General features: G+C 42.0%; 1 long non-coding RNA gene across 1 annotated transcript; it reads right to left on the bottom strand.

Annotated features, from left to right (window-relative positions):
* Nucleotides 1–25,107: 25,107 nt before the first annotated feature.
* Nucleotides 25,108–58,741, bottom strand: LOC137622073 (uncharacterized). Its single transcript, XR_011040345.1, has 2 exons — nt 58,640–58,741; nt 25,108–25,503 (listed from the first exon to the last, which is right to left on the bottom strand). It is a non-coding gene; the product is annotated as an uncharacterized lncRNA (long non-coding RNA).
* Between the last annotated feature and the right edge of the window lie 13,348 nt (nt 58,742–72,089).

The raw sequence follows: 72,089 nt of genomic DNA, 5'->3' as shown, positions 1-72,089 counted from the left end.
TGACCCTACCTGCACTTACACTTTCCTTCTGACCCTACCTGCACTTACACGTTCCTTCTGACCCTACCTGCACTTACACTTTCCTTCTGACCCTACCTGCACTTACACTTTCCTTCTGATCCTGCCTGCACTTACACTTTCCTTCTGATCCTGCCTGCACTTACACGTTCCTTCTGACCCTACCTGCACTTACACTTTCCTTCTGACCCTACCTGCACTTACACTTTCCTTCTGACCCTACCTGCACTTACACGTTCCTTCTGACCCTACCTGCACTTACACTTTCCTTCTGACCCTACCTGCACTTACACTTTCCTTCTGATCCTGCCTGCACTTACACTTTCCTTCTGATCCTGCCTGCACTTACACGTTCCTTCTGACCCTACCTGCACTTACACTTTCCTTCTGATCCTGCCTGCACTTACACTTTGCTTCTGACCCTACCTGCACTTACACTTTCCTTCTGATCCTGCCTGCACTTACACTTTGCTTCTGACCCTACCTGCACTTACACTTTCCTTCTGACCCTACCTGCACTTACACTTTCCTTCTGATCAGCCTGCCTGCACTTACACGTTACTTCTGACCCTACCTGCACTTACACGTTCCTTCTGACCCTACCTGCACTTACACTTTCCTTCTGACCCTACCTGCACTTACACTTTCCTTCTGATCAGCCTGCCTGCACTTACACGTTACTTCTGACCCTACCTGCACTTACACGTTCCTTCTGACCCTACCTGCACTTACACTTTCCTTCTGACCCTACTGCACTTACACGTTCCTTCTGATCCTGCCTGCATTTACATGTTCCTTCTAACCCTACCTGCACTTACACTTTCCTTCTGACCCTACCTGCACTTACACTTTCCTTCTGACCCTACCTGCACTTACACGTTCCTTCTGACCCTACCTGCACTTACACTTTCCTTCTGACCCTACCTGCACTTACACTTTCCTTCTGACCCTACCTGCACTTACACGTTCCTTCTGACCCTACCTGCACTTACACTTTCCTTCTGATCCTGCCTGCACTTACACGTTCCTTCTGACCCTGCCTGCACCTACACGTTCCTTCTGACCCTGCCTAAACCAACACATTCTTTCTGAGCCTACCTGAACTTGCACGTTTCTTTTGACCCTGCCAGCCCTTACACGTTCCTTCTGACCCTGCCAGCCCTTATACGTTCCTTCTGACCCTGCCTGAACCTGCACGTTCCTTCTGACCCTACCTGAACTTGCACATTCCTTCTGACCCTGCCTACACTAACACCTTCTTTCGGAGCTTACCTACTGTACATGTACACGTTCCTTTTGATCCTTCCTGATTTACCACATTTATTCTGGCTCTACCTACTGTACAATTGCACGTTCCTTCTGACCCCGCCTAAACTTGCACATTCATTTTGATCTTACCTACACTTGTACATTCCTTCTGACCCCACCTCCACTTGTACATTCCCTCTGACTCTATCTGCACTTATACATTCCTTCTGACCCTACCTCCACTTGTACAATCCTTCAGACCCTACCTACACTTGTGTATTCCTTCTTACCTTCCTTCCACTTGTACATTCCTTCTTACCTTCCCTCCACTTGTACATTCCTTCTGACCCTACCTCCACTTGTACATTCCTTCTGACCTTACCTACACTTGTACATTCCTTCTGACCCTACGTGCACTTACATGTTCCTTATGAATCCACCTACACTTACACATTCCATCTGACCATATGTGCACTTGTACATTCCTTCTGACCCTATCTGCACTTGTTCATTCCTTCTGACCTTGCATGCACTTCTACATTCCTTCCGACCCTACCTGCACGTACAAGTTCCTTCTGACCCTAGCTGCACTTGCACATTCCTTCTGACTTTGCATGCACTTGTACATTCTTTCTGACCCTACCTGCACTTTTACATTCCCTCTGACCTTACATGTGCATGCACATTTCTTGACCCTACCTACACATGTGACCCTACCTACATATGTGACCCTACCTACATATGTGACCCTACCTACACATGCACGTTTTATTCGACCCTACCTGCACTTGCTCGTCTCTTCTAAGCTTACTCGCACTTCACATTCCTTCTGACCTTACCTGGCTTTATATCCATCTACATGTACTTTAACTCCGTTCCCACTTTCTTTCTCCCTTCCTTTCTCCCATTTTTATGTATAATCTTTCATCTCTGCAACTGCAGGGGTATACCTCAGTTGTTTATTTATTAACTATAGACCTACTTCATAGAAAAAATTCTAAATGTTGTGAGCATTGGCTGATGTTAGGAAGGATCTTTCATTAATTATGAGCTTTAGAAGGTCATTTCATCAAGCAGCTGATTACTGGAAAACTTGTACATTGAATCGTAAAGTTAGATGAAACTGTTAATTCCTTAGGTCAATGAAACCTTAGTGTAAAGTGTTTATGTTTAACTAAAGTGAGGGAGTAAAGTTTGGGATCACATGGCTGTGTAGATAACAGTGGATTTGTCATTATGCAGAGAATAGATGGAATATAGATTAGATACATTTTAATCGTCACTCCAATCTGAGGAAGCTCCTTTAATTTCCAGGTACTTCAAGTACTCTACAGTAGTAATCTCTCTCTCTCTCTCTCTCTCTCTCTCTCTCTCTCTCTCTCTCTCTCTCTGGCTACATGAATATACTTTGAAGAAAAAACTTGCTACTAATTGTTAAAACATAAAGGGAGATTTTTTACACATGTTCCCATTTAGTGCTGATTATGAAGAAGTTCTCTTTTGCTTCAACCTGATGCTCTCTTCCAATTTCAGATCTCCCACTCCCCATCCTTGATCCTTCCTTATCCCAAATTTGGAAATGTTATGAAAAAAATAAACAGACACTCGCCTCATATGGCTGATGAGTCTCCCACTGGCCCCTCCTCTTTGAGTATCAGCATTTGCCATTATATTCCTCACCAGAAAAAATGGCTAAAGGGTTCATGAGGTAGATCCTGATCTTAACTAGAGTAATCACTTGTTCTTTTGGACTGTTATTTTATTCCCCATGTACAGAACGTGTTCATTCTTTTACTGGTGTTTTGAGAGCTGTAACTCAATGTGTTAGCCTGAATATTTTTTACTTGTCAAATGCCGACAGCCTGTTCTTGTAATCATGTGGGATTTTAGTCTGCTTATTGATCCATCTCTCTTGTCATTATAGGTTTTATCCTGACAGCTAAAGTCATGAACAATTATGGATATGTTATGACATTAATAATTTGCTCAAAAGCCTCAAATTCTTTAAGTTTGTACTGTAATGGTTTATCAGATTTTATAATTTGGTATAAATTATCTTATTTAAATCAAATATTTCAGTGTTAAAATTTGCATTGTAGAAGGTTATAATGTCAAATGTACAGGTTTTGGTTCTATAATTTTCATTTTAGTTAAGTTTTATACACCTGTGTCAATGACAAAAACGTCAATTTTCTAATGAACTGTGTAATGTAAGTAGTGGAATGTCTATCTAATGTAAAAGGATTGTGATTCAATGTGCCTCAGACATGTTTATGATCTTTTTGAAGTTGATGTGTAATTAGTGAGTAATTAATGATAACTTATTTTCAAATTTTACATAAATCTTCAAGTTCAAGTATAATTAAAATGTTAAAGATTAATAATAAGTGAACATAACGTAAGTGTTTCAAGGAATTTGGTAGGAGGGTCATTTTGAAGTCTTGCATTTCATAGCTTTCTATTATGGCGAGATTCCTGGGCTCTTTGAAAAGGTGCACAGCTCGGTTCATAAACTCCATTTTGTTTCTTGTCTCGTGTCATTTGTGCCCCTGACATAAAGAAGGGATAAATAACACTTGAATCACTTTTAGAATTATTGTGTAATAAGTTCTTGAATATCTAGTTGAGGTGAAAGGTGATTTGGTGTTAAGAATAGGTTTAGAAAATCGTTGACAAAAAGAATCTCTTCGGGTTTGTGTGTTTTAAGTGGGAAGTTTCCTGGATTTATGGCAAACGATTTTTTTTTTTCTTTATTATTTCCTGACTTCAGTTAAGGTATGAAAGTTCCATTTCCTTAGAATTGATTTGTTTACACACAAACTGTGTTTTAAATTGAAGATGTATTGATTTCTAGGGATTTTTTTTTAATGCAATTCTGATGTGCAGAAATATTCCTATCTTTAAACAGTATCCGTCCTGGTTTTTATGTTGAGCAGGCTAATTTAAGTCTCTTTTCGTTGTTTATATATGACATAGCTATTTTAACGTTGCTACTGATCTTAAGGTATTTTATGTTCTTTATTTATTATTTCTCATAAAGTTTATTTATTTCCTTATTTCCTTTTGTCACTGGGCTACTTTTCCCTGTTTTTGTCCTTGGTCTTAAAGCATCCGGCTTTTCCAACTAGGGTTATAGCTTGCCTAGTAATAATTATAATTATTATCCATAACATTGTAAAAGACGTATTAGGTATTTTACACCTGCAAAATTCACAATATTTGGAATATCAATACTCAAAAGTTTGTTAATCCCCTGAATATAGATAATTTATAATCCGCTTCACTTTTTTAATCCCTTAACTTTTTTAATCCCTTAACTATTGACAATGTACAGAAATTGTAGGATTATTAGATTATACACTTTGTCCTGGGAAGGTTCATACCAGGCGTTTTCTTTGTGGCCATTTTTGCCTTTGCTCGTTTGTTAGATTGCCTGACATTTTGGACAGCTTTTCATTCATTAGACAACTAGTATCAATTTATCCTATTTGAAACTAATGTTAACAATGACTAGAATTGTAAAAAGATATTTCACACTCGAAACATGAATAGTTATCATACTATTAACAAACTTTACTCATTATTTGTAATGGGAAATTTTCAAATTGTCACAATGAAAGAGGGTATAATTTAAATTGTTACAGTGCAATATCAAGGTTAAGTCTTTTGATGACTTTTAAGGATTCAATTTTGTCAAGAAAAAAGTACCTACTAGTGACCATTAAGTAATTATTTCTGCGGCCACCCTTCGAGGATATCATTAGTTTAGTTGTCTGTAGTTAAGGGATCATCAGAGTTCAATTAACCTGGAGTAGTTTGAGAATTATTAAATTAAAATGATTGATGGAGCTGCAATAGTAATGAAGATAAATATAGTATGTGGAATTGAATATTGCATAACCTAGCTAATTTATTGATTCTCTCTCTCTCTCTCTCTCTCTCTCTCTCTCTCTCTCTCTCTCTCTCTCTCTCTCTCTCTCTCTCTCTCTCTCTCAAACCTGCATGATTTTCCTCTTGTTGCTCTTGGATGCTATTTGACCTCACAAACTTCAATACTGGGCTGTAATCCTAAATTCAATTCAGTCTCCCTCTCTGAAAAATGTTGGATACTTTTTTTTCTTTCTTTTTTTTATTGGTCACAAGATCATCAATTGATTTTTAAGCCACTTTTACTTTCTAAAATTAATCGCACATCGGTATAGCAAACGGATTAAAACCCTCTTAATTTTGATCTTTAATATCAGTGCCTGGTTTAATCATGAATAGAATTTAAAAATATTAGATTTAATCCCAGTAAATTTTGAATTTTTTCATATCAGCACCTTATTTAATTGTGACGAGAATGTGAAAATATTGGATTTAAACCCAGTAAATTTTGATCTTTTTATCAGTGCCTGATTTAATTTTGAGTGTGAAAATATTGGATTTAAATCCAGGAAATTTTCATCTTTGATATCAGTACCTTATTTAATAATAATTAGTATTTGGAAATATTGAGTGTTAGGAATTCCACTGCAAGGAATGAGGGATTATCATGCTAGTATTGAGAGATTGGTGTGAGATTCTTTTAGTGAGAAATTAGGTCGTTCTTTTGCCTATATCTTGCCAATAGATCGTGTCCCATGGTGGACAAGAAAATTCAGTTTTTGTGTCAGGGTTAACTTAAAATAGTCAGGCTGGAAAGTTTTTACATACTGTTTTTTTTATGTAGCAGAGTACAAATTAGGATGTCAGGTTTTCCGTGCAGAATTAGGACTGGTTTTGCATTGTATTTACATAGTGTAGCTAATGAAGAAATTTCATTTAATTGTATGAAAAGGTGAAATATGTCTTCTATCCATTTAGCAAGTACAACACCCAGTTCGTCAGCCCATTGGCAAGTTTCAAACTCGAATTTCTTTTTAAAAAAATCCTAAAGTATAGAATCATCAGCTTCAGTAAGCAGAGCCTGTAAAATTATTTGCTATTTTAAGATTTTTAAAATAGCTCGTGCCTTAATCTCAAAATTGTTCTAGAGTATAAAAATTACTTGAAGTTTTAATATATGCCTAAATATTAAAGAATTAATTATGTGCATGTATTGTACCACTATATAAGGGTAAGGGAGATGTGCATGAGTGTTGTAATTCAAGAGGTATTAGTTTGTTGAGTGTAGTTGGAAAAGTGTATGGTAGAGTATTGATTAATAGGATTAAGGATAAAACAGAGAATGCAATCTTGGAAGTACAGGGTGGTTTTAGAAGAGGTAGGGGTTGTATGAATCAGATTTTTACAGTTAGGCAGATATGCAAGAAATATTTAGCTAAAGGTAAGGAGGTGTATGTTGCGTTTATGGATCTGGAGAAAGCATATGATAGAGTTGATAGGGAAGCAATGTGGAATGTGATGAGGTTATATGGAGTTGGTGGAAGGTTGTTGCAAGCAGTGAAAAGTTTCTACAAAGGTAGTAAAACATGTGTTAGAATAGGAAATGAAGTGAGTGATTGGTTTCCGGTGAGAGTGGGGCTGAGACAGGGATGTGTGATGTCGCCGTGGTTGTTTAACTTGTATGTTGATGGAGTGGTGAGAGAGGTGAATGCTCGAGTGTTTGGACGAGGATTAAAACTGGTAGGCGAGAATGACCATGAATGGGAGGTAAATCAGTTGTTGTTTGTGGATGATATTCTACTGGTTGCAGACACAGAAGAGAAGCTTGACCGACTGGTGACAGAATTTGGAAAGGTGTGTGAGAGAAGGAAGTTGAGAGTTAATGTGGGTAAGAGTAAAGTTATGAGATGTACGAGAAGGGAAGGTGGTGCAAGGTTGAATGTCATGTTGAATGGAGAGTTACTTGAGGAGGTGGATCAGTTTAAGTACTTGGGGTCTATTGTTGCAGCAAATGGTGGAGTGGAAGCAGATGTACGTCAGAGAGTGAATAAAGGTTGCAAAGTGTTGGGGGCAGTTAAGGGAGTAGTAAAAAATAGAGGGTTGGGCATGAATGTAAAGAGAGTTCTATATGAGAAAGTGATTGTACCAACTGTGATGTATGGATCGGAGTTGTGGGGAATGAAAGTGATGGAGAGACAGTAATTGAATGTGTTCGAGATGAAGTGTCTAAGGAGTATGGCTGGTGTATCTCGAGTAGATAGGGTTAGGAACGAAGTGGTGAGGGAGAGAACGGGTGTAAGAAATGAGTTAGCGGCTAGAGTGGATATGAATGTGTTGAGGTGGTATGGCCATGTTGAGAGAATGGAAAATGGTTGTCTGCTAAAGAAGGTGATGAATGCAAGAGTTGATGGGAGAAGTACAAGAGGAAGGCCAAGGTTTGGGTGGATGGATGGTGTGAAGAAAGCTCTGGGTGATAGGAGGATAGATGTGAGAGAGGCAAGAGAGCGTGCTAGAAATAGGAATGAATGGCGAGCGATTGTGACGCAGTTCCAGTAGGCCCTGCTGCTTCCTCCGGTGCCTTAGATGACCACGGAGGTAGCAGCAGTAGGGGAGTCAGCATTATGAAGCTTCATCTGTGGTGGAAATGTGGGAGGTTGGGCTGTGGCACCCTAGCAGTACCAGCTGAACTCGGTTGAGTCCCTGATTAGGCTGAAGGAACATAGAGAGTAGAGGTCCCCTTTTTGTTTTGTTTCATTGTTGGTGTCGGCTACCCCCAAAAATTGGGGGAAGTGCCTTGGTATATGGATGGATTAAAGAATTTCTGAGATCTTTGTATTAAACCTAAAATTTTAGTTTTGATATGAATTTACTTTAAAAAAAGGAATTCTTTAAGGACCAAATCATTTTCGCAATTTTAGAGTGTTGAGTTGTTAATTATGTGATTTACTGAACTAACCTAGGAGAAAATTTCAGTCTTCTTATAGTCACCGAGAAATATACGATGGATTATGTCCTTTTGTTCAGAGATATTTGAGTTTGACACTTCAATCTTTAATAACATATTTTCCTAACAATAATTAACTTGCATAATAGTTATAATCCCTGGTCCTGTGTTTCTTACGACAGCAATTCTAGTTTATATTATTCTGAAGTAAAAAACGTAATGAATTCATTAAAATTAAATACCATTAAGTTGTGTTCTCAGTATTATGTAGAATTAAATGTTTAATCATTCAAAGAGATACAGTGTTTGCCTTCGTTAATTTTTTTTTTAAACTATTATTTTGAAATGTATTTAGCAGCTCAGAGACATCCATATTCAGAACAATAATTTCATATATTTTATTTATTAACTAATCATCTTGTACTGATTTTCAGTAGAGAATATTGTACTACTTCACAAACGTAATCTTTCTCTGTATGTCTCTTGTGTCTGAGTTCATTCTGGTAACTCTAAAAAGGCATTTTAAATTTCATTTCAGGTTAAGTTAACCTAAAGTCTGTTAAGGATATAAATCGAGAAAGTATCATTTTAATTACTAAAAATAGCTTTATTATAACTATTTTGACCGTAACTTGTAGTGACATATCAAATTACACAGGACCTGCGTAAAGTACGTGGTAAAAGATAAAAGACCATTTCCTTTGATTATTGGCTGAGAATACCTTAGTCAGGGAATGTGTGCTCGTGATAGTATAGTAAGCCATTATTAGCATAGGATAGAATAGAATTTAAAGATATATGAAAAATGTATTATATGAAAAATGTATTATGAATTATTATAATATAGTATATTAACGGTTTATATGCTGATGATAGTATACTGTAGTAAGAGATTATAAGTTGTAGAGAGTATCTAGTGAGGTTGACGTTATTTAATTATATATGTGTATAAGGCCTATTCATGTTTCTAGGAGTATTGTATACTTTAGGGGCATTGGGTGTAGGGCTAAGTTTGATATTAGAAGTTACAAGGTTATACAGTTTGAGGTAAATTAAATTTTAACTCAAAAGTTTATATTATAAACTGAGTTAAAACTTATCTACCTCAAACTGAAGGTAAATATTCAATTAGAATCATCTTTTCCATAATCCTATATCTGAATGTAAAAAGAAAGTAATTTTCATAAGGTTATTTTTTTAACAATTATATATCTAGCCTATATTGTTTACTTTAAAATAGTTGCTTTTTGAGAAGTTTTGAGAACTTATTACACAGCTAAAGTGGTTTAGGTGTCCACGTGTAAGATGAATGCGTACTTCGGTCCGATCTGACTGTCTGCTGGGAGGAGTAGCAAGGATGGTCAGGGCAGTAGTCTTGCACGGCTCTTCTCTTTTACCCGACTCAATCATGTGCATTAAATGGGGTGAGACAGGGAGGCAATTTGGCATTTGTGAATTTTGTCTGCTTTTCACCGAGCTTCGGGTTTCTGTAGTAATGGATCATTCTGGAATTGCACAAAAGGCTTGAAAATAACACTTTTACTAATAAGATTTTATATTTGTTTGGCATTCTAGAAATATCAATGATTTAATTCTTGTCTAAGTATAATTTCATGTTTCATTTGATAATTAACGTAATCGCTGAAATCTGCCTTATAGTAATGTAAATAATGACTGAAATGTATTACTATTTAACTTCTGAAGAGTTCCAAACTATTCCTTGAGTCTTTGAATTACAATCCCGATATTATTGTATGTAAAATTATCAATAAAAAAAAAAAACTAAAAAGAGAAGGAAAAGGAAAGCATTCAAGGGCCTAGTAACATTGCTTCATCAGAAGAAATATTTGCATAAGTTTGTGGTTACTAGGTGGGTCAGGGGATGGCCTTGGTGGGCTTTCCTTTTCCTCCTTTTTTATTAATAATTTTATCTAATAGATAAAGCCACTACTTACTTACACAGTCATGAAATATGTAATCTCAAATGCTGAGCTTCAAATGCCCAAAGTTGTTCAATTAAAAAAAAAAATGGACATTATCCAGGTAACAAAGAAAACGGAACGTTTGTTATGATGGGTGACTCGCCTAAGCAACCTTCCTTGGTCGAATCGTCAGCCTAATGCATGACAAGGCGTCAAGTTTTCTTTGAATCCAGGACGTTTAAAGCTTTCAGAAAATGGGATTCCATAAATCTAAAGGTCATTGATTTGTAGTGTTTGTATTTCCATTGTATATCTAAACATTACACTGAAACCTGTCTCATATTTGACATAAAATCTTCTACAATAAAAGTCTAACAAATTTCTAGGTCTTTTTTCAACCATTTGTATTAATTGGAGACAAAGTGCAATTTTAGGTATACTTTTGTACCTATAATTTTAATTCACTCGCTTTAAGAATGAATAAGAGGCTTTTGAGGAATATTAACTAATTGATTAAGGCCGTTATTGTTATGAATGCATTGTCATAAAAAATATATTTGACAGATAGCTGGATTAAAAAAGTGGGCTTTGGTCCAAAATGAAATAGTGACAGTTCGGCCATTTTGACTTTTATGAATACATCATAAAACACTGATACTGCTCCTCTCATAATCCCGGTAGTGGGGGTGAACGAACTCTGTATGTGGAGTTTCATAAAGTCTAAATGAACAAGTGACTAGTTAGGAGAAAGGACTATCTTGTGAGCCTTCTGGTCCATATTTCATGGGGAATAAGGTACTTGCTGGTCAAAGAAGAGGTTTGGGGGCCGTTTATGGAGAACACTCGGCCATATGAGGCTTAATATAGGGAGAATACTCACCACCCATTTTCTTTTTATTTTTGCTGTTCGTTCAGTTTTCTTTTCAACATTTTTATTCCGTTTTCTTTTCATGTATCAGGGAAACTAAATAAAAACCTTTAATATCTTTTATATGCATTTTATTTCGTTATTCCTTAGATGTTACAATGTTTTAGTATGGTCAAAATATCTTGACATAAATACACTGGCAACAAAATATTTCAATTTTAAGTTATTTCAAATCTTTAGTAAATAATAGATGTTACTCAATGTCAATTGCATAAGAAAAATGGTTATGGAGGAAAATATTTCTAGTTACAAGAGCTGTGGTACTGAATGATAACTTTCGCCCGAAAGTAACATACCATTGCTAATAGTATAATTAGATATATTTAATTAAGTAAAGGTAGATGGCCTAGCTTTTGGACTTTAGTTGTTAGTAATATGGACACTACAGACTACTTTAGTCATATCCTAGGTTCATGATAGAGCTGGCAAGGGTTTACTCATGATGATGAGTACACAATATTTCAATTATCTTGTACTCATTAACATGAATAAACCTTATCCAACTCTCCGACTACAAATGAACCTAGGATATGAATAAAATAGTCTATAGTGTCCATATTACTAACAACTAACGTCCAAAAGCTAGGCCATCTACCTTCAATTATTAAATATATTCAAATATACTGTTAGCAGTGGCATGTTACTTTTTGGTCATAAACTACCATTCAGAACCCGAGAGCTCTTGTATCTTCGAGTATTTTCGTCCATGCCATTTTCTTATGCAATTAACATTGAGTAAAGTCTATTATTTAGAAACTATGTGTATTTACAAACTATTTTAAACACAGTAATCATTCTAAAAATATAGTTATGAGTTATACAGGCATCTCACATTTCTATCAAGTTTTAAGTCAATATTTGTATCTAAATAAAGCGTAAATGACCAAACAGCATTATATTGTACATAAAAAAAATTAGTTCTAAGCGTTTGGACAAGTAAAATAATTATTTATACAAGTTTGAGCAGCTATTGGAACAGTGACCTAGAAGCTAATCATAGGAGCAAACATTAATGGCAGAATATGGAAGAGAGGAGATGGATATGAGGAAGTACATGGAGGCCATGGGTTTGGAATGAGAAATGAAGATGGGGAGTATATATTTGAGATGTCTCAGAGTTTTGAATTGGTCCCTGAAGTTGGATAAGCACCTGATAACCTATGAAAGTGGAAGAGAGAAAAGCCAGATAGAATACATCGTGGTTGGAGAAGCTGACAAAAACAATGAGATGTGATGAACTGTAGAGTGATTTTGGGGGAAGCATTGGTTAAAAAACAAAGACTTGTACTGATGGATTTTGAAATATGTAGACAACCAAAGATTAGAATGAGATGATCTAGAATTACAGTTTGGGATCTTAGAGATGAAAAAGGGTAAGAAAGAGAGAGAGAGAGAGAGAGAGAGAGAGAGAGAGAGAGAGAGAGAGAGACTAATGGAATGATTGAACATAAAGACTAATCAATATTGGGAAGAACCAGCGGATATGGTGTGTCCAAAGGAGGTAGTACTGGTGGTACAGAGAGGTGCAAGAGTTAGTTAAAAGAAAATCAAAAGCATTTAAAAACTGGAAAGTAAGACATGCACAGGGTGCAGAGGAAAGGTACCAGAAAGGGAGAAAGGGATTCTAGGAGGAAAGTAGTTATAGCCATTGGAAGAGCGGTTGAGCAATTGTATGTAAGGCTATGAACAAGGAGAAAAGGATATCTTTACGATTTCAAACTTTAAGAAAAGGATACCTTTACGATTTCAAACTTAGGGAAAAGGCAAAGGCAATGGCCTAACTAGGGGTTATCAAGGATAGAGATGGAAATATATTACATATGGATATGAGAGAGAGAGAGAGAGAGAGAGAGAGAGAGAGAGAGAGAGAGAGAGAGAGAGAGAGAGAGAGAGAGAGCACAAAGGGTAGAGGCCAGTGATAGAGATACACAAGTGAAATGGTCATTGAGTAAAATGAAAAATGGTAAAGCACCAGGTCCACCAGAATTTCAAATTGAAATGGTCAAGATATTAGTTGCAGAGGGAGAAGAGTGGATGCTAGATTTAATAAGAGCAATGTGGGAAGAGGGAACAATCCGTAATGACTAGGAGGAGAGCTCAATTGTATCAACAGTATATTCAAGAAGAAATGTGATGTCATGGAATGGGTAAGTACAGGGGAATTACACCAACAGAGCAAGGTTTGAATGTTTTTGAGGGGGTGCTAGATGAGAGAGATTGTCAAGATTGGGAAACAGCAATATGGATTCATGAAGGGGAGAGGGACTAGATGCCATCTTTATAGTAAGACAGCTACATGACAATAGGCTAGAGAGAAACCAGATCGTTTGTGCTTTTGTAGATCTAGAGAAGGCTTATGATAGAATACCAAGATAAGTGATGTTTTTGGTGCTTGAAGAAAAGGAAAGCCCTGGAGTAGTTGCTTAGTATGGTAGAGATGATGTACAATAGTAAACATTAACCTTTGAAGTTCGTGTTGGATTAAACGAAGGATTAGCATTAAGACCATTTTTATTTGTAGTGACTAAAGATGTGTTAAGTTAAGAGATCAAGAATGAAGAGTTGTGGGAATTATTATATGCAGATGATTTGGTGATACTGCTGAAAATGACGAAGACTTACAGAGGAGGAATATAGAGTGATCAAAGACTTTGGAGAGTGATGGTTTGAGAGTACATACATACATATACCAAATGCACTTCCCCTAATTTTGGGGGGTAGCCGACATCAACAAATGAAACAAAACAAAATGGGGACCACTACTCTCTACGTTCCTCCTAGCCTGACAAGGGACTCTACCGAGTTCAGCTGGTACTGCTAGGGTGCCACAGCCCACCCTCTCCCATTATCAACCACAGATGAAGCTTCATAATGCTGAATCCCCTACTGCTGCTACCTCCGCGGTCATCTAAGGCACCGGAGGAAGCAGCAGGGCCTACCGGAACTGCGCCACAATCGCTCGCTATTCATTCCTATTTCTAGCATGCTCTCTTGCCTCTCTCACATCTATCCTCCTATCACCCAGAGCTTCCTTCACTCCATCCATCCACCCAAACTTTGGCCTTCCTCTTGTACTTCTCCCATCAACTCTTGCATTCATCACCTTCCTTAGCAGAGAGCCATTTTCCATTCTCTCAACATGGCCAAACCACCTCAACACATTCATATCCACTCTAGCTGCTAACTCCTTTCTTACACCCGTTCTCACCCTCACCACTTCATTCCTAACCCTATCTACTCGAGATACACCAGCCATACTTCTTAGACACTTCACCTCACACACATTCAATTTCTGTCTCTCCCCACAACTCCGATCCATACATCACAGTTGGTACAATCATTTTCTCATATAGAACTCTCTTTACATTCATACCCAACCCTCTATTTTTTACTACTCCCTTAACTGGCCCCAACACTTTGCAACCTTCATTCACTCTCTGACATACATCTGCTTCCACTCCACCATTTGCTGCAACAAAAGACCCCAAGTACTTAAACTGATCCACCTCCTCAAGTAACTCTCCATTCAACATGACATTCAACCTTGCACCACCTTCCCTTCTCGTACATCTCATAACCTTACTCTTACCCACATTAACACTCAACTTTCTTCTCTCACATACCCTTCCAAATTCTGTCACTAATCGGCCAAGCTTCTCTTCTGTGTCTGCAACCAGTAGAATATCATCCGCAAACAACAACTGATTTACCTCCCATTCATGGTCATTCTCGTCTACCAGTTTTAATCCTCGTCCAAGCACTCGAGCATTCACCTCTCTCACCACTCCATCAAAATAAAAGTTAAACAACCATGGCGACATCACACATCCCTGTCTCAGCCCCACTCTCACTGGAAACCAATTGCTCACTTCATTTCCTATCCTAACACATGCTTTACTACCTTTGTAGAAACTTTTCACTGCTTGCAACAACCTTCCACCAACTCCATATAACCTCATCACATTCCACATAGCATCCCTATCAACTCTCTCATATGCTTTCTCCAGATCCATAAATGCAACATACACCTCCTTACCTTTTGCTAAATATTTCTCGCATATCTGCCTAACTGTAAAATTCTGATTCATACAACCCCTACCTCTTCTAAAACCACCCTGTACTTCTAAGATTGCATTCTCTGTTTTATCCTTAATCCTATTAATCATTACTCTACCGTACACTTTTCTAACTACACTCAACAAACTAATACCTCTTGAATTACAACACTCATGCACATCTCCCTTACCCTTATATAGTGGTACAATACATGCACAAACCCAATCTACTGGTACCATTGACAACACAAAACACACATTAAACAATCTCACTAACCATTCAAGTACAGTCACACCCCCTTCTTTCAACATCTCAGCTCTCACACCATCCATACCAGATGCTTTTCCTACTCTCGTTTCATCTAGTGCTCTCCTCACTTCCTCTATTGTAATCTCCCTCTCATTCTCATCTCCCATCACTGGCACCTCAACACCTGCAACACAATTTTATCTGCCTCCCTATTATCCTCAACGTTCAGTAAACTTTCAGAATATTCTGCCAACCTTTTCCTTACCTCCTCTCCTTTTAACAACCTTCCATTTCCATCTTTCACTGTCTCTTCAATTCTTGAGCCAGCCTTCCTTACTCTCTTCACTTCTTTCCAAAACTTCTTATTCTCTTCATATGAATAACCCAATCCCTGACCCCACCTCAGGTCAGCTGCCCTCTTTGCCTCACGTACCTTGCGCTTTGAGAATAAATGTGCATAAGACTGAAGGTATAGTAAGCAGTAAGGAAGGTACGGACAAGATAGCCGTGCATGAATGTATAGGCTCAGTTATAAAGCATGTGGAACAATTTATATACTTGGGATCTACTAAAAGTTAGGAGGGAGGATGTGAAGCTGAAATTGAGAATAGGAGAAAATCACCCTGCAGGGAGTGGAGGGAGGTAGCAGTTGTTGTATATGATAAGAAAATGCCAATCAAGCTAAAGTCAAGGTCTGTATCACAGTAATAAGATCAGTGTTACTGTATGGATTGGAAACGTGGGCTCAGACGATAGGAAGAAAAGAAGCTTGATACAGCAGATATGAGAATGTGGAGGATGATTATCACTACTTAAAAGATTAGAAAATGATGAAACAAGAAGAATGGCAGGCGTAGTCAAGATCACAGAAGTGATAAGTGTCATGACTCAGATGGTATGGGCACGTGTTAAAGATTGAAGGTGGAGAAGGAGTGAGGAAGGCTTGGGAGGAATCTGTTAAGGGAAGGTGGTCAAGAGGGAGGCAGAATTAGATGGCGAGATAAGGTGAAGGATGATATGGAGAGGAGAGGAGAGGAGAGGTGGTTGAGGAAGTCTTGGATAAAAGGCATTGGTTAAAAAGCCCAGAGGAACTTGACATTTGATTTAACCTCTAGTTAATGAAAATTGAAAACATGAACAGCAAATTTCTAAGGAAGAAGTCCCTCCTCATTTACAATTATTGGTCTTAATTGGTTGTTACTGTTCAACTTCAATTTTCAAAAGCAATAATACATATAAAACCGATCCCTTTAACATCAACTATAATAGGTTCCGCTATTTTATAGAGGTATTCGCCAACTAGTTTTCAGGCAACTAAACCAATGATTCTCCTTGTTTACTATCAAATGATAATTAGGAGATTGCAATGCAAATTTTAATTAGTCAAACAAGCTCATTAGTGTTGATCTGAACCTAATTTTCAAGTTAAATGTTGGATATTTAAAATTTATTAGAAAAAATAACATTACGGAATTTTTGACGTAAAATGTAAAGAATTAAAAACTAACTGAAATTAGTTGTATATGCATTGACTTTGCAAATATGACAAATTCGAAGATAATTTGTATTTTTCCTAACCATACAAACCTTAGCTATTTACAAAGGGTTATTACTTTTAGCGTAGCTGAAATGGCGAGCCATTAGAATTTAACGAGGGTGTATTACCCCCGCGCTAGTTAGCGGGGGGGTAGGGGAGTGGTAGCTAGCTACCCCTCCTCCCCCTCACACACAGGTGAATACTCACTTTCACTTAGAGGTAGGACTTGTCTTGGGGGACAGGGCTGGCGGGCAAATATGTGTAAATAGCTAAGGTTTGTATGGTTAGGAAAAATACAAATTATCTTCGAATTTGTCATTTGTTCCGTAACCGAAATACAAACCAAGCTATTTACAAAGGGTGACTTATCCCTTAGGAAGGGTGGAAAGTCCCCAGCCATACTGGCTTTGGCTTTATCCGGGGACTCAGAATCCGAGTGAGTCGCACTCGAGAAAAGGAGTCCCTGCACCTCACAAGTTCCTTGCACCGCAAGGAACCATGTGGCCTACGTAAGCTTGTGTGTGAAGGAAGAAGTGTGACCCGTCTTAGGCAGTTGACCTGGAGTTCCAGAAGGAACTCTGGGTTAAGACGTTCCCAATACCACCTCGTCAGGGTATGGGGGACGCGACAGTATTGACTCAATACTCGGAACACAAGGAAGCATGGTTTACCTGCAGAGGTTCGAGGTCAGCTATGCAGAGACCAGGATGCTGCTTCCCCGTAGAGGGGATGATGAAGAAAGAAGTAAGGGCCAGACATACTTCTTTCGTTCATGCAGACTAAAACCTGATAACAATGCCCTCAACCTTCTGCTACCTGTCCAAAAAGGAGCCTGAGGTTAGACCAGCTGTTGTGTAGCCACCACAGAGCGATAGAAAACGTATCGAGACTCCTGTGGGTCACGCCCTGCAGGAAGCGGGCTGCGAAGGTCATCAGACGCTTCCAGACTCCAGCTTGTAGCACCTGCGTCACAGAGTAGTATTACTCGAAGGCGAGGGACGTTGCGATGTATCCAACATCGTGCTGTAGGGCGACGTGACGGGGGAGGGTCTGAAGACAGGTCGAGATGAATGTCCTTGAGTCCGGGCTGAAGAGGTATACTGGTGACTCTCCCCCCATGTCCTCCTTGTGTTCCCAAATCGGCTGCAACTGAGGCCAAACTGCAGCTGTTCCCAGCGCTAACCTCTCGATTCCTGTACTGGCAAGAAAGAGAAGGTCTTGGGACATCAGACACAGAATGGAGACTCAAAATCTTGAATGAATCGGACCGAAGGGTCGGGACCCTCAGATTCTGAGTCTAGCCAACAACTCAGGAGCGAGCCTGAATGTTGCCTTCCCCTCTTCCTTAGAAAGGGGGGGAGTAGTAAGAGACCAAGAAGATTGCTTACACACTGGCCGTGGCCAGAGTGAGCAGAAGACCCAGGGCGGAATACAATCCGAGGCCTGTCGTAAAAGGGTCTTGAGAAGATCTCTTAAAGGACTAAAAGTCCGAGCCATGCTCCAAGTTGGAGGTCTTCCTCCGACTAGGGCAGGGACGATCGTAGCTTCGCATGAGCGAGGATAGATCCAGCGGGCAGGAAAAAGTTATTCCTTTAAGCCTGAAGGTCAGGGAAAGGCTGAGCGACAGGCTTCATTGCCAAGAGCGGAAAGGAGTTTCCTCCCGCCGAAAGGCAATAAGACCGTTATTGCTGGAGAAGAGGCCTCACGGGAAGAGGTATATCTCCCACGGCACCAACCACCTTAGACTCTTCACTTTGCCTGGGAGACCCCTGTGGATGACTATCGCAGATGACGCGACCTCCGTACCGCGACTGTAGCGGGTTGTCTCTTCTAGAGGAGGAAGCGTAGTGTCTCCAGGCATGAAGCCGAAGCGACGCCCCGGTTCGGGAGAGATGTCGCAGTGTGGTTGCTTGAGTAGTCTGCGCCGTGGGAGAAGCTCTCCCGGGAGTTCCGTCAGGGGAAGCAGAGGGTCCAGAAACCGTTCTGCACATAGTCCCAGTGGAGCTCTCCCATTGAAAGGTTGACAGACAACCTGGTTTTGTTGAGACCCATTGTCCGCAGACAAAAAGGAGGGAAGACGCAGGCGTCGAAGTTGTCCCACCATCACCGGAATGCATCTTGCCAGAGTCTCGGGGTCTGAGACTGGGGGGAAAACTAGCGGAAGCTTGAGGTTCCAAGCTGTCGCGATCAGGTCCCCCAGACCAGCACTTGCTGGTTACCCAAGGTCAAAGACCCCTAGGTACACTCTCTCTATGAGGCTCTGCTCGGATAGTCTGAGAGAAACATTCCCCTGCCTGGAATGAGAGAGCCGATGGTGGAATTGAGAGAATCTCAATCATCCCGATATCTCTACTGCAAGATGTGAAGGTGTGAAAATGCGTCCCCTGCTGGTTAGCATGAAGTCGACACGCAACGGGGCGACTTGGCAGGAGCGGTAGGATCTGAAGAGGGGCCAGACTAAGGCCCTTAAGCCTGCCTGAATGATGGAGAGGTATCCTTCAGGTCTTGACCATAGGCCTGGACCGGAACATGCCCCCCCCCCCTTTCCTTTGACGAGTCCGAGAACCGCATCAAGAATGTGGGGAAAGGACGAGAATATCCACTACCATCAAGAGGCTCCATAGGTCAACACCCATTGCAGGTTTAATAGTTCCGCTGGTCCCATAGGGCCAGGGAGTCCGGTTAAACATTGCCTGAAGCCACCGGAACTTGGATCGCCCCACATGGAACTTATCCTGAGGCGACCGTTCGGACTATAAACGGGTCAATGAGGAAAGAAGAACTAGGAAACGTTCCAAGGTAGGGCTGAAAACTCTGCTTGACTGAGAACAGGTACTGCGACTCTCCTCAGTCTTGCCACGGTGAACCGAAAGGAAGGCTCGGAGGATGTGGTAACAGAATCTGGCGTCCCCAGGTGGTCACCCATCCAAGTACCGACGTTGCTTAACCTCGCTGGACGGACGAGAAGCGGGGTTTCCAACGTGGTAAGGCGGTTGACTCAATATCATGGCCAGATACTCCAGATGTTGAGGCAGAGGAAGAGAAGGCTCCAAGCAAAATACCATGAGCCCACACTCATGGTCAGCATTCGGAAGCTTTTCCCGGCGCTGAAGAAGGTCGAAACCCGAGCCTACCGGAGTTGACCAGCCCTCCAAACAGCAGAGGAGGCGGAAGTCTGCACCTGAGCGGCCAAGAGGAAGGCAGGGAGAGTTCTCTGGGGAAACAAACCTGCTATGCCACGGCGGGATAGCCACACTGCATCATAAGCAGGAATACTTGCAGTTTAGGCTGAATTCGACGAGCACCCTGGAAGATGGATGGAATGGAAACTGAAAGTACCCGTCCTTCCGATCCAGGGTTAAAGGAGTCCTGTCGCCTCGTTACCAGTCTGATCGATTCTGCTGGTCTACGCTGGCCGAAGTTTGTTCGACAAACTTGATCAGGGCTGAGAGGTCGACTATGGACATCCCCTCTCAGATCCTTCCTTACAAGAAAGGATCGACTGAGGGGGCCGGGGGTGAAGCCGTCGATGATCCTAAGGAAGACCTTCGCCTAAGGTATGGACCATTCTGCCCAACCGGGCAACTCTGCTGATGCTATGGCATAGAGGTTCAGAGACACTGAATTCGCTGACAGAGACGGCAGGCGCGATATCCTTGGCTACTCACAGAGATTGTGCGGGAATGGGCATCGGGAAGCTGTCATTCGGATGAGTAACCTTAAGCATCCTCCCAGCGAAAAAACCTGCAATCCTAGAGTTCGTGAACTCCTTTTAGGACTATGCCCCCCCGGGGGAGTCTCCCGTGCCATCTGTTCCTGACAGGAGGAAACTGCAATTGGACACCTTGTCCCAGTTGTCGTAGCCGATAACTTAGGCCGACGTGGTTGAAAGAAAAGGGAGCTGGAGCCCTGCAGAGTCTGGAAGAAAGCGCCTTGGAGGAGTGAAACCGGAAGTCGATTTACTCCGCACAGCAGATGTTTAAGTCTCTGTCCTTGGGCAAAGACAAAACTCTTCTCAAGGATGGAAGGGTGTCTGAGGTCGTTGACCTCCACAGATGAGACACCCGAAGGAAGCCTTCAGTCAGTGCGTCCAGATGGTACAACATCGAGCTTGTCCGCAAGTAGATACTTAGCGACGAAAGGCCAAGGTGCCTGAGCTGGAGAGGAGGAAAGTACCCTTGATCTTCCTGTAGCTTCCTTGAACCAAACCTCGGGCCGTAACCGAGGAGGGAAAGAACCTGGTAAGCTCCCAGAGGAAGAGGTAAGCAGTCACCCCTTGTCCGATGGAGAAATCTTCAACGGAAAGCCCCCCCGCCAAAAATCCTTCCAGGGCGGGAGAAGGAGAGAGTACTCGTGCAGGAGAGGGGACCCTCGAGACCGACCTCTTGGGAACCAACTTCGCCCTGGGGGAAGTCACCACGAAGTCCACTCCTCTCTTTCTCTTCAGCGTAGGAGAGACAGCCGCTGGTTTGTTACCCTGGCCGGTGAGTGCTGGTTTCATAAACCTCATTAACGCCCGTGCCAGCGGATCAAACCATGTCTGCTGCTCCAAGGACACAGAGTCCGAAATCCTCGCTAAGGTGAAAGGGATCGGGCGATCCTTTGGAGAGGACACGACGGTTCCTGCCTGAAAAGAAGGTGGGAAGAATGCTGTACTGACCTGTCTTCGTCCTGCACTACCAACCTGTGCTTGGATGGAGGTGATCCCGAGTGCCGCCTAGGAGCACGCGTCCCTGCTGCTACCACCGGCTGTGGAATTCGCCGCGAACTATGGTCGCGCGAGGGCGAACGGTCGCGCAAAGGCGAATGGTCGCGCGGGCGCACAGGCGAGTGGTCGCGCGGGCGCGCAGGCGAGCGGTCGCGAGGGCGCGCAGGCGAGCGATCGCGCGGGCGCGCAGGCGAGCGATCGCGCGGGCGCGCAGGCGAATGGGCGTGACGGCGAGGGATCGTGCTGCCGCGTAGGTGAAGAAGATCGCTGGCGGTAAGCGATGGCGAGCAGCATGTGTAGGTGAATGATCGCGTGATAGGGTGCGATGGTGATCAGCATCCGCAAGAGGGCGAGCGTTCAGGGTTGTGCGATGAGGAGCAGCATGCGTAAGCGGGCAATCGTGCAGGGTTGTGCGATGGCGAGCAGCATGCGCAGGTGAATGATCGCGTGAAAGGGTGCGATGGTGATCAGCATCCGCAAGAGGGCGATCGTTCAGGGTGGTGCGATGAGGAGCAGCATGCGTAAGCGGGCAATCGTTCAGGGTTGTGCGATGGCGAGCAGCATGCGCAGGTGAATGATCGCGTGAAAGGGTGCGATGGTGATCAGCATCCGCAAGAGGGCGATCGTTCAGGGTTGTGCGATGAGGAGCAGCATGCGTAAGCGGGCAATCGTTCAGGGTTGTGCGATGGCGAGCAGCATGCGCAGGTGAATGATCGCGTGAAAGGGTGCGATGGTGATCAGCATCCGCAAGAGGGCGATCGTTCAGGGTTGTGCGATGAGGAGCAGCATGCGTAAGCGGGCGATCCTGCAGGGTCGTGCGATCAGCATCCGCAGTTGAGGGTTGCGCGATGGCGATCAGCATCCGCAGTTGAGGGTCGCGCGATGGCGATCAGCATCCGCAGTTGAGGGTCGCGCGATGGCGATCAGCATCCGCAGTTGAGGGTCGCGCGATGGCGATCAGCATCCGCAGTTGAGGGTCGCGCGATGGCGATCAGCATCCGCAGTTGAGGGTCGCGCGATGGCGATCAGCATCCGCAGTTGAGGGTCGCGCGATGGCGATCAGCATCCGCAGTTGAGGGTCGCGCGATGGCGATCAGCATCCGCAGTTGAGGGTCGCGCGATGGCGATCAGCATCCGCAGTTGAGGGTCGCGCGATGGCGATCAGCATCCGCAGTTGAGGGTCGCGCGATGGCGATCAGCATCCGCAGTTGAGGGTCGCGCGATGGCGATCAGCATCTGCAGTTGAGGGTCGCGCGATGGCGATCAGCATCCGCAGTTGAGCTAGTAGCTGGCGAACCATGTTCCTTCAGAAGTGTTGGAGAACGTTGGCGTGCCAGCTGTAACACACGTGGGCGATCCGGAGATCGCTGGCGAGCTGATGATCGCTGACGAGCTGACGATCGCTGACGAGCTGACGATCGCTGACGAGCTGATGATCGCTGACGAGCTGATGATCGCTGACGAGCTGATGATCGCTGACGAGCAGAAGGCTACGCGTGGAAGCCTGCGCAAAGAAGAAGAGTCCTTGACCCCGACCTGAACCGAAGTTCTAGATCGCGAGGGCGAACGTGGGCGCACAGGGCACGTAACAGGAACCGCAGGGAAGATCATATTGAAAGCGCTGACGAACAGGAGAGCGCTGACGAACAGAAGGGCGCGCAGGGAAACCCTGACACGCAAGGGAAGAACCCCCGTGGGGGCAACCCTTTGCCCCGAAGGGATCGTTGTCCGCCGGGAGACTGATGTCCGTCGGAAGACCGCTGTCCGTCGGGAAGACCGTTGTCCGTCGGGAAGACCGTTGCCCGTCGGAAGACGAGATTAGACTGCTGTCCATCTGCACCAAGACGGAAGATCGAGAAAAAGAAGTTGTAGGCTGCAAACGGAGATTCAAAAAGGCGCCTCAAGCACCCTTATAGGGAGATGAGAGGCCCTTACGACGAGGCGGACGGAGGGCCTTACGGCGAGGGAGGCCAACAGCAACAGAAGAAACCTCCGAAGAGGAGTCTCTATGAGTGTACTCTCTCGCGAACGAAAGAGAAACACTTCGTGGAAGAGACTGGTCAGCCAGTGACCTAAAAGGGGCAATCCTCCGAAGAGGAGCTCCTGCAGTTGCCCAGCCCCTTGAGCGAAACTGCAGGTGCGACCGCTCAGCACCAAGAGCATAGTCGCACGAAAAAAAGGCAAGAGAAGAACCCCCCAAAAGAGGAAAAGCTCAAGCCTGGACAGGAAAAAACTTCCCTCGGAAGGAAAGTTATCCGCCCAAGGAGGCAAGCCTCCTGACTGTTCTAAAATGAACTGGAGAGCTGTCCGTCGACACGGGAGTACTACCAGTAGAAGGAGACACGCCCCTGACGACAATACAAGGGGGGAGGCAGCAACAGCCGAATCCCCAGGACTCAACCAGACAGCTCACACCGTTGCTATATTACAGAAACGAACTAGATCGGTAACTGTAAAAAAATAAAACAAATAATATTAGTACACATTCATTCCCCCGGGAAGGCTCCGAAGAGGAATCCCGAGGAAAAGGAACAAGAATTACACAACAGGCACGTGCCCTCACAACCACTTACACTCGCGGAAGGAGAGCTGTAACCAAAACAGAATTATAACAATTATAATTATGTAACTATGTAATTATGTAATTTAAAAATGAATGAACACTAAAGAAAAAACGAAAACCCCGAAAGGAATCGTTCTACAAGCTGAAAAATTAACAACTACAATTAGATTCATAAACTAATTGAGACAAAATGTACGGCGTAGCAACCCCACCCACACGGGAAGGAAGCTACAAGGGCGAAGTAAAACATAGTAAAAGGGTGAACGACCTCAAGAGAGAGAGAGAGAGAAAGACCGAAGTCAAACTCGATCGCACCCCATAAAATTAGGCCGTGGTGGCCTAACTGCCGAGGCCTCCACGTAGATATCGTACACTACACACACACATCTGAAAAGGAAACTTACTTATTTCTATACTCAAATATATATACAAACATGAAAACATGTTTACATATATATTGAGTAAAAGAAAAGTAAGCGATTAAGTAAAGACAAAACAGACAATGGCTGCCAAGCGAGGACCAAGACAGAGACGTCTGTCACAGTCCGAGCCAAAAGTGAAAGTGAGTATTCACCTGTGTGTGAGGGGGAGGAGGGGTAGCTAGCTACCACTCCCCTACCCCCCCGCTAACTAGCGCGGGGGTAATACACCCTCGTTAAATTCTAATGGCTCGCCATTTCAGCTACGCTAAAAGTAATAACCCTTTGTAAATAGCGTGGTTTGTATTTCGGTTACGGAACAAATCAAGAACGAATAAGCTACTTGCTAATACACGTAAAGGTGCATAAAATTAAGAATAATTAGCATTAGCTTTATATGCACTGACTGAATAAATGTTAATATTTTCAACTAATAATTAAATCTACATCTGCCAGAAATAAAAGACATTGATAAACTTGAAATAATCTGGTAATATCGTTGTTAAAATTTATACCATAATTAATAAATTTACAGCTTCCAGAAATAAAACCACTTTGATAAACTTGAAATAAACTGTTAATATCATTAAAATTTATACAACATTACTTATTTACCTTAACAGTTTTTTATCATCAGTTAGTGATTGCCATTTAACCTATGGTATATAGATGGAGTGACCAACATTATACATAACCCCCTAAAATCTCAATAACTTGTCAATTGCAAATTTCAAGATATTTGTAGTACTGTAATGGATTTTCTAATGAGTGTATTTTAATTCTCCAGAGGAGTTTGATTATACATCATTGGCTTCTGTTGAGGTGATTCGGTCCTTTTGACTTCTGATTAATGAAATTGATAGAAGTTTTTTCCCCTGAGACATTCTGGATTGTCTTCTGTAGTAAATCTCATATCATTCCTGCTGATCTTCATCTTGATGTCTTTAGGAATGCCTCATAATCCGTGATTCCTTATTGACAGTTTAATTTCCTTTTTTCGGCAGGTGGCTCTTGATAATTTTCTTCGCTTTCGACGATTCTAGTCTGGAAAATAAATATAGGATATTAATTGTACAGATCTGACAGTCTTATTCAAATATATTACGATGCACTTCAATATAAAGACTATACTTTCAGTAACATCATCCATGGTAAAATATAAAGAATATAGAATATGCTAATGTATTACATATAAAAGTAGAAATAATTTATGATTTGTTCCTATGTGAATACAAACCCTCGTCTCATAATAGGAGACTCGTCCTTAGGAAAGGGGAAGCCCCTATAACAATACTGGCTGGTTAAAAATCCCAAGATGTCAATACACTTGGACATAATATAGATGCAGGAGTGTTAATTCCTACCACCTCCCAACACTTGAGAATAGATTCTAATGGGTTAGGATAAGTTTCTGTTTATAAGCATACGGTCGCGGAAGACCCTATACCCTAGGAAGGATCTGATATCGTAATGTATGGTCAATTAGGCATAATGTATCATACATTCTATCCATTCTCCCCCTGATAAGGAGGATGGGGTAGATATTCTACAACTGACTTGTATAGAACAACTGCCTGGTATGGAAGCTCACCCGCATCAGAGTACGAGCCAGCAAATAATGGAATGACTGCTACCCCCCCCCCCCCTCACACACAAAGGGGAAGGAAGAGAGGAAAAGGGTCAGATGGTACACCTCCATCCTAGACTAACTTCATGACCGTTATCTTCGACGAGATGCTTCTTGTTCCGTAGGGAGCTAGGCAAGGTACACAACCAGCTGAGCAGCTACTACAGGTTACAGTGAAAACATATCTAAAGACTTGTAAGCATACACCCATGGATAGTGGGCTGTAAAGGTTGCCTAGTGCTCCCAGTCTCTGGCTTTTAGCACTTGCACCGCTAATGGGTTCTTCCTAAAGGCTCGAGTAGATCTGATATTGTGGCTTCATGTGATTGCATCCAGAGTGGTCCCCTTGTGTAAGCACAAGTACAATTGTTCTCATGAAGCCAGAACGAAACAGTATTGCAGGATCTCGTATTCCTTCCATACTGAAGGAACATTCGCAGTGCCTCCCCCCCAGGAACAGGTAGGCAAGTCATTCTTGCCTATCTAGTCGCCTTTGTAGGGAGGAGAGGATAAAGGATTGAAGTCATGTCTGATTAGATTCCAAGTTCTTGCCATGAACTGCTGAACCAAGGCGATGAAGATTATCTTCTATCCTTCGGAATGCTGGCGACAAAAAAAAAAAAGCTTTCAAACGACTTTAACTCTTAAAAGGTAAAGACTGATTACCCCAGTTCCTTAGGAATTAGGGAGCTTCCCCAATAAGGGAAGAGATATAAACAGCTCTCCTGGACACCATTCAACCAGTGGCTACTAGAGAGCGATCAGGGTCTTTCAGAATCTTGATGCATTCTACCAACTGTTAAGTGAGAGGAAAGACGGGGAAAGGGACAAAAGGCCTATATGCCTAAGATCCACGGAGATGTTGGAAGGCATCTTTGAAATTCACCAACAGTCTGTGACTAGGAGAGTCCCAAAAGTTTCTTATCATACTGAATGGCAAACAGGATGAGTAATGGCGAGCAACTAAGCCTTTTTGCCACACAATGATGTGGAGATTGCCTAAAATCCTACAACAGAACTCTAGGCTGTGTGTTTGCTCGATCAGTGTTCTTGCTTGAAAGAACCTTGTGCAGCTACATCGTGTCTTCTACTCACAAGAGTGCGCCTGCTTAAGAATGGGACCCCTTTGTAAAATTAGGCATGGATAGAAGCGTTATAGGCATTTATCGCTACGAAGTGCTTTATCAAACCATTTGGAAAGCTAACAATGTGCTTCAAGCATTCCCGCTAAGTTGAGATGGAATAAAATATGTTTGTATCTATGAAAGCTTAGTGGATTTGTATTGTGTGAAACAGTCATTTTTTTATACCTGTATACTGTATGTATATATATATATATATATATATATATATATATATATATATGTACTGTATATTTATATCCCTCTGTGCCCATATAAAAAAAATGCTTGTATTTGTATATTATTCCTTTCCAGGTATTGACAGCAGCCCCTACACTCAGTAGGGAGTGTAAAGGAGAGCGAATTTAGGATATTTCCTGTTATCAGTCTGTACTAGTCTGTGATGCTGTTCTATATCCATACCTTGTAACTAGAAGTAAGCTACTGTGTTGCTATTTGAGTGTCATGAACATTAAATAGTTAACAGGAGCTATTGAAATGGCATATCTGGTCAGAGGCCCAAGAAGTGAATTCCGATGTTAGGAAGAGGGTGACTTTCAGACTTATTCAAAACCCCTTCCAAGATTGAGAGATTTCAAATGTACTGTTGACAAACTTTTCGAGACATTGTAATGGTGGGCCCGCAGAGACCTGCACAGCAGCGTATGCGGCTGAACTATTCAGAATATGGAAAAATTGTAAGTGACTTTGCAGCTTAGTGGTGAACTGGATATTGAAGGGACAGTATTGATTCAGGGGAAAGTATGGTAGCACAGTACTTTCACATATCTATATTTTCTTATGGGTAATTTCTAGTTTGTTTGTTATTTGTGGAGCTGGAGTGTAAAGGACTGATAATTTTGCCCTAAATTTGGTTATTGGAATTGACAGATAAATATAAATAAATATTTTTTTCTTGTTTTTAGGAATCGACCATTTCATTTCAAAACCTCCCACCACGGCTTCTTTTCCCCAGCCACTGTTTTTTTACGATCTCTTAAGTACAATAATTTATCATAATTCTTTCTTCCCACACTGTCCCGTAATTAATTAAACAATATTTCTTTTCACCTAATGTTCTAATACTTGTACTTATGATCAGCAAGCAAAAGGGAGGAGAAGCAAACGGGTAAGTCAGGTTCTAGCTGGGTCCCCTTGCCCAGTATAAATCAAGGAGTGGTGCCCTGTACTCCAGTCTGTTGAAGTGTTACTCAGGTTTTTGGGTATTCCACTGTTGTATATTTGTTGTGTAGTGAACGTCGGGTTGTGGTCGGCATTCGGACACTAGGCAGTTCGGGTGCTACCTCTGGCCACAGTCCGCAAACCACTACATAATTTTTGGTGCCCAGACCCGGGAAACACCAACCTTTAGTGATGGCATCGTCATCAAGTAAACGCCGAAGGGCTAAGAAGAGCCTGAGCCGGGATGTAGAGAGTCTTGTCAGGATTGTCAGTGACCTGACAACTCAGGTCAAGTCCCTGACACTTCAAGTGGCGGCCCTGAAGACCGTTGAGCCGTCACCAACGTGCCACATTGCCACTGGGGTCACAACCACAGTGACCACCAGTGCTCCATCTACGTCCCCTGCTTGGCCAAATTACAATGGTCTGACAATTCCAGTGACTGGAGCAGAGCCACTGATTGGAGGTCTCCAGCCCCCTCCAGGGTTTACAACGTTAATCCCCCCTGTACCATGCTTTTGGGAGTCTCCTGTGCCAAGTGGACTGCTTGCTTCCTCGCCTGTTCTGGCAACTAACTCTGTTAGTCCACCAGAGCCTGCAGCCAGTGGACTAGGGGAGCAGTTCCTGGATAATCCGGCTGAAGCCAGTAGGCCAGAAAAGGCTCCAGCAGCTACTGCTGAGGCAGTTCTTGCCCAGACAGGGGCTATCCCAAAGCGGAGACGCCAGGCCAAGGAAAGAGCCAGACGAGCCATACCCGAAATGACATCTTCATCACAGGAGTCTACCAGTGAAGATTCTGGTAGTGACACTTCTAGCTCCTGTCTCAGTGTCAGCTCAGAAGACGCTGTCTCCACCGACCATGTCCAGTCCCTCCAGACAGAACGCAGTCTGTCTGATCTTATCAAGGTTCTTGACTCCAGGAGGAACCCCAAGCCTGGAATCTTCCAGCTGGAAACTGGCCAGAGTTTTGCCCGATTCCTGAGGGATTTCGAGGCCTACTGTGCCAGTAAGTATACCGCAGGAAGCTCTGGTCGGTGGACTGTTGATCTCGGGAAATTTCTGAAGGGAGAAATCCATGAGGCGTTCTCGGCTATGGGGGGTCCCGAGATCTCATACCCCGTCATGAAGGAACGCCTCCTTGACTGGTGCCGTGAAGCCTGAAAGAGGCGTGATGCTGGTAGAAAGGCCCGGTTCAGCAGTGCCACCTGTGGCGAGGGCGAACTGCTGAAAATCTATGCTGTCCGGTTAGCCTCCCTGTACAAGTCTGCCAATCCTCGCCGTAGTTTGGACCGGAGGGAGCTTAGGCGAAAGCTCCTAAGAACTGTTCCGAGCCGAGCTGCAAGTTGGCTGGAACAGTCTCTGGCCACCATTAATGTCTCCGCAGGCCGTCAGGCCACTTGGCAGGATGTTTTACACCTGTTGAGTGTTCTCGACGAGGCATCCCGTCAGTGAAGCCAGAAGGCAGAGGATTTGGCCATCAGTCGTGTGGGACAGTCATGGCACGGCTCGTATGCCGACAGGGTTGCCATGGCTGCCCCCAGCCGTTCACCTGGACCTGACAGAGCGTATTTACGCACTCCTCCTCGACCAGTCCCCAAACCTGCACCTGTGGAAGTGCGCCTGCCACCATCGCATACCCCGGATAGATCTCTTCAGTTTCAGAGGAGGTACTGTGCATGGTGCCGAAAACCAGGGCACTGTGTGGACGAGTGTCGCAGACGCCACAACCTCTGCCTACGTTGTGGCTCGTCCAGCCATCATGTGGCACAGTGTGGACGACAGGAGCCGGTTATGAGCAGATCACCTGTCCAGAACACAGCTAATGCCCGCAGCCCTGGGATGGAGACTACCTCTGTCCAGACTCCTTCAAGGTGAAGAGCAGTACCGGTGAATGCTACTCCGACCCCGTCGTCCTATTCTGGATCAACCAGTAGCCGGGAGACCCGAAGTGGGAGCGAATCCAGTGCTCCTTCTCGGACTGTGCAGAAGAAGAAGAGAAGCAAGAAGGCAAAGCCCAGGAAGTCAAGAACTGAGGAGTATCATAGGGCTTTAAACACCAGGCCTTCGGTGTAGAAGATGGGGCTACATCGAAGGAGGGTGTGAGTGCTAGGGTGCATGCTCCTAGTATTCCGGCGGCAGCCTCGGAAATCTCGATTTCCAAGGTTACCCCTCAACCTGAAAAAGTCATTGCACCTCCAATGGCTCTTTCAGGATTGGCCTGTGATAACCTGTCCTCGACACAGTCCAGAGCTTCTCCAACTGACTCCTCCAGTGAGAAAGCAGAAACTGAGGCTGTATTGAAAACCCTTCGTAGGGTTAACCTGGCGCAGTTGGCTCCTGTACCACTCATGGTTGTCCCAGTGACCATGTCTGAGTTTCCATCGGGAGCGTTGGATGCTCTCATTAACTCCGGAGCTGTGGTCAACCTCCTGTCATCGAGAGTAGTACAGGATTACCAGCTGCAGATGGTACCCAACACCATTGGACTGAAGGGTTTAGGGCAAACAGGACCTAAGACCCTAGGTACTGTACTGTTGACCTCTATACTGCATGGAATGACATTTGCCCCGGGTGTGTTCCATGTAGTGCCTTCAGGAACTATGGCTGAGCATGTAGTGCTTGGTTACCAGTTCTTAAGAGCAAATGGGGTGATAGTTGACGGTTCCCGAAATCGGCTGAGCGTTGGCAGTACTCCCCAAGAGCCTCTTTGGGAGTATTATGTCCCGATACGTGGAGCCTGTTGTCAGCAAGTGCTTTATGCACTTGATGTCCACGCAACCGATTCAATGAGGATTGCCAGTATTGAGTCAGTACTTGTTCCAGTTAGTGTTAACTTTCCTAAGGGACTTGACACGTCTTTTAGGTGCCCAGCTTGTCCGACCAACTGTTGGCCGGAAATGTATTATGATGGCGACATCATAACCCCCGGTCTGTCAAGGAAAGTTACAGCAATTCCTGGCATCCTCGAACTGAAAGATGGAAAAGCCTCAGTTTTAATCAAGGGTTCATCTGAAGAAACTGCCAAGATCAAGAAGGGCGATCTCTTGGGGAAAGTGTTCACCATGGCAATGGTGGATGATGCTCTATCCTGCCTGATAGCGCAGGAGTGTGACCTGACTCCTGAACCGAGCGTATTGGAAGAGATAGACAATCTGTCTATCTCCGACGAACTGGACTCTTCTCAGAAGGACCAGCTTTGTCAAATGCTTCGACGTCATCTTCCAGTCATCAGTACTGGTGATGATGATGTGGGAGAGTGCTCAAGCACACCAATACGCATCCACCTGTATGACGAGACGCCCATTTATCAGAGTTCGACGGTTTGCCAAACCCGTCGCTGATGCCATCGAGGAAAAGTGCAAGGAGTTGCATGAACTGGGTATTATTGAACCCAGTATCTCTCCTTGGTCTTCACCCATTGTTCCAGTCCGAAAAAAGGACAATAGTATACAGTTGTGTGTGGACTACCGTAGACTGAATAAGGTGACTGTCTCTGATAAGTTCCCGATGCCTAACATGGCCGACACTGTATTTGGACTTCAAGGAATCAAATACTTTACAACCCTTGACCTGGTTCGTGGATACTACCAGTTACCATTGGCAGAGGACAGTAAGGAATACACGGCTTTCTCTACCGCCTTTGGACACTGGCAATTCAGACGCTTATCGTTTGGACTGAAAAATGCACCTGCAGTGTTCCAGAGAGAAATGCAGAGTATTCTCCAAGAGTTCCCGAAAGCCAAGGTGGTTGTCTACATTGACGACATATTGATACTTGGGTCTTCTTTCGAGGAACACCTGAAACTGGTAGAACGAGTTTTGGCTACTCTCCAGAAGCACGGACTCAAGATAAAACTCGGGAAGCGTTCTTGGGTTCAAGCCGAGGTCCAGTATCTTGGTCATCTGGTTGGACGTTCTGGTATGCGTAAGCTACCAGAATACATCCAGAAAGTGGAAGACTTCCCTAAACCGACCACTGTGCGTGAGCTACGGGGATTCCTGGGACTGGTCAACTTCCAACGGAAGTTTAACCCCATGTTCTCACAGATAGCCAAACCATTATCTGCGAAGACTGGAGGACGAAAATCTAAAGGAACTAGGAAACTGAAGTGGACTGCAGAAATGGACAGTGCCTTTATGCGCTTGAAGGAACTGATCAAAGAGGACATTATGTTGTCATACCCTGACTACTCCGCTGATGCTAAACCCTTGGAGTTGTTTGTTGACGCTTCGGCTGAAGGTGCTGGTGCTTGTCTGTGCCAGGAGTCCTTGGAGCATCCAGGGGAGCGTCGGGTTATAGCGTATGACTCTATGACTTTCCTTGACTGCGAGACCCGTTACTCTACCATTGAGCGTGAGTTGGCTGCTCTGCGATGGGGAGTGAAAACCTTCAGGGCCTTCCTCTATGGTCAGTTCTTCGTGATCCATTCTGATCACCGTCCCGATGTACCTTCATGACATGAAGATGGTGGACAGTCGTCTAGCACTGACACTGGAGGACCTGTCCGAATTCAACTTTTGTTAATTACTGTCCAGGAGATCAGAATGCCGCCGCTGACTGGTTATCTCGCTGGCCCGCATTAACTGACTGTCTGTTAGCTACTGAACCCAGCACTCCCAAGTTGCCTGCTGGACTGGCCTTGTATAAGGAGGTTCGTGGTGGTCCAGATTCTCTCATCGAATCCTTAGAGCTAGTCGTGAACTGCTGGACAGAAGGGTCAGGTGTCGCACCCGACTCTCCGCTGAAGGGAGCCAAGCTCCAGGATGCCTTAGTTCAGCAGTTTCTGAAAGACGCCAGTCGACTAGGCTTCAAACTGGACAAGACCAGCAGGAACAGGATCAAGGCAATGAGATTTCCAGGTACAGTCCCAGCTCTGGAGTTGCTATTGGCAGCATCAAAGTTATTGAACCTGGAAATCTGGGTCCATTGGGGTCCCACTTGTCCCGTAGTCTATCGTGATCCATCCGTGACTGAGCCTCAGTGTGTGCATCTTCAGTGTCTGTCTGGAGTGCATTTTAATCCTCTGATTGAGCTCCGCAATTACGTCCCTCCAACTGACGTGATTCTGGGCCATAAGGCGGAGGTCAAATCTCGTGTTCCTGACGCTGAGGGCTTGATCACTGATGATCAGGAAGCGCCGGAGGATTGTCCTGTAATCCAGTACGTGACAGAAAAGGCACCTCGTCAGTCCAGTTGTACCCATGTCTTTACACTCGGCAGTAGGTATAGTAATGATGCAGGAGACCTTATTTTGTGCTCTTGTTGATACAGGAGCACAGGTTTGTCTAGTAAGTGAGTCTGTACTGAGCCAACTTGGCATAGAGTACCAGGTACTGTCAGGAGAACAGCTAGAGGGGTTGACTGGTTTCTGCACCAGCATTCTAGGCTACGTCCAGTTAGAGGTGAAGTGTCCTTCTGGGTGGAGGCTACTGCTGTTTAACTATGCGGTGGTAGCTGCCAAAGACATTAACTTTTGTTATGTTCTTGGTAGGAATATACTGGACGCGGCCTACCTGACACTGGATTCACCCCGAGAACAGTTGGTGTATGAGCACACTACTGTTCTTCAGTTGTCTCCCAAGGTACTCTCAGTCTCTTCCCTGCATACCGAGACCACTGTTATGAAGGTAACTGATCCTGAATCTGATTAGGGAGTGTTCTCTGGAAATGCTCTTCTGTCCTTCAGTCAGGTGTCCAAGATCAAAGGAGATCATCGACAGATTCAATCTGTCATTAAGATGATCTACTCTGGGGTTCCTGCATCTCGAGTTCCACGCTCCTGTCTACCCTATAAGAGATGTTGGTCAAACCTGGAAGTTCACCAGGGTTTGCTAGTGAAGCGGAACCCAGACGGCTCAGTAGTCCCAGTAGTCACCTTCAATGTCCTGATTGACCTAGTTGCCGAGACACACCTCCAGAATGCTCACTGGGGGATCGGAAAAATGATTGCAATGTTCCGTCGACTCGTCTGGCACAGATCTTTGATTAATGTAATCAGAGATATGTGTCGGACGTGTTGGGAATGTCAGACTTGTAAGGTCTCAAGGGAGGTGGTTGCCCCTCCGACCTTGAAAATAGTGACCTCTTCTCCCTTTGAATTGGTTGCGATGGATCTTGTGAGTCTCCCAACAACCAGTACTGGTTTTATTGGGTGTCTGATGGTAGTCGACCATTATTCCAAGTGGGTGACGGCAGTACCCATAAGGAATAAGAAGAGCAGTACGATATGCCAGGCGCTTGAAGACAGAGTTTTTCCTGTTATTCCTCGTGTTCCAGTCCGGATATTGACTGATAACGGCCCTGAGTTTATTTCCCAGGAATTTACTGAGTTGTTGGAGCGGTATAATGTTGTACATGTGAAAACAACTCCGTATAAACCCTCTAGTAACGGTGCAGTGGAGCGAGTGAATCGTACCATTGGTGAGTTACTGAGGGTGATTTCTGGGGAATCTCGGAAATGGGACCAGTTCTTATCCCGAGCAGTTCTCAGCTACAACCATTCCCACCACACTGAGATTGGCTGTACTCCAGCTGAGAACATACTGAAGGGTGCTCACGATGTTGATAGTATCCCATTGCTATCAGCAGAAACGAGAGACCCATGGGCTGAAGGACATCCTCAGTACAAATCGTTTAAAGAGGGTTCTCTGGTGCTTAAGAAGGTGCACCTGTTGGGACACCTTCTGACGAACAAGCTCATCCCTAGGTTTGAGGGGGTATTCCGTGTTACTAAGGTACACGAGAATAAGGTCACCTATGAGTTGCAGAGACTGCCTGATGGTGAACTGGTAAAAGCTCACCATATCCAGTTAAAGGCCTGGTTTGAACCTCCAGTTTATCTTAGGAGGCACTTTCTCTGGTATCCGAAGGGTCCTGATCCTGTTACAGAGACTCTGAATAGTCCAGAACTCATGGATGACAGTCCTGTTTCTTCTGAAGTCTCTGAGAGTTCTAGTTCTAGTAGTGATGGCGACTCCTATGGGGTGGCTGCAGTAGTGGCGTCCTACCTTCTGTCTCGAGATTGTATCAAGTCCCGACGACAGAGGAAAAGTCACCATCCTACTAGAGCTACTACTCAGCCTAAGCCCATTCTTAAGCCTGCTAGGACTTACGAGAGAAAGAAAGCACTGGATGCTTGGTTATATCCTCCGGAAACTTGTGATGAGACTCCTGTGTTAAAGCCTGAATCGTTTCGAGATCATTTGGTCCTCCAACTATGGGAGAACAGCCCCACTGAAATGTGTAAAACCCCTATTTTGTCTCCCGAGTCAGTGGTTCACTGTCCTGTTCCTGAATTGCCAATGCCCCAGTTCTTAGCTGCTTCTTTCCAAGAGGAAGGTATCGTTCATCCTCCGGGGAGTTGGGAATTCTGGGAAGTTGCTAGTATTCCATTATTGGAACTACCTTCTGGTGTTTCCAAGAGTTCCAGTCCAGATTGGTCAAGACCTGCTACTTTAGAAAGCCCTGTTTCTGAATCAGCAGTGTCTATTTATCCTGATAATGACTTTCTCGGCTTTTTGCCACCCGATTGTGACGACCGACTGTCGCCTGAAGTGGATTTAGTCCCCCATGGACTAGGTCAAAAGGTCCTGTTCTTGACTTACCTTTAGTTCAGTCTCGAGTCCTGGAGTGGAGACCTCGTCTCACTGACCAGATGAATATTACAGAGGGGGGACCATCCTCCATTCCTGAGTCACCTCAGAATTTAAACCCTTTCTTACATTCTGATGGCGGATTAAAACACCGGTCAGAGCTCGAGGCTGAAGTGGCACAGTCAGGTATATCTAACCTGAACGATACAGCACTGTTTGGGTCGCCCGAAACACAACGTTGCCCCGAGTCATCGCCTGATTTTTCGGGATTTTTATTGTCCTCTTCTGAGTCTACGGATTCTGTCTCTGGTTTACCTCAAAGTGTGTCGATCACCCGCCGATAACAACTCTTGTGCAAGGTTATCGATCGATTGAAGACACCCAGCCTGTATCTGGAGAGTCACCGGCTTAGCCTGTCTCCTGTGCTGCGAGATTAATATGGCTCGCCAGCAGATTGCTGAATCCCGGCGCATGTCCCGAGACAGAATTTTGAGACTCAGAAGAAGAACTATAATTCTCCCACTGAATTAATCTTTGAACAGTTTTTTAAAGAAAGTTTTGATAGTAATTACCCTTTTTTGTTATATTTTAATTCCCACATTGGGTATCTGAAAGGCTGAGAAAGGGACACGTGGTGTGAGGAAATCTTTATTTAGTCACGGTTTCTGTAATTGTTGCATTATTGTACCTGTAAATTGACCTTGACCGTGACAGTTATAATAAATTCAATAAATTGTTTTTATCATGTAAAACCTGTAGTCCAAAATCAATGAGTTTTGTATGCTTTTAAATTGATTTTGGACTGCAATGGATGTAATTTTTTTCCCTTGATAGATCCTGAGTGTATACCTGTAATACTGATGTTTTCTGTATAGTATAATGGAAATTGTTATGTTGTATATTATTGAAGCATTGTTGGGAGGAATAGACAATAATCTAACTTTTTATTTGTAAGTACTGGATCTCCATTGTGTTTAAAAGGTTGACTATTCCTATTGCTTTTTGTTTAGTCATGAGTCTGTGGAAAAAAATGTATTGTAACTAATGTAAATTTATGTAATTTGATATGTAACTTAAGGAAGGGATGATGAATTAAATCTTTAGTTGATCATCCTACCTTTTTACCGAATTTTTTTTTTGCAAGGTAAATTTGCTTTTTCCATTTGAATGTACAGAGTTTGTGTGGGGTGTTGCTGTCAGTTACGTGGCATTTTTTTTTGGATGGGCTTGAGGGCTAATGGGGGGGAATGGAATAAAATATGTTTGTATCTATGAAAGCTTAGTGGATTTGTATTGTATGAAACAGTCATTTTTTTTATACCTGTATATATATATGTATATTTATATCCCTCTGTGCCCATATAAAAAAAATGCTTGTATTTGTATATTATTCCTTTCCAGTTATTGACAGCAGCCCCTAAACTCAGTAGGGAGTGTAAGGGAGAGCGAATTTAGGATATTTCCTGTTATCAGTCTGTACTAGTCTGTGATGCTGTTCTATATCCATACCTTGTAACTAGAAGTAAGCTACTGTGTTGCTATTTGAGAGTGTCATGAACATTAAATAGTTAACAGGAGCTATTGAAATGGCATATCTGGTCAGAGGCCCAAGAAGTGAATTCCGATGTTAGGAAGAGGGTGACTTTTGAGTTTAGTACGAATTCAGACTTATTCAAAACCCCTTCCAAGATTGAGAGATTTCAAATGTAGTTGAAAAACTTTTCGAGACATTGTAATGGTGGGCCCGCAGAGACCTGCACAGCAGCGTATGCGGCTGAACTATTCAGAATATGGAAAAATTGTAAGTGACTTTGCAGCTTAGTGGTGAACTGGATATTGAAGGGACAGTATTGATTCAGGGGAAAGTATGGTAGCACAGTACTTTCACAGATCTATATTTTCTTATGGGTAATTTCTAGTTTGTTTGTTATTTGTGGAGCTGGAGTGTAAAGGACTGATAATTTTGCCCTAAATTTGGTTATTGGAATTGACAGATAAATATAAATAAATATTTTTTTCTTGTTTTTAGGAATCGACCATTTCATTTCAAAACCTCCCACCACGGTTTCTTTTCCACAGCCACTGTTTTTTTACGATCTCTTAAGTACAATAATTCATCATAATTCTTTCTTCCCACACTGTCCCGTAATTAATTAAACAATATTTCTTTTCACCTAATGTTCTAATACTTGTACTTATGATCAGCAAGCAAAAGGGAGGAGAAGCAAACGGGTAAGTCAGGTTCTAGCTGGGTCCCCTTGCCCAGTATAAATCAAGGGGTGGTGCCCAGTACTCCGGTCTGTTGAACTGTTACTCAGGTTTTTGGGTATTCCACTGTTGTATATTTGTTGTGTAGTGAACGTCGGGTTGTGGTCGGCATTCGGACACTAGGCAGTTCGGGTGCTACCTCTGGCCACAGTCCGCAAACCACTACAGAGACAGGTGCAATCCTTTAAAAGGCACTGTCTTTTCTATCCGGAAGGCAGCATAGAAACAGTTATGTCAACATCATATTGTGTAATGGAACAGCAAAGACGAAGCAAATGCCAGAGCTCTGTGAGACACTGAGGTTCTAGAAGATACGTGAAGCTTGCGATCCCGAATCAATTAGAAAACATTCTCGGGGGAAATAAGCACCTCTTGTACATAAACTCTCAGAAAGTACACTGTATATAACTCACCCGGGTAGCTGAGCCATTGGGAAGTCTGGGCATGGGCTACGGCCAAGCGTTAACACACGGGTCCTGGTCACTGACCGGGGGGTCATGACACAGGACCGGAACAGCCTGTTCGAGGGCCAAAGCACAAAATTTGAATACTGGGTCCTCGCCATGGTACAAAGGTAGAACCCCGGGTGCCTCCTATGATCACAATGAGCTGCAGCTCCAGGTACCAGCCACAGGCCTGTGGGCAGCAATACTAGTGGAACACTGGCCGTCAAAGGACAGGGCCTAGGGTCCCAGGATACATGATCCAGGGTCAGGGCCCGGGTCCCCCTGTGGCACTGGGGCAGGAATAGGCCCTGTCCACAAAACCCCATGACACAGAAACATGGTTCCAGTCCTCACAGGGCCAGGAACCACACTGGTGGCATCCACCTCCCTTGAAAGAGAGATGGTGTCACAAGGAGCCCTATCCCTGCGACTCTGCATCCTGAATTCTTTGGTCTCCTTTTCATCTTAGAAGAGTAGTCAGAATCCAAGGAGGATGAGAAATAGGACACGCACATCAACCTCCTCCTGTCTCTGCAGGCAGAGCAGTCGATGTCTGTGAAACTGTCCACGACAACTCTCCCCCAGAGAGAGAACCACATGGGTTGCTCCAACCGGAGCCATAGCACTGTGGCACACCATAACCAGGGGAGAGGGAAGGCACTTGCAAGGCTCCCATGACTGCAATTTGCAGGGCCGGAGGCACAACCACTGACACTGGGGGAAGTCAACAGCTCTGAACCCTCTGGCACAAGGTTCAGGACAATTGGCACTTACCTTGACAACTGTGGCCCCACCCTAAGCTCCCGACACCAGCACCTTACCTGCCATGCCAACAGCTACCAAATAACATGTCTTCTAGTGCTAAGGGAGAACCACCACACCTTCACCACTGGTGTCACAACACCTGAGTACAAATAGTACAGGGAGGCGCTGGTGAGGAGTAGCCTCGGCTGGTGAGTAGCAGCCTCGGCTGGTGAGGAGTAGCCTCAGCTAAAGGTAATAGCAGACCTACCTGAAAGATCTAAGAAACTTCAACTTCATTAGGTAAATTCGTCGACAGCACACTGCCCGACAGCCACAGGATTCCCCACGCCATGAACCTGAAACTCACTGATGTAGTTCCAAAGACTTTGAATCCTGCAGCATACTCCCCTGGGTACCAATCCAGTGGAGTATGCACAGGGGCGGCAGAAACAGACATGTCCCCTACGGAGATAGGAGCAAAAAGCCCACCGGAGTTTTTTTAAGTATTACCCGGTCCAATTCCTTCAAACACCTCGCTCGCTTCCTCCTCACAGAGTGAAGGCCATTATTGCACCAGAGGCCACAATCTAAACTCAGCACACAGACATCCCCCTAAGCACAGACGGGGTGTGTATCTGCAGTCAGCTACGCCAAACGACTGCCAATACAAACCCTCCCCTGTCAACGAGCTTTTTGCCCTTACACATTAACAGCCAACATTCCCATCTCAAAAAGAGGAAGAAAACTAATAAGTCTGACAGGTGTGGAATGTCCAACTGTGCTCAACAGCATTCAAGGTAAAAGTGCATGTTCTCTAACTGGAGGGTGGCGAGGTTCCTTGGCCTATACCCTCACCAGTGGGGTAACCTCTTGTTATATGATTTTAACGTCAGATTCCAGCTTGCGCTGAAGTAATGTCCCTAATTATAGGCCAAAGGTTTGTATGTTGCATAGGAACAAAATGGCTCTTGTAAAACTCTGAGAACTATGACATGGCTGACTTTTAAGGTGGAAAGTAGTAAGCACTAGAAATTAAAGTATCATACATTAATAAGTTCCTTTTACATTTGTCACTTTATATGTAAAACATTATTACCTTGCCTTTTAAATTTAGAACAAAATAAGCCCAAAGTGTCAGAAATCTACCACTTCTTGAAAGCAAATAGTTTTGGCAAGATAGTTAATTATTATACACTTAATATGACAAATTCGTAGATAATTTGTATTTTTCCTAACTATACAAACCTTAGCTATTTAATAGGGGTATTACTTTTGGGGTAGCTGAAATGACAAGCAATTAAAATTTAACGAGGGTTTACTACCCACACCGCTAGTTAGCGGGGGTAGGGTAGGGTAGCTTGCACCCCCCCCCCCTCTTACACACCTGTGCTTGAACTCACTTTGCTTGGAGGTAGGACTTCAAGGGGGATAGGGCTGGCAGGCAAGTTTGGTTAAATAGCTAAGGTTTGTATAGTTAGGAAAAATACAAATTATCTACGAATTTGTCATTTGTTCCGTAACTGGAATACAAACCACGCTATTTAATAGGGGTGACTCACCCATTAGGAAGGGTGGACGTCCCAGCCAGTTCTGGCTTATTGGCTTTGCCTGGGGGCTCGTTATTTGTGTGTGTAAGCACCCAAGAAATAAGGAGACCCTGCACCTCGCTAGAATCTTGTCACGCAAGGACTGCGGCCTACGCAAGCTGTGTGTGAAGGTATGAAGAAGAGTGACTCGTCCTAGGAAGTTGTTCTGAAGTTCTTTAGATGGAAACTTGTAGACTAGGACTTTCCCAATACCACCCCGTCAGGGTATGGGGACGTAACAGTATTAACTTAATACTAGGAACACAAGGGAGCATGGTTTACTTGCAGTAGGATGAGGTCAGCTATGCAGAGAACCCAGGATGCTGTAGAACCCAGGATGCTGTTTTCCCCAAGAGAGGGGATGATGAAGAAAAGAATAAGGGCCAGTCAAACCTTTTCATTCAGGCAGACTAAAAACCGGGTAACAATGCCCTCAACCTTCTGCTACTTATCCAATAAGGAGCTTAAGGTTTTAAACCAGCTGTTGTGCAGCCACCACAGGGCCGATAGAGAATGTATCGTGCCTCCAGTGGGTCACATCTTGCAGGTACTGGGCTGTGAACGTTGTTTGACGCTTCCACACCCCAGCTTAAAGAACCTGCTTCACAGAGAAATTTCTTTTGAAGGCCAGGGACGTAGCTATGCCCCTGACATCATGTGCTCTAGGGCGACGTGACGGAGGAGGACCTGGATTCAAGGCCAAATCAATGACCCTACGAATCCATGCAGAGATGGTGTTCTTGGTGACCCTCCTCTAAGTCCTTCCTGTGCTGACGAATAGTGCTGGCACATGAGGACGGATTGCAGCTGTTCTTTTGAGGTACAGCCTCAAACTCCTTACTGGGCATAGTAAGTGATGGTCTGGGACATCTGTTACAGAACGGAGACTAGAAATCCGGAAGGAGTCGAATCGAGGATCCGCTACTCCAGGATTCTGTCTTGGCAATAAACTTGGGGACGAAGTTGAACGTTACCTCCCCCATTATTATTATTATTATTATTACTATCCAAGCTACAACCCTAGTTGGAAAAGCAAGATGCTATAAGCCCAGGGGCTCCAACAGGGAAAAATAGCTCAGTGAGGAAAGGAAATAAGGAAATAAATAAATGAAGAGAACAAATTAACAATAAATCATTCTAAAATAAGAAACAACGTCGAAACGTCAACAAATTAAGATGAGAATCAGCAGCTGAAGACCAGACAGGAGAACAATACTCAAAACAAGGTAGAATGAAAGAATTAAAACACTTCTTCAGAATAGATTGATCACCGAAAATCTTGAAAGACTTTCTCAATAAGCCTATTTTTTGTGAAATTGAAGAAGACACAGACCTTATATGTTTCTCAAAATTAAATTTACTGTCGAGAATCACACCTAAAATTTTGAAAGAGTCATACATATTTAAAGAAACATTATCAATACTGAGATCCGGATGTTGAGGAACCACCGTCCTTGACCTACTTACAATCATACTTTGAGTTTTGTTAGGATTCAACTTCATACCCCATAATTTGCACCATGCACTAATTCTAGCTAAATCTCTATTAAGGGATTCACCAACCCTAGATCTACATTCAGGGGATGGAATTGATGCAAAGAGAGTAGCATCATCTGCATATGCAACAAGCTTGTTTTCTAGGCCAAACCACATGTCATGTGTATATAGTATGAAAAGTAATGGGCCAAGAACACTACCCTGTGGAACACCAGATATCACATTCCTATAATCACTATGGTGCCCATCAACAACAACTCTTTGAGATCTATTACTTAAAAAATCAATAATAATGCTAAGAAACGACCCACCCACTCCCAACTGTTTCAGTTTGAAAACAAGGGCCTCATGATTAACACGGTCAAAGGCAGCACTAAAATCAAGGCCAATCATACGAACTTCCTGACCACAATCAAGGGATTTCTGTACAGCATTGGAGATTGTAAGAAGGGCATCACATGCTCCAAGGCCTTTACGAAAACCAAATTGCAAACTAGGGAGTAGATGATTACCTTCAGCAAACCTATTAAGACGTTTTGCCAGAAGACGTTCAAAAACTTTAGATAATATGGGAGTTATGGAAATTGGGCGGTAATCAGTGGGACTTGAGCTACCACAAACACATTTACATAGAGGAGTAACATTACCAATTCTCCAACTAGTGCTAAAAGCTCCTCTTCTTGCTAACTTGCGCAAAATAACAGATAACTTTGGAGCTAAGAAATCTGCTGTCTTTATAAAAAACAAAGGAAAAATACCATTTGGGTCTACACCTCCATAAGCATCAAGGTCCATCAACAGAGCTTTAATCTCACGAGATCGAAAAGCTAAACTAGTTAGTTTAGCCTCAGGAAAACAGGAATGAGGAAGTTCAAGTTTTTCATTACTCTGTTTACTGTCAAAAACATCAGCCAAAAGGGTTGCCTTTTCCTTTGGACAGTGAGTGACTGAGCCATCTGGTTTAAGTAAAGGAGGAACTGTTGCATCTACACCAAAGAGTGCAGATTTAAGGGTAGACCACCATTTATGTTCCTGAGTTGTACCAGAAAGTGTTTCTTTTATGGTTAAATTGTACTCCTTTTCAGTTGAGGCATGGGCGATGTCATACGAGAGACCATGAAGTTCGTCGACTCGCTTGGCCGAAGCCAAAGCTAGCAGGAACACAGTCTTCCAGGTTAGGTGGCGATCTGATGCCTGGCGTAATGGTTCGTAGGGAGGTCTCTTAAGAGACCTGAGAACTCAAACCACGTTCCATGGGGGAGGTCTCACTTCTGACTGAGGGCAGGTAAGTTCATAACTACATATGAATAGAGAAAGTTCTAGCGATGAAGAGATGTCCATTCCTTTGAGCCTGAAAACTAGACTAAGGCTGAGCAATAACCTTTCACTGCAGAGACTGAAAGGCGCATTTCTTCCCGCAAATACATGAACTCCGCTATTGTTGGAATAGTGGCATCGAGTGGAGAGATACCCCTTCCACGACACCAACCACAGAAGACTTTCCACTTTGCCTGGGATACTGCAGCAGATGACTTTCGCAGGTGTCCAGACATCCTGACAGCAACTTGCTGCGAAAATCCTCTCTCAGAGAGATGTTGAATAGTCTCCAGGCGTGAAGTTGTAGTGAAGCTAAGGCTTTGTGGAAGATGTTGGCATGAGGTTGCTTGAGAAGATTGTGTCGTGGAGGGAGTTCTCTTGGTAGCTCCGTTAGGAGTTGCAGAAGGTTCGGGAACCATTCCGCGTGATGCTATAGTGGAGCTATGAGGGTCATTGAAAGATTGACCGATGTTCTGGTCTTGTTGAGCACCCTCCTCATCAGACAGAACGGGGGAACGGCGTACACGTCAATGTTGTCCCACCATTGTTGGAAAGCATCTTGCCAGAGAGCCTTGGGGTCTGGGACTGGGGAGCAGTTCAGCGGGAGCCTGAAGTTTAGGGCCGTTGCGAAAAGGTCCAGTCGGAGAACCCCACAAAGTCAGGACTTTGTTGGCTACTAGATGATCCAAAGACCACTCGGTACTCACTATCTGAGACGCTCTGCTCAGATTGTCGGCGAGCACATTCCTTTTGCCTGGAGTGAAGCCTGCCGATAGTGGTTTTGAGTGGGTTTCGGCCCATCTCAGTATCTCTACTGCTAGATGGGATAGCTGCTGATAAAAAGTACCTCCTTGTTTGTTGATGTAGGCCACTACTGTGGTGTTGTCGCTCATCACCACCACAGATTGACCCGCCAGGTATTGTTGGAACTGTTGAAGGGCCAGGAAGATGACCTTCATCTCTAGGAGATTTATATGGAGATACTTTTCTGACTGACCACAGGCCTGAGGTCGTGTGGTGCAGTATGTGCCCCCCCCCCCCTTTCTTTAAAGTGTCCGAAAATAGCATCAAATCCGCGGGGAGGACGAGAAGATCCACTCCTTTTCGTAGGTTCTCGTCTGCCACCCACCACTGGAGGTCCGTCAGTTCTGCAGGTCCCATAGGGATCAGGACGTCCGGGGAATCCTAACCTTGATTCCACCGTGACTTGAGTCGCCACTGGAGGGATCTCATCCTGAGGCGACCATTGGGAACTAGACGAGCCAACGATGAAAGGTGACCGAAGAGACGTAACTACGATTGGGCTGGAAGTTCTTCTCGTCTGAGAAAAGGACTTATGACCTTCCTCAGCCTTGCTATCCTGTCATCTGATGGGAAGGCTTTGTGGAGATTGGTGTCTATAATCATGCCTAGATATACCAGTCTTTGAGTGGGAAGCGTGAAGACTTCTCGAGATTTACCAAGATCTCCAGATCCTGGCAAAGTCTCAGAAGTTTGTCCCGGTGTTGAAGAAGGGATGACACCGAGTGTGCTAGGATTAACCAGTCATCCAGATAACGGAGGAGACGGATGCCAATCCTGTGTGCCCATGAAGATATTAGGGTGAACACGCTGGTGAAAACCTGTGGTGCTGTGGAGAGACCGAAGCACAGCACCTTGAACTGGTACTTTTTGTTGTCTAGGCTGAATCTTAAGTACTTCCTTGACGACGGATGGACTGAGATTTGGAAGTACGCGTCCTTTAGATCCAGTGTACACGAAGTCTTGCGGTCTCACTGCTAGTCTGACCGTGTCTGCCGTCTCCATGCTGAACGGAGTTTGTTTGACAAACTTGTTCAGAGCTGAGAGGTCGATGACTGGTCTCCAGCCTCCAGATGCCTTCTTTACAAGAAAGTGTAGACTGAAGAAGCCTGGAGACTCGTCGAGGACCTCTTGGAGAGCGCCCTTCTTTAACAGGGTCTGGACTTCTGCCCGAAGGGTTTGCCCCCTGGCCGATCCCATGGCAAGGGAGCTCAATGACACTGGATTCATCGTCAGGGGAGGTAGAGATGTTGTGAACGGGACACGCTATCCCTGACTGATTACGGAAATTGTCCAGGAATCAGCCACCTGTCTGAGCAACTTTGTAGGCATCCCCTTCGTGGTGGACATGCAAGGGGACTGCCAATCCTAGCTTTTGCGGCCTCGGCTGCTCCCTCTAGGATTCTTACCTCCCCTGGAGGACTTTTTGCCTTTCCTATCCTTGACAGGAAAGGGCTTACACACCACTGTCTTCGCTGCTGTCGTTGATTTGGCGGTCTTGGTTGGACGGGACTGCTGGGGTGCTGGAGGCTTATAGGGCTTAGATGTCAAAGCCCTATGAAGGAGGGAGTCTTGGTGAGACTTCCTCCACTTCTCACCGGCCCGTTCCACATCCTTAGGCTCAAACAGGATGGACCCTTCTAAGGAAGAATGTCTGAGCCTATTGATCTCGGTGCTAGGGACCTTCTGATGGAATCTCTCAGCCACCGCATCCCGACGTTTCAGGATGGTGTTTGCCCACAAGTTCGAGACTTGGTGGGCCAGAAACTCGATCGTGCGAGTGCCTGAGAGAAGGAACGTCTCCATAGCTTTCCTGGTACGTTCTTTGGAGAAATCCTCAGAGCGTATCAGGATACCTAAGGTCCCTAACCAGATGTCCAGCCACGAAGTGGCTTGCATAGCACACTTCGCAACCTTCTCCTGGTTAAGGATCTCGGTTGCCGAGAACGAGACCTGCTGGTTGGAGAGTCACTCAAGAGGGACTCCCCTGGTAAGCTCTTCCGAGTGGTGGAGAGGAAGAGCTAAACAAGGCTCCTCCAAGATCTCAAAGTACCTCCTCTGCTGTACGCGAGGAGGTGGAAGGAGCTTGTTGGCGGCACTGGAACGGCTGGAGAGGACATCTCAGAGAGCTGTACAGCGATCTTGTCTCTGGTACTCTTAACCCCCTGAGACCGGGGCAGAGCTGCACTGGTCGGAAAACCCATTGAGAGCCCTCAGAGTTAGAACTTGCCAAAACGCATGTTCTGACTCTTGCTGTTCTCCTCCTGACGTCAAGACTTGCAGCGCACTCTTGCTGTTCTCCTCCTGACGTCAAGACTTGCAGCGCACTCTTGCTGTTCTCCTCCTGACGTCAGACTTGCAGCGAAGTCTCCTGTCCCCAAAGGCTCTTCTTGGGGAGAGTCGCGGACGTTCTCCGAGTGGCTAGTTGACTCTGTCCTTGGTCTTGTAGAGGACTTTGGTAAAGTTTTAGAGTCCTTAGATTTCTTCCTGGGAAGGATGTAGGACTCTAACATCGAAGATGGTAAGTTCCTTCCAGCCCCCACTTGAGAAGACCTCTAAGCGTGAGGAGAGGTTTCCCTCATTGGTGCGAAGGGGGAAGTCTCACCTCACGTGATTCCCATGAGGACGGGAGGTCCTCGTCTGACAGGGAAGGAGAGAAAGTCTGGGGGAGTGAAGGAACCTGCCTCGAAGGCTTGCGTGGAGTCAACTTAGCCCTTGGAGAAGTTACCATGTCCGGAACTCCTCTTTTTCTCTTCAGAGGGGTAGAGACAGCCAAGGATCTGTGACCTAATTCAGAGAAAACAGGCTTGAAAGCCTGTGTAACTGCTCTAATTAGTGCACCGAACCAAGGCTGTTGGCTGACAGACACGCTGTCAGACACCCCCTTTGAAGGGACAGGGATAGAAGGATCCATGGGAGGAGGTCCCATAGGTGGGTTCGCCTGGAAAGGCTTTGGGATCCTGGACCCCTCTGGATGTTTCCCTTCCGCCACAATACGCGCTGTTATGCGTTTGCGGGGAGGGGAATGAGGCGATGGCGACCTTGCCGTGCGTTGTTCAGCAGTCTCGCTCGCAAGAGGATATTGACATTCGCGCGGGGGGCGCGTAATGGTGCTCGCGCGATGGAGAATACCAGGAATCGCGCGCGGGAGACTGCTGGTGCGCGCGCGGGAGACTGCTGGTGCGCGCGCGGGAGACTGCTGGTGCGCGCGCGGGAGACTGCTGGTGCGCGCGCGGGAGACTGCTGGTGCGCGCGCGGGAGACTGCTGGTGCGCGCGCGGGAGACTGCTGGTGCGCGCGCGGGAGACTGCTGGTGCGCGCGCGGGAGACTGCTGGTGCGCGCGCGGGAGACTGCTGGTGCGCGCGCGGGAGACTGCTGGTGCGCGCGCGGGAGACTGATGGTGCGCACGGGGGAGACTGATGGCGCACAGGAGCGCGCGGGAGACTGATGGCGCACAAGAGTGCGCGGGACTGTGGGCGCACAGGCGAGTGAGCGGGGGAATATTCGCGCGCGCATGGGCGCGCAGAATCAGGGCGTTGAATGTGCAGGCGAGAGCTCGCGCGACCCTGAAGAAGCCGTAGGGCGAGCGCGCGCGGCCACGCAGTTGAAGCCTGTGCTGCTCGCGGACGCGCGTCAGAATGGTGGCACGCAACTGCAGGAGAGGATGGACGAGGGCGCGTGCGTATCCTCATGGATAAGTGCAGGTGAATGCGCTTGTCGGCGCGATGGCACGCTGGAGAAAGCTGGCGCGTAGGCTAGTGCTGGCGCGTTGGCGAGCGCTGGCGCGTGGGAGAAGTCACTTTAGACTTCCCACCAGCGCCCAGATCAGAAGATCATGAGCGCATAGGAGAGATGACTGCTGGGCGTGAGAAGTATGCGCGCGTTGGCGCATACGCCCTTGATGCCCTGTATTAGGGTTAGATGACGAGGTATAACGAGCGTGGAGGTCAGGTTTCGTTGGCGCGTAGCGCGCATCAGCATCCAGGAACAGCGACAGTAGGAAGGTCGACGTGTCCTTTGAAAGTTCGACCTTCCACCGAAGGAGATCGCGAACGATCCGCAGAGGTGTCCAGGACCAAAGCAGGAACAGTCGGTGATCGATGACTAGGCTCCTATGCGGGGGACTGCAACTAAGATGTAGAATCAGAGGCGCTTCCTCACCGCAGGTGAAGGAAGGCAAGCCTTGTGACGAATACGCCCTCTGGGGGCCGTGGGATCAGCAAACTGACCTCCTGCAGTCCTCCGAAGAGGAGTCTCTGTAAGTGAACTGTTGGACTTAGTTTCTCCCTCGTTGGTTGAACAGGAACGGGAAAACTAAGCCGTCAGCTACCATAGGGTTTGAAGAGGCAAAGGTGATGGGTGATACCGCATTGGATACCTCTGACACCACAACGTCGACAAGAGACACAGGATCAACCTCTGTCGGTGACGGCGATTGCTTGACAGCGGCACCCAATCGGATGTAGTCAAGTAAGACTTCCTTGGAGGGCGAACCCTCGAGCCCAAGGAAGACCAAAGCTGAAAAAGAGGGATTAGTGAAAAATCCCCCCCCCCAGGGGGTGGGGGGGGGTGGAGCTGCTTCGCTAGGGGAAGCAACGCCATCTCTCGAACACCGAGTTTGGAAAACAGTACAACGATCTATGCTACCACTCGACGGTCTCTCAAAAGAAACCGACCAAGTGGGAGCTTCGGAGGCGGTTTGAGCAACGGAAGAAGAGGCCTTGGGTTTTTCTCCTTTCAAAGAAACCTTCGAAGGAGAAATATCCCGTCTGGACTACTACTTCCGTCGCCGCGAAAACCTCTCCCACTGGGAGGTAGACCACTCCCTGCACTCACTACACTTATTATCACTATCACACCGTTGACCTCTACAGGAAGGGCAAAGGGCGTGAGGGTCTGTCTCGACCGCCGACATGAATGCTCCACAGGGGCGGTCGGGTAATCCAGGGAAGGTGCGCATAATAACAGACGCCAACTTCACACAAAACAGTCAAAAAGAGAGAGCAAAAAAAGCGTTAATGGCTGCCAATGAGCGGCGAGGATGACAGCGAACACATCTGACTACCATTCGAGCCGAGCGCAAAGTGAGCTCAAGCACAGGTGTGTGTGTGTGTGGGGGGGTTAGCAAGCTACCCTCCCCTACCCCCGCTAACTAGCGGTGTGGGTAGTAAACCCTCATTAAATTTTAATGGCTCCTCATTTCAGCTATGCCGAAAGTAATAACCCTATTAAATAGCGTGGTTTGTATTCCAGTTATGGAACAAAAGTAGTTTATTCCAAATCTTTGTTAGTTGTGCTTTGGGTAAAGTTTGACAAGCCAAACTGTATAATTCTTTATACTGTATTATAAAATGCAATTTTTAAACAAATCAATACTTATCTCTAAAATTTAGCTAACTCTAAATCCCAATAACCCAATTTTTCCACATTGGCAACCTTGACACCACCTATTCTGTCCCGTCATTGGTAACGATGAAGGTATCCAGATGCATAATACCAGAAGTGGGGAAGGCTGGGTGCAATAGATAAATTATCCAGGTAAGTATTACTATCATCATTTTAGTATGAAAATTCCATATTAATAAACATTACCTTAGGATAATTTATCTAGCCCAATTAGCCAGATTGACAAGGGGAAACTGGAAAAACTTCTTTTTAAGAATAGGATGTAACAACAATGATTAAATTAAGCAAAAAAAAATACTGGGCCTAAACCTAAACAATTCTTACTTGAAACAAAGTAAATAGCAAACAGAAAGGCCAAAGAAGAATTGAAGGTCAGTCCTGACAATGATCGGCTGCACCATAACTCAGAAGGGAAAGGACAGACTCTCATCCGGCAACCTCTCAGCAGAAACATTAAAATGCTCTGGCCTAGAGACACTTACCCACCACAAAGCTAAAGGTACAGAGAGAAAATAGACTAGTCATCACTAAAGGGAGTCAGAAGACAAGATCATTGGAGAAGTGGCAGACAACAGCAGAAGGGAAGCAAACAAGACTCCCGTGACAAACGAAGAAGACCGCTTCTTGCTGAACTACCTCTTCCTCTCACAAGAACGAGACCCAAAGGCAGGCGAAAACACTAGTGAAGACTACCAGAGCCAAACAAGAACTCGCAGGGTGTGAAGAAGATTAAAGACTTAAAAAGAGACTACAGTACAACAGAAAATTCGGCTCAGAGAAAAACACAATTCTTCTTCGTAAAACCACAGATGACAAAAGACAAGCCGTAAAGAGCCAAACTCATCTCAGCAAAGGCTCTAATCGAGAAAGAAAATAAGTAAAAGAAGCCTAAATATCTTGTCAAGAGGAAACCCCAACGCCCTCCTATTGCCTCATAGCCAAAAAGAAAGGAATGCAAAAACAGAGTTAGAATTGGGAGGGTAGCCAGGACAGCCTTATTACTAGATCCTTAAAGCTGCCAACTAGAAAACACTAATGAATGCCAAAACACTCCTGAAAATTTTATAAGAGGGGGAGGTATAGTTGGCAACTCCATCTCCCAGAGATAATAACAGGTCTCGCTGGTTCAGTGTTAAATGAAGAGGGGAACTCCACTGGTACAGTGTTAGATGAAGGGGGGAACTCCACGTGTACATTGTTAGGTGAAGGGGAAACTCCACTGGTACAGTTAGGCAAAGGGGTGAGCTCCACTGGTACAGTGTTAGGTGAAAGGGGCAACTCCACTGGTTCAATTAGGTGAAGGGGGTTAACTCCACTAGACCAGTGTTAGGTGAAGGGGGGAACTCCAGTGGTACAGTATTAGCTGAAGGGGGTAACTCCAATTGTGCAGTGTTAGCTGAAGGGGGTAACTCCAATTGTGCAGTGTTAGCTGAAGGGGGTAACTCCAATTGTGCAGTGTTAGCTGAAGGGGGTAACTTCACTAGTACAGTGTTGGTTGAAGGGGGGAACTCCACACACACCAGGGTCGCAAACACCAGCAGACTGTCCGTCGCCTCACAGAAAATGCTTTCCATAAAGAGAGGGAACAGGTAGAAGGTGGCACATGTGCATGAAATGAGAGCCTAAACTGATGAAAACACAGTGTTAAAAAACTTGGAGTTATGAAAAACGCGAGCCAAGGTCGCCAACCCTGACCGAGAACATCTGCCTTCTAACTCCCAGAGGAGCTGCCATTAAGTAACATCAAGAGTCGGCAGATAGAGATTCGCTTAACAACAAAGGCACCCTGTTAAACCCCATAGTCATCAGTGCAGGCAGCAAACTACTTTGTCGCCACACTCAATAAGGTTCTGTCACCAAGAGAAGAACACTGGAATGGTACCTCATTCTAGTGGAATGAATACCCGCACCGATGCATTGTTTCAGCGTTAGAAGACACGAGGGAGCACCACCCATGACTTTGTCGCTAAGTTTTTCCGACTTTTTACTATAGTCTATGGGTATCATCAATCACTTTGTTTATAATTCTGTACGTATTGTTTTTGTTATAATTCTTGTTAATCTAGTTTTTAAGTATGATGTCTCTTTTTTATTTCTATTAATTCTTATGCTGTCTGGAGACATTGAGCGAAATCCGGGACCAGTACGTCCTAGATTTCGTCAATGTCGTCTTCTGTATTGCAATATTCGTGGTCTTCATGCAAATATCCAAGACCTTACAGTTGCGTCCAGACAGTATGATATTCTTTTGTGCTCAGAAACTTTGGTTTCTAATATGAGGCACTCATCTGAGCTCCTTATAACTGGTTTTAACCCGAGAAATGCGGCAATGTCATTTTACTACAGTCCCGTGGTGCGGCTATCTTGACAAAAATACAATGTTTCAGAATCTAACCCATAACTATACCAATGTTTTTGTAATAACTTCGTGCATGTATCATCCAAATATTTTATCCTATATCTTGTTTGTTAATTTGTTATAAACCATCAAAGTTAATTTTAAAGCGCGAGGTGGAATCTTGCGGGATGGCCAATGGGTGAGTCTGGATTGTCTTTCATGGGTAGGGGGGGATGGGTAGTATGTTGTGTATAACCCACGGTATCACGGGACTCTTTGCGCCCGGTAGAGGTTAGCGATTCTTATTTACTACATTCCGTATTATGTAATGAAGGTTTTAGGCTATTTTTAACAAATAGCCTTTACTATATATTGAAAAGTGTCGTGATAAAAAAAAAATACTTTATATTTTCAAATCCTATGATAAAGAATTGTATCTATTCCTGAAATAATAATGATAATTTTAGTTGATGTAGTCACATTTACTATTTACAAACACTTTATTTGCTTCGTTTTTTTCCTTTATCTATTCATAAAGTGACTATTGTTACCATTGCAATTATTTTAAATCTGTTCAAAATAGTATATCATATTTAGAGAGAATATATATTTTTACTTACAATTTTGATAAACCAACTTAGAATATTTGAAGGAACAAATTGACTAAAAGTAATGCAATATCATAGTCTTTTACAAATATATACATATATATATATATATATATATATATATATATATATATATATATATATATATATATATATATATATATATATATATATAGTTGTAACCTAAAATGTCATAATATCTAAAGTACATCAAGATAGCAATAATTATATCATATTGAAAACATAATAATTATTATTGGAATCTTCTATAGATAAACATAGTAACTAATAAACTCATGACCTGGCCTATGTGTTCAAACTAATGACAATAGGTTTTTATGACATTTTTAAGCATTTGTATATATTAATGTGTATATCAAAAGCATCACCCCATTTTAAAATATACAGTATTTACGGTATATACAAAAGATATAGAAAATTCCTATTATGGATATACATAATGAAAAAAGGCTATATAAAAAAATTCTTAAAAAGATTATTCTCTCTCTCTCTCTCTCTCTCTCTCTCTCTCTCTCTCTCTCTCTCTCTCTCTCTCTCTCTCTCTCTCTCTCTCTCTCAATATTTATTTTGGGTATGCCAGTGACGAAAGCAGTCGGTTGGACATGAAGGCACATTACATTACATTATAATAGTAACTCATACTCCTTGTAAACAACCCTCCACTTACTGATAATAAAATTATACTTTGTAAACAAACACTCGCGGATATTCAAAACAAAAACATTCGGTATTGTTGTCGTTAATATATAACTAGGCAACCGCCGTCCTGACGTAGGATTTGAGAGTTGCCACATGTTTTATTTCCCTCCCTACACAATATATTACGATGTGATATCGTTGGTGTGTATGAGTATGTATAATGTTATATGTTTTTTTTTCATCATTTATGTTTCTAATATGTTAATATAAAACCATTTTTAACTGAAAATAATTACAATTCGCCTTTTTCCCTTGCAAAAAAGTTAAATTCCATATATGGAAAGGTTTTATATTATACATAATTATATAGGTAAAATAAAGTTATAAACATTAACATTTCTACCAGAAATATTATTTTATCATAAGAAAAATAATAAAAGTCGAATAAGTTCACAAGGGAATTTGCAAGAAGAGATAGAAAATTGCGCTCTGAAGAGGCTTATAGCAGTCTCCCATACAGCCGCTCAAGAGGCTTGTAGCAGTTCTCGGGTTAAGAAGCCAATAATGTTGAAACGTGATGCCATCCCTAGGGCCAGGGGAATGGCGGTGTATATTAGGACCGAGTACCCTGCTTCTCATAAGTCCTGCTATCAATGTGGATGTCATGAGATTCAGGTAATAAAAGTTTGTGGCAGGCATAACAACTTTTATTTATGTTCGATCTACCGGAATCCAGACATGGATGATTCTATCTTCAATTGTCTTCTTACCATTATGGCTAAGATACAAGAAGATGATAGAAAGGCTTCTTTTGTCTTTGTTGGTGATTTTAATGCTCACCATAGGGAGTGGTTAAGTTCTATCTCTCCTACCGATCGCCATGGCTTAAGAGCTTTAGACTTTGCCTCTGAATCAGGCTGTGAGCAAATCATAAATGAAGCTACTCACAGGTCTGGTAATTGCTTGGACCTCGTATACACTGACTCCCCTGGCGTTATAACTGGTAAGGTTGGTTCTCCAGTCGGGACATCTGATCATGCCTTGATTTCATTATTAGTGAAGACTGAGCAGCCTGTCCCTGATATATCATATTCTTGTAAAATTTATATGAAATCCCAAGCAGACTGGAATGGGATTTTACATGATCTTTTGTGCTTGAATTGGTCACAATTATATAATAGTGTAGATCCTGTTGTCCCTTTGAATGAGAATCTAGTTAACATAATTGATAGGCGTATCCCTTCTCGTGTGCTAAGGTACCGAGTGAAGGACAAACCGTGGTTCAATGATGATTGTAGACGTGCTTTTTTGGAGAAGCAGGAGGCCTATCAACTTTGGAAGGGTAACAGATCAGATTTGACCTGGAACAACTATACTCAGCTTCGAGCTTTTGCTCAGAGAGTTTATGCCTCAACTGAAAAGGAGTACAATTTAACCATAAAAGAAACACTTTCTGGTACAACTCAGGAACATAAATGGTGGTCTACCCTTAAATCTGCACTCTTTGGTGTAGAGGCAACAGTTCCTCCTTTACTTAAACCAGATGGCTCAGTCACTCACTGTCCAAAGGAAAAGGCAACCCTTTTGGCTGATGTTTTTGACAGTAAACAGAGTAATGAAAAACTTGAACTTCCTCATTCCTGTTTTCCTGAGGCTAAACTAACTAGTTTAGCTTTTCGATCTCGTGAGATTAAAGCTCTGTTGATGGACCTTGATGCTTATGGAGGTGTAGACCCAAATGGTATTTTTCCTTTGTTTTTTATAAAGACAGCAGATTTCTTAGCTCCAAAGTTATCTGTTATTTTGCGCAAGTTAGCAAGAAGAGGAGCTTTTAGCACTAGTTGGAGAATTGGTAATGTTACTCCTCTATGTAAATGTGTTTGTGGTAGCTCAAGTCCCACTGATTACCGCCCAATTTCCATAACTCCCATATTATCTAAAGTTTTTGAACGTCTTCTGGCAAAACGTCTTAATAGGTTTGCTGAAGGTAATCATCTACTCCCTAGTTTGCAATTTGGTTTTCGTAAAGGCCTTGGAGCATGTGATGCCCTTCTTACAATCTCCAATGCTGTACAGAAATCCCTTGATTGTGGTCGGGAAGTTCGTATGATTGGCCTTGATTTTAGTGCTGCCTTTGACCGTGTTAATCATGAGGCCCTTGTTTTCAAACTGAAACAGTTGGGAGTGGGTGGGTCGTTTCTTAGCATTATTACTGATTTTTTAAGTAATAGATCTCAAAGAGTTGTTGTTGATGGGCACCATAGTGATTATAGGAATGTGATATCCGGTGTTCCACAGGGTAGTGTTCTTGGCCCATTACTTTTTATACTATATACACATGACATGTGGTTTGGCCTAGAAAACAAGCTTGTTGCATATGCAGATGATGCTACTCTCTTTGCATCAATTCCATCCCCTGAATGTAGATCTAGGGTTGGTGAATCCCTTAATAGAGATTTAGCTAGAATTAGTGCATGGTGCAAATTATGGGGTATGAAGTTGAATCCTAACAAAACTCAAAGTATGATTGTAAGTAGGTCAAGGACGGTGGTTCCTCAACATCCGGATCTCAGTATTGATGATGTTTCTTTAAATATGTATGACTCTTTCAAAATTTTAGGTGTGATTCTCGACAGTAAATTTACTTTTGAGAAACATATAAGGTCTGTGTCTTCTTCTATTTCACAAAAAATAGGCTTATTGAGAAAGTCTTTCAAGATTTTCGGTGATCAATCTATTCTGAAGAAGTGTTTTAATTCTTTCATTCTACCTTGTTTTGAGTATTGTTCTCCTGTCTGGTCTTCAGCTGCTGATTCTCATCTTAATTTGTTGGACAGAAACTTACGGTCTATTAAATTTCTTATTCCTGATCTAGATATTAATCTCTGGCACCGTCGTTCAATTAGTTCATTATGCATGTTGCATAAGATTTTTCACAACTCTGACCATCCTTTACATTCAGATCTCCCTGGACAATTCTATCCTGTTCGTAATACTAGGCAGGCAGTTAATTCTAATAGCCAGGCCTTCTTCATCACGAGGCTCAATACTACGCAGTACTCTAGAAGTTTTATTCCAGCTGTGACCAAGTTGTGGAATGATCTTCCTAATCGGGTGGTTTTATCAGTAGAACTTCAAAAGTTCAAAGTTGGAGCAAATGCTTTTTTGTTGACCAGGCGGACATAGTCTTTTTATAGTTTATTTATGACATATTTGTTTTTGATGTTGTTGATAGTTTATTATATGACATGTCTGTTTTGACGTTTCTTATTTTAGAATGATTTATTGTTAATTTGTTCTCTCCATTTATTTATTTCCTTATTTCCTTTCCTCACTGGGCTATTTTTCCCTGTTGGAGCCCCTGGGCTTATAGCATCTTGCTTTTCCAACTAGGGTTGTAGCTTGGATAGTAATAATAATAATAATAATAAGAGCTACTGCAAACTAGTTTTCGTCTGATTCGTCAAAGCACTGTACAAAGTTACAGGGCTAGCTATATTTTCCTAGGGTAATGTTTATTAATACTTAGTGATGTACAGTAACGCTTTGGTAACACTTTCAAAAAGAATTTGTAGTGAGGTAGGTTAAGTTATCAGGATATACCTCAATAATTTGATTTTATCTGTAGCATTGTATGTCAATTTTGGATATATCCTCATAATTTGATTTTATCCACTGCATTATAAGTCACATTAGTTGGGAAGGAGGGGGTATTATATGCTGGCTAGGTAGGATCCAGCATCCTATGTTAGGTTAAGGTTATTACGTAATTCCGTAAATCTAATAAGTGGTAATGTTGGAAGAGGCAGTAAATCTTGTTTAAACAAATGAGGCAGCTCCATAGTAATACTTTGAAAGTTTGCATAAAATCATATGTCTGGACCATGAATTATGATTGAGTATATAATGTTGTAAGCTAGATTATGGAAGATCATGTCAAGATGCACCCACCTAACTTGATTCAATTTGCGTTTTCTTAGGTATCGCTAGGTGGGAGAGGAATACAGATTAGCTAGGCGAGGTTCTGTAGCCTAAGCTAGGCCATCTCAATTGTTCTCTGTGTATTAACATACATTGTAGACTTTTTGCAATATTACATAATGAGCAATGAATTTTGATTTAGAGAATATGACAAAATTTATGGACGTCTCCTTTTTCTGGTTAGTGCATTGCATTCAATATGTGCTTAAGCCTACCCTAAAATCCTGACTTACCATCTGGGTTACCATAACCTGGGAGCTGCGATACATCAAACCTTTATTAGGTGCTTTAGGCCTACCTAAATGGATTATGCTTAATGTGTTTAAGGATTTGATACACTAAACGGATTACCTGTAGAATAAACCAACATGGGATATTTAGGTGAACACAATCACCCAACCTACCAGAATAACCAGATTTAAAAAAAATTTCTGTCATACCTCTAAAATTGACCACTTAGGTAGTTTCATGGGTTATTGGCAAGAAAAAATCATATTTTTGCCTATTTCCAATAATTCAGCGTTATAGTGTAAAAGAAAATTGTCACATATATTTAGTCTATGCTGAGTTTATTAAAGATTTAACTTGAATATAAAACAATGTCAATTTTTTTTCGACCATAGGTACCATATAATTGAGTTAGTCTAAATACTTCATTGACCAAACAGTAAAAAATAATTCGAAATAAAATAGCCTATAATTTCAAATCGAAGAGAAAAGCCTTGTTGAAGATTACTCTAAATCGGAGGCCTCTGAATTGTTTCATAGTTTTGTAGCACATTACAACCAATTTTAGTTATATGTTAGCCTTGGACTTACGCAACACATAAGATTTGGACCTATAAAAGTTATGCCATTGGTAAAATGTCTTGGGCTAGGAATGGCGACCCAAAATGGAGTAGGCCTGTCAACACTGCTAACTATATATCTTTCCATTTTTATTTGAAAATAACCCTACAGACACTTTATCATACCCGACTTGGTGTCTAAATCAACTGTACAAACCTTTGGAAAAATGTGGAACGTTTAATTACTGAAAATGTCGGCAACATGAAGAGAAATTCGTGCCTTGGTTTCCTCACAACAACAAACGGTAGTCTAATGACACACTCGACAGCGGAATAATACATTTGGCAGAAATTTTGGAGTATGGAAACATTTTTCCTTATTTAATCATAATCTAATAATGTCTTTCTTTTGATTACCATAATATAAAGATTGAACAAAATATACTATATTAAATTCACACTTAACTCCGCTGGTTTTACGATAAGGGGGTAGAAATATTACGAACTACTTTCCTGACTTTTTACACAGATTTTTTTTCTTCTAATTTTTATGGAAACAATCAAATGCATGAGCACCCATCTAAAGAATGGACACATTTATATGCCCTCAGACACACGCAGATTACACACCTACATACATACATACACACACACACACACACACACACACACACACACATATATATATATATATATATATATATATATATATATATATATATATATATATATATATATATATATATACAACAACAACGTATGCAGCTCTTTCTGGTCCACTGCAAGACAATGGCCTCATACATGGCCTTATACTTTCAGGAGTTTGCTCACAGCAAACCAACCTAGTATGGGTGGCCTGGACCAGTATAGCTTGGCTGGTCATGGCGATACACAAATCCTTTCACCACGCTAAGGTAATCTCACTGAGAAATGATATATATATATATATATATATATATATATATATATATATATATATATATATATATATACACACACATATTTATATATATATATATATATATATATATATATATATATAGGCTATATATATATATATATATATAGGCTATATATATATATATATATATATATATATATATATATATATATATATATATATATATATATATATATATATATATATAAGACAGGACAGAATTAGTAATGAAACTATAAAAGAGATTACTTAAGTGCCATATGTAGATGAAATCATAGTGAGGGGTAGATGGAGAAGGTTTGGGCATGCTCTTCGCACTCCCCAAGAGAGATTAGTTCACCAAACTTTCAACTGGGCTCCACAAGGCATAAGAAGAGTTGGAAGACCCAGACTTACATGGCTGAGGACTATGAAGCGTGAAGTGGGAGATGATGAATGGAGAAGTATTGATTTAAAAGATCAAGATAGAGACGACAAGCGAAATCTAACTGAGGCCCTTTGCATCAATAGGCGTAGGAGGAGATGATGATGATATGTACAGTAAACATACGATTAGAAGATATTTGTTAGTATACAACGTCCGGGGGAATTAGAGAAAAACAAACATTGGAATAAACATAAACAAGGACACGAGAATGAAGCGATTGATATCTATATAACAGATCTAAAACTGGAATAAAAGTAAAAGACAAAACAATGATTAAAAGTCTTAAAGGAACCTAGAAACTTACTTGAGATCATAAGTGAACAGGCAAATTGAAAGTAGGCCTAGATATAAACCTTTATAAGGTATCATGATGGAAGTCTAGGGTTTTATATGATATATATATATATATATATATATATATATATATATATATATATATATATATATATATATATATATAAGAGAGAGAGAGAGAGAGAGAGAGAGAGAGAGAGAGAGAGACGAAAGGTAAGAAAGGGGCTGAAAGGGGTTGTGTATTGGTTATGGAATGACTGATTTTTCCAGGTAATCATATGCTTCATAGGTATTGCAAAATGTGGGGGAAACAGTTTTCAAGACTTTACATGTTAATAAAGTTGAAAATCAATTATTATTATTATTATTATTATTATTATTATTATTATTATTATTATTATTATTATTACTTGCTAAGCTACGGCCCTCGTTAGAGAAGCAGAATGCTGTAAGCCCAGGGGCCCCAACATGGAAAATAGCGCAGTAAGGAAAAGAATACAAGGAAAAATAAAGTACTTTTGGAACAGTAACACCATCAGAATATATATTTCCTATATAAACTATAAATGGCACTACCCAAGACAAGAGAACAATGTGGAACTGTCTGGCCAGTCAAAGGACCCCATAACTCTCTAGTTTTGTATCTGTGTGCCGGTGAGTGATTACACTTTTGCGACCCTATAAATATCCTGATTTAACGCGGATAACAAAAGGCTATCGAGTGCAATATAGCTACAAGTTTTCGTGAATAGTCAGTGATTAGTTTGAGGTCAGAGAAGTGGGATAAAACGTCGGCATAGAATAGTTATCTTGTGAATTATTAAAAATCTAATCAAGATGGCTATGTACAACACGGGCAAGGCTTGGAGAGACATCGCTGGACTCAGCAAAAGTAAATTCCATGAGTTGGCGAAACAGGAACTCGACAGTCTGATAACAGAGGTCACTAGTAACGTCAACCAGTGTGACGGAAAAATATTCGCAGACATATTGAAACAATATGATCCAATAAACTGGAGCAAATCTGCGGAAAACAGCAAAATAATAGAAGAAATTCCAAAGAAGATCCAAGTGATAAAGAGACTTGTAAAGAAAGTCTACATCAATCAACACATTCCATCAAAGAACAATAAGAAGTCCAATATGGTAAATATGCTGATTGATGCAATGGGAAAAAGAATGCCAAAATGGTGTAATACATGTAAGATATGGTATTCCATTAATAATCCTCAACAATTGATTAGAAAATGTGATGCCTGTCATGTTCCAACACACCCCACATGTGCTGAAATACAGCAAAAAATAGAAAATAAAGACACAAAGGTCTTCTGCTCAACATGCTTAGTCTGGATAGAAAATATAATTAAGTCGAGACTAAATCTGCAAATAGTTGAAGATAAAGAAGAGAAAGAAGAAGAAACAGAAGAAGAAGAAGAAGAAAAAGAAGAAGAGAACAATGAACAGGATATGTGTAAGGATGCAGAAGAAATCATTGATATAACCTATGATGCCATCCAACAACATACTTATGAAGAAATAAATTACCAGATGGAAACAAATAATAGACCCAAGAGACTCTACCCGGACCTACATAATTTTAGGGAAGAGCAAGAACAAGAAAAAATAGAAAAGAAGGATATAGTCTGCAATATGCTGAAAAGAGGGAATTGCAGATTTGGCAAAAGATGCTACTACAAGCATCCAAAGATATGCCATAATTATGAAATATATGGTAAATGTGCGTATTTAGACGGATATGGAGACGAATGCAGAGATCTCCATCCAAAAATATGCAAAAACCTAAAAGAAGGAAAAGGATGCAGTTACAACAAAAAATGTCGATATATGCATCCTGCAACTATGAATGAAAGTAAGAAAACTCAGCAAACTGAAAAGAAAAATGAAAGCAAAAAAGAAACAAAAAAAGAAACAAAAAAGCAGGCCGTGTATATACTGCGCTATGAACCAAGAGCCCCAAGATATGAGGCCTTCCAACCCAAACCTGCACATTTAGAGCCCTACTACAAAGAATGCATCTATAATGCCAGGGGTTGGTGCAGATATGGGGACAATTGCAGGTATACACACACAAATAAATATGAAGGCGAAAGAGCAAATATAATAGAAAAGTTGGATTTTTTAATGGCAGAATTCCGGGAAATGAAGAAAAGAACATCATATCAGAACAGGAAGGAAGCATGGGAGAATCCATATTATTACCAATATTAAATAATGGGGATGAAACACAAACCATAATAGTGATGAATGCACATGGTTTAGTCACGAGTAACTCTAAAAGGAAAATAGAGTTCTTAGAAGAACTATCCCAAATTGAAAAAGTAGATATATTAAATATAAGTGAAAGATGGTATTCCCAAGAGACTGGCAGTGATGACCAGATAAAGGGTTTCCAAACTTATAGATCAGACAGAAAAAAATAGGAATCAAGGGGGAACCGCAATATATGGAAGAGACATAAATCAAGGAAAAGTCTGTGAAAAATACAGCAACACAGAATGTGAATTGATTGCGGAAGAATTTGAATTTGAAAAACTAGTGAATATTGTAGTTTACAGACCCCCAAACACTAAGGAGTTTGACATAATAATAGAAAAAATAGATGATATATGTAGAAACCATAAAGACTGGAATATACTCCTATCCGGAGATTTTAACTTTCCTTTCGTGGATTGGAAAGAACGGATAGAAGAAAGTGGTTGTATGTATACATATAAAAAAGATAGTAATAGTAGCGCAGAAGATAAGAGGCAATTTGAAAAGCTTCAAGATATGCTATTAGAACATAATATGCAACAAATAAACCACATTCCAACAAGAAAGGAAAATGTCCTAGATCTAGTATTTGTGAATGAGGTGAATTATGTTAAAGAAATAATAGTGTATAACACGGGAATTTCAGACCACAATGTCATAGAATTGATAGTCCATTCCAAAGCAAGTGATCGCAGAATTAATAAAAGCACAAAACTTTGGGAAGGATATGGAAAATATAATTTTTACAGTAAGAATATAAAATGGTCAGAAATAAATGAAGAACTGAATAAAGAATGGAAAAATGTATTTGTAAGTGATAATATACAGGTAAATACGGACATACTGTACAAAATACTGGAGAAAATTGTTGAAAAATATATACCGAAAAAAAAACAATAAACAAAAGACGTACATACCAAGAGACAGAAGGATCTTATTTCAGAAAATTAGAAAGTGAAAGAAAAATCTTGCAAAAGAAAAAAATGTGTGGAAAATGAGGGAAATAAAATGTAAGATAGAAAATGCAGAACAAAAGATTATACAGTCGAAAGAAAATGAAAAAAGGGACTTAGAAGAAAGGACACTTCAAAATATAAAAAGAAACCCCAAAGTACTTTACTCCTATGCAAAAAAGATGAATAAAGGGAGATTAGAAATAGGCCCTCTAAGAATTGAAGGACGGCTAACGAATGAAAAAAAGGAAATATGCAACATATTAGCAGAAAAATATAAGAGTGAGTTCACACCAAGAATTGCGAATGAGAATAATGAAACAGAAATGAGAGAAGAAAATGTTGAATATCTAACGGATATAGATATTAATGAAGCAGATATTGTCACGGCTATAAACGAAATTAAAAATGGATCGGCAGCCGGACCAGATGGAGTTCCAGCGATTTTGTTAAAAAAAAAACTGCAAACACTATCGCGAAGCCGCTTGCAATACTGCTAAGACAAAGTGTAGATATGAGCGAGATATATGTTAAACATAAATTAGCTTATATAACCCCTATCTTCAAAAGTGGATCAAGACTAGAGGCAAGCAATTATAGACCTGTTAGTCTAACATCACATATTATGAAAGTGTATGAGAGGGTAATAAAAAAGAAAATAATGACCCATTTGGTTAAAAATAATTTGTTTAGTATGGGTCAACACGGTTTCGTGCCTGGAAAAAGTACACAGACCCAACTGATAGCACACTATGAAAACATATACAAAAATATGATAAATGAAAAAGAAACAGATGTGATCTATCTAGATTTTGCAAAAGCCTTTGACAAGGTAGACCATAACATATTGGAGAAAAAAATGAGAAAGCATAATATTGTGGGAAAGATAGGAAAATGGGTAAAAGAATTCCTGCAAAACAGAAAACAGAAAGTGGTTGCAAATGACGAGAAATCAGATGAAGCCCAGGTAATATCTGGTGTGCCACAAGGTACGGTATTAGCTGCACTGCTGTTTGTTATTATGATCTCAGACATAGACTGTGATGTTGAAAACTCCGTAGTGAGAAGTTTCGCCGATGACACAAGAATAAGTAGAGAAATTACTTGTGAAGAAGATAGGAACTCACTACAAAGAGATCTAAACAAAATATATGAATGGGCGGAGATAAATAGGATGGTATTTAACTCCGATAAATTCGAATCAATAAATTATGGAAACAGAGAAGGAATGGTATATGCATACAAGGGACCTAATAATGAGACAATCACAAACAAGGAAGCAATTAAAGACCTTGGTGTAATGTTAAATAGGAATATGTTATGCAACGACCAAATAGCAACACTGTTGGCTAAATGTAAAGCAAAAATGGGAATGTTATTCAGACACTTTAAAACAAGAAAAGCTGAACACATGATTATGCTTTACAAAACTTATGTGCGTAGTACACTCGAGTACTGCAATGTGATATGGTACCCACACTACCAAAAGGATATTGCGCAAATAGAGAGTGTACAAAGGTCCTATACTGCTAGAATAGAAGAAGTTAAGGACCTTGACTACTGGGAAAGACTGAAATTTTTAAAACTATACAGTCTAGAAAGGAGAAGAGAACGCTACATGATAATACAAGCATGGAAGCAAATAGAGGGAATTACTGAAAACATCATGGAGCTAAAAATATCAGAAAGAGCAAGTCGAGGTAGATTAATAGTGCCAAAAAATATACCAGGTAAACTAAGAAAGGCGCACAGGACATTAATCCACTACGCACCAGCATCGATAATGCAGCGACTATTTAATGTGCTGCCAGCTCATCTAAGAAACATATCAGGAGTGAGCGTAGATGTGTTTAAGAATAAGCTCGATAAATACCTAAGATGCATCCCAGACCATCCAAGACTGGAAGATGCAAAATACACCGGAAGATGCATTAGCAACTCTCTGGTGGATATACGAGGTGCCTCACACTGAGGGACCTGGGGGAACCCAAACAAAAAATAAGCGGTAGTAACTCAACGGGTGGCTGGTGGCCATATGAAATCTAAACTAAAAAAGAAACGTAAACCTACTGTGACAACATAGCGATAACCTTACTGCTGAAATCGAATCTCAAATAAATTTATCATGAGGGGCAGCAACAGGTAATGAATGAGCCCATTACTCTGTTTTCTCGCCTTTTAAGAGAAGTGGCGTGAAGGACAACCATCCATCTCTATTTCATGAAATATATCCCGTGATTATACCTTTCTAACGCTAAAACCTATTCCTTCTATTTCCGATTACTTTTTGTTCCTTTCTGAGTAGGGATACTTTAACGTGGTGAAAGGGTTAGCGTAGCGCCATGATCAGCTAAGGTGTACTAGTCAGGGTCACCCATACTAGGTTTGTTTGCTGGGAGCGATCAGACTAAAATCGTCCACCATCACCAATCTGCAGTTGGCCAGCGTGGTGAGGTAAACTGGCCAAACCTAGGCATGAATTGAGATGTCTGAGGCCTTTTTCCTGCAGTGGACTAGACACAGCTGCATTTGTTTTTGTTATTGTTGTTGTTTGATTCTTAGCACAATATCTCCAAATATTTCAATGTTTGTTAAAAAGAGTTATTGTACTATTAATACTATTGATCAGATTCACTATCCCGAAGGTTCGTATTAGGTTTCAGCTGATGTTTATAAATGTTTCTTTAACAGAGGAAAACAAGAGACTAAAAAGGGGGTTTGTGCCATTAACCTTGATTCCGCTCGCCAGGGGCCCAGACGTGGAGTTATAAAGACGCCAACATTCATCAAATGAATAAGTTTGCAGATGAGCACATGTCTCCAGGACACGTGAGGCGTCTTTACTTGTTTGTTTGTTTGTCATCTTTTTTTCTCGTTATTTATATTGTGGAAATAGTTCATATTTTCCTCTCATTATTTCTGTTTACCAATGGCATTTCTCTTGCACTTCCTATTTGATATACGGTATCCTCGTTTAGCTAATTCTGTATCGTTACTTAATTAATTCTCTCTCAGCTTTTAACTCATTCTCTATCATCCTTTAATTATTTCTAATACTTCTTTAGCTAATTCTCAATCTTCTTTTGACCAATTCTTAATCCTTTAACTAATTGTAAACACATCTTTAACTATATTGAAGTCAATACTTTGAGAATATGTACCCAAGGTTTGTCATCAAATAAGCGCTTATTGGCAGATGCCTCAACAAACTCTCTGACACCAAATACAATTTTAGCAAACAGTAACTCGTTAAGGTATGTTTTGCATTCAGCGATTGTTGCGATCTCATCGCTCAGCGATTATCGCTGATCCCTAATTACATTTATTCCTATGAGGCAGTTTTACAACGAGCGATTACCGCTACAGTCGCGAGCGATCATCGCTGGCTCCAAATAGTCGCTCGTTGCAAAACAGCCCAATAGGAATAAATGTCATTAGTGCTCAGCGATGATCGCTGGGCGATGATCGCAACAATCGCTGCATGCAAAACGTACCTTTAGACTACCAACATTAGTTGAAATTTGTTGCTCTTTTCCCCATAACAAACAAGTAAACAAGTAAATAAGGACCCAATATGACAAAGGTAATTACCTCCGCCAACGAAGCTGGAAGGAGTTTATGTTTTACCCCATGTTTGTGTGTGTGTGTGTTTGTTTGTGAACAGCTCTCTGACCACAATTCTAAACATGATGAAACTTGCACGATTACCTGTTATGTAAAAATATGGAAATGATTAAACTTTGGAAGGTCAAGGTCAAAGGTCAAGGTCAAAGGTCAAGGTCACGGTCGAGCAAAAGGTAGAGAAATAAGCTGACGCTGTGGAGGTCTGCGCTCTACTGAGTGTCCCTCTAGTTTAGAAATATGAAATAACCTTGAAAAAGAACAAACAAAGAGAAAAACAAAAATATTTAAAGAGATACACCTACTGTAATTGCAAGGATTAAATATAATAGGAGGCTAACAAATACACCAGCAAGTGTTCGACTATCGACAGATATCCACTTCGAACAGTTGACATCTTTCATCAACTATAATGAAGCGCTATTCTGATATAATATTCCAAGTGATAACGATAATCTCAGTCTTTATTATAGCCTCTCTCTCTCTCTCTCTCTCTCTCTCTCTCTCTCTCTCTCTCTCTCTCTCTCTCTCTCTCTCTCTCTCTCTCTCTATATATATATATATATATATATATTACATATATGTATATATAGTACTTGTGCATGTTAAGGTATGTTCACAATGATTAGACGATGTCTCAGCAGCGTCCAAAAATCGGACATAGTATCTCTTCGGACAGAATGTCCTGCAGATAGTTTTCAGGATAACAGCAGAAGTACATTCAATTTTCTCCATTTATTGTTTGGTGTCGACACGTGTTTCGGATCACTTTGCAACCCTTCTTCAGGACAACACTGAGTATAATTCCAAAACTTAATGTAGTCCTGAAGAAGGGTTGAAAAGTGATCCGAAACACGTGTCGACACCAAACAATAAATGGGGAAAAGTCAACGTATTTCGGCTGTTATCCTGAAAACTATCTGCAGGACATTCTGTCCGAAGAGACACTCTCTTCGTGGTTTGAACACCTCTAGGACATTGTGCATTCCTTGTGAAGATATATATATATATATATATATATATATATATATATATATATATATATATATATATATATATATATATATATATATATATATATTCAGAAGAACCACAGGGAAAATGAAAATATGAAATATAAGATTAAGTCCTGACTAGTTTCGTGATACTTCTTGAGAAGTATCTTGGCGAAGCCGTTTTGGAATGGAGTGGGAATGCACCGGATGTTGCGTCTGAGGTAGAGGGAGAGAGTGAGGCCGAGAGAGGCAGGAGAGGCAGGAGAAGGAGAGGAAACTGCAGAATTACCAACTCAAAGCTGAAGAAGAAAATGAAAAATGCATGACAGAGACCAGAACGTATCAGTGACGGAGCATTGCTGAAGAGAAAACTAAGAAGCCACGAAAGTTCCAATAGGCCTAAGAGAATAAAGGAAGACATAGATGATGGCCTTTGGGCATAAGGAGAAAGAAAGAATAACCCAGTAGGATCCAGAGACCAAAAAGGAAATGTATTTTTTGTTCAAGGAAATATAGTTTATGATTTCAATTGTTTATAAAGTCTAGATATATTGTGGTGTTGATTTGGTTGCTGGTTGTATAATACTACTAATACTACTGAATGTAGATCTAGGGTTGGTGAATCCCTTAATAGAGATTTAGCTAGAATTAGTGCATGGTGCAAATTATGGGGTATGAAGTTGAATCCTAACAAAACTCAAAGTATGATTGTAAGTAGGTCAAGGACGGTGGCTCCTCAACATCCGGATCTCAGTATTGATAATGTTTCTTTAAATATGTATGACTCTTTCAAAATTTTAGGTGTGATTCTCGACAGTAAATTTACTTTTGAGAAACATATAAGGTCTGTGTCTTCTTCAATTTCACAAAAAATAGGCTTATTGAGAAAGTCTTTCAAGATTTTCGGTGATCAATCTATTCTGAAGAAGTGTTTTAATTCTTTCATTCTACCTTGTTTTGAGTATTGTTCTCCTGTCTGGTCTTCAGCTGTTGATTCTCATCTTAATTTATTGGACAGAAACTTACGGTCTATTAAATTTCTTATTCCTGATCTAGATATTAATCTCTGGCACCGTCGTTCAATTAGTTCATTATGCATGTTGCATAAGATTTTTCACAACTCTGACCATCCTTTACATTCAGATCTCCCCGGACAATTCTATCCTGTTCGTAATACTAGGCAGGCAGTTAATTCTAATAGCCAGGCCTTCTCCATCATAAGACTCAATACTACGCAGTACTCTAGAAGTTTTATTCCAGCTGTGACCAAGTTGTGGAATGATCTTCCTAATCGGGTGGTTGAATCAGTAGAACTTCAAAAGTTCAAAGTTGGAGCAAATGCTTTTTTGTTGACCAGGGGGACATAGTCTTTTTATAGTTTATTTGTGACATGTTTGTTTTTGATGTTGTTGATGGTTTATTGTATGACATGTCTGTTTTGACGTTGTTTCTTATTTTAGAGTGATTTATTGTTGATTTGTTCTCTTCATTTGTTTGTTTCCTTATTTCCTTTCCTCACTGGGCTATTTTTCCCTGTTGGAGCCCCTGGGCTTGTAGCATCTTGCTTTTCCAACTAGGGTTATAGCTTGGATAGTAATAATAATAATAATAATACTAATAATAATGATAATAAAGGTTCTTTTGTTAATTAGATTGTTCTTTTTCCAGGAAAATAGTTTTTTATGACTAAGCCATACATTTTAATACCTTAATGTCTGGATTCTCTTATCGACCTTGGGATCAGAGTCCCAAGGCGGCGAAACCACCCAAAGACAATAGCTTCTGGCTGGCCGGGAATCGAACCCTGGTCCAGGAAGCTGGCATGACAGTGACGATACCATTTAGCTAAATGGGTTCGATTCCCGTCCGGTCAAAAGCTATTGTCTTTGGCTGGTTTCGCCTTGGGACTCTTATCCCAAGGTCGGTAAGAGAATACAGACATTAAGGTATTAAAATATATGGCTTATTTGAAATATATATATATATATATATATATATATATATATATATATATATATATATATATATATATATATATATATATATCATCTCCTACGCCTATTGACGCTAGAAAAAATTGAAGAATTGAAAACACACACACACACACACATATATATATATATATGTATATATATATATATATATATATATATATATAGAGAGAGAGAGAGAGAGAGAGAGAGAGAGAGAGAGAGAGAGAGAGAGAGAGAGAGAGAGAGAGAGCCGCTCGAAAAATCAATCACCAGCAAAGACAAAGACAAGATACAGTAGAAGCTTAACTTGTTACTCGTGTCTTCTTCGGTTTTTGGTTAAACCTTTCTGACTATATACACATATAAAGCAAACATATAATTAAATAGAAACGGATAAATGAGTGTACGGACCTCTATTTCCGGGAATTAATTTTTGGTGCCCATTTTTCCACTGACTAAAATTGAAGGTTATTCAAACGTTCTTTTACTGCATTTTTATCCCCTGAATTCTGTTTATATGTTTACAAATCTCCAGTCTACTTTTTGTCCATTGTATGGGTTTGTTTACGTCTGTCAAATACCCGAGATTTGACTTACACAATCTTTCTTCTTTTAGACTAAATATAAAATCATCATCATCATCATCATCTCCTCCTACGCCTATTAACACAAAGGGACTCTGTTAGATTTCCCCAGTCGCCTCTGTCTTGAGCTTTTAAATCAATACTTATTCATTCATTATCACCTACTTCACGTTTCATCGTCATCAGCCATGTATGCTTGGGCCTTCTAATTCTTCTAGTACCTTGTGGAACCCAGTAGAAAGTTTGGTGAAGTAATCTCTCTTGGCGAGTGCAAAGTGGAAATATAAAATAAAGATAAAAATTCATAGCAAAACATGATTTTTTATAACCTGTGTTTTTTCTGTTATTTTATTAATATTTATGTATGAAATTATACACCAAATGTCCTTCAAAATCATTCATAAAATATATGATTCTATGTAACCCAAAGTTTTCAAGAATAAAAGGGTTTGATCATTGTTTTTTTATATAAAATAAAAAGTGTAATAACCAATTTTTGTAACAATATTAAAAAAAGGGTTTCATTTGTTGTAACTATTAAATATCATTAAAATAACACATAAAACGATTCTGTTTACATATTTTCAGCCTACTTTTTGAAGCAGTTACCTATAATGCTAGAGGGGCACTCAGTAGAGCGCAGACCTCCACTGCGGCAGCTAATTTATCGATCTTTTGTGGACCTTGATCTTGACCTTTGACATTAACATGTATTAACTGGTGTGGATTTTATTTTCATACACTCACATATGAACCAAGTTTGAAGTCTCTATGACATCGATGTCCAAATTTATGGCTGATTACGTGAATTGGACACTGCTTGATCGTGACCTTGACCTTCCATAATACAATCATTTCCAGTTTGTTTTACATAACTGTTAATCACTGCATGTTTAATGAGTCTACTATTAAAATTGTGGCCAGGAAGCTGTTTACAGACAAACAAACACAAAAAGAGGATAAAACATAACCTCCTTCCTACTTCGCTGGCGGAGGTAATAAGCATTCACCTTTCATTTAAGAGAGACAATATCAGCATTTTTTAAAGACTTTGTGATATATCGAACTCATCCCTGACTTCGTAAATGAAACTAAAATGATTAATGGAAAATATATGTGAATCCTTTTAGGTGAATTTGTGTTCGAAAATTCAAGAGAAAACGTACTTCATACTAAAACTTTCTCTTCATAAGGAATTCCATTTTCATAAATCGTCTGCCACTATTCAAACTCGCTCAAACATTCCCCCCTTAGTTTGAATAGAATTCCCAATTGATAGAGAGTCTCTCCCCCTCCCCCCTTTTTCTGCATAGATAAAAGGAGAGGGAATTTCTCGTTGTCTAGCTCTTACACTTCGCAACAAGTTAAAACGGATAAAAAGAAATGAGTGTTCTAATGCAATGGCGCATATATATATATATATATATATATATATATATATATATATATATATATGTGTGTGTGTGTGTGTGTGTGTGTGTGTGTGTATGTATGTATTCCTACATATATTTGTATATATATACATATATATATATATATATATATATATATATATATATATATGCATATACATTTACATATATTTACACACACACACACATATATA

Source organism: Palaemon carinicauda, chromosome 28 (assembly GCF_036898095.1).
Source record: "Palaemon carinicauda isolate YSFRI2023 chromosome 28, ASM3689809v2, whole genome shotgun sequence".
Lineage (NCBI taxonomy): Eukaryota > Metazoa > Arthropoda > Malacostraca > Decapoda > Palaemonidae > Palaemon > Palaemon carinicauda.
Note: the sequence above shows the minus strand (reverse complement) of the source record. Positions and strands in the feature narration are given on the sequence as shown.